This window comes from Physcomitrium patens, chromosome 5, assembly GCF_059467195.1.
Source record: "Physcomitrium patens ecotype Gransden chromosome 5, ASM5946719v1, whole genome shotgun sequence".
NCBI classification, from domain to species: Eukaryota; Viridiplantae; Streptophyta; class Bryopsida; order Funariales; family Funariaceae; genus Physcomitrium; species Physcomitrium patens.
Window position 1 is genome coordinate 18879485 of NC_143414.1, and position 71245 is coordinate 18950729.

At 36.5% G+C, this 71245-nt stretch overlaps 7 protein-coding genes and 1 long non-coding RNA gene across 14 annotated transcripts; 4 read left to right on the plus strand and 4 right to left on the minus strand.

Moving 5' to 3' along the window:
* The first annotated feature begins 7448 nt into the window (after window positions 1-7448).
* LOC149989323 (uncharacterized) lies at window positions 7449-9809 on the plus strand. The gene is made up of 4 exons (XR_016503145.1): window positions 7449-7653; window positions 8176-8321; window positions 9317-9418; window positions 9656-9809. It is a non-coding gene; the product is annotated as an uncharacterized LOC149989323 (long non-coding RNA).
* A 2097-nt stretch (window positions 9810-11906) lies between these two features.
* Window positions 11907-12705, plus strand: LOC112282835 (uncharacterized). Its single transcript, XM_024520912.3, has one exon. The coding sequence runs from the start codon at window positions 11907-11909 to the stop codon at window positions 12525-12527; it is 621 nt and encodes a 206-aa protein (XP_024376680.3). The 3' UTR covers window positions 12528-12705.
* An 840-nt stretch (window positions 12706-13545) lies between these two features.
* LOC112282389 (N-acylphosphatidylethanolamine synthase) lies at window positions 13546-17018 on the minus strand. 3 transcript variants are annotated; one of them, XM_073534182.1, is made up of 7 exons: window positions 16554-17018; window positions 15923-16113; window positions 15665-15750; window positions 15283-15410; window positions 15032-15117; window positions 14781-14873; window positions 13546-14159 (listed from the first exon to the last, which is right to left on the minus strand). In XM_073534182.1, the coding sequence occupies exons 2-7, from the start codon at window positions 16088-16090 to the stop codon at window positions 13716-13718; spliced, it is 1005 nt and encodes a 334-aa protein (XP_073390283.1). In that variant the 5' UTR covers window positions 16091-16113; window positions 16554-17018; the 3' UTR covers window positions 13546-13715. The 3 variants fall into 3 exon arrangements, with proteins under 3 accessions (XP_073390283.1, XP_024375688.1, XP_073390284.1); XM_024519920.2 differs by having other exon boundaries at window positions 14736-14873; XM_073534183.1 differs by lacking the exon at window positions 15283-15410 and having other exon boundaries at window positions 14736-14873; window positions 15702-15750.
* A 2278-nt stretch (window positions 17019-19296) lies between these two features.
* LOC112282242 (uncharacterized) lies at window positions 19297-23256 on the plus strand. Of its 5 annotated transcripts, none has more exons than XM_090250757.1 (5): window positions 19297-19351; window positions 20242-20912; window positions 21243-21550; window positions 21836-22267; window positions 22458-23256. In XM_090250757.1, the coding sequence occupies exons 2-5, from the start codon at window positions 20604-20606 to the stop codon at window positions 22957-22959; spliced, it is 1551 nt and encodes a 516-aa protein (XP_090106883.1). In that variant the 5' UTR covers window positions 19297-19351; window positions 20242-20603; the 3' UTR covers window positions 22960-23256. The 5 variants fall into 5 exon arrangements, with proteins under 5 accessions (XP_090106883.1, XP_090106881.1, XP_024375407.1 ...); XM_090250755.1 differs by having other exon boundaries at window positions 19313-19464; XM_024519639.3 differs by lacking the exon at window positions 19297-19351 and adding an exon at window positions 19505-19631.
* Window positions 23257-24510: 1254 nt separating this feature from the next.
* LOC112282836 (F-box/kelch-repeat protein At5g15710) lies at window positions 24511-25647 on the minus strand. The gene has a single exon (XM_024520913.1). The coding sequence runs from the start codon at window positions 25645-25647 to the stop codon at window positions 24511-24513; it is 1137 nt and encodes a 378-aa protein (XP_024376681.1).
* Window positions 25648-26798: 1151 nt separating this feature from the next.
* Window positions 26799-29640, minus strand: LOC112282240 (uncharacterized). The gene is made up of 2 exons (XM_024519636.3): window positions 27801-29640; window positions 26799-27655 (listed from the first exon to the last, which is right to left on the minus strand). Exons 1-2 carry the CDS (start codon window positions 29265-29267, stop codon window positions 27176-27178), a joined length of 1947 nt encoding a protein of 648 aa, XP_024375404.1. The 5' UTR covers window positions 29268-29640; the 3' UTR covers window positions 26799-27175.
* Window positions 29641-30917: 1277 nt separating this feature from the next.
* LOC112282241 (ATP synthase subunit beta, mitochondrial) lies at window positions 30918-34209 on the plus strand. Its single transcript, XM_024519637.3, has 5 exons — window positions 30918-31473; window positions 32131-32206; window positions 32345-32655; window positions 32860-33555; window positions 33782-34209. The coding sequence occupies exons 1-5, from the start codon at window positions 31006-31008 to the stop codon at window positions 33890-33892; spliced, it is 1662 nt and encodes a 553-aa protein (XP_024375405.1). The 5' UTR covers window positions 30918-31005; the 3' UTR covers window positions 33893-34209.
* A 21544-nt stretch (window positions 34210-55753) lies between these two features.
* Window positions 55754-59045, minus strand: LOC112282384 (ATP synthase subunit beta, mitochondrial). Its single transcript, XM_024519911.3, has 5 exons — window positions 58490-59045; window positions 57757-57832; window positions 57308-57618; window positions 56408-57103; window positions 55754-56181 (listed from the first exon to the last, which is right to left on the minus strand). The coding sequence occupies exons 1-5, from the start codon at window positions 58955-58957 to the stop codon at window positions 56071-56073; spliced, it is 1662 nt and encodes a 553-aa protein (XP_024375679.1). The 5' UTR covers window positions 58958-59045; the 3' UTR covers window positions 55754-56070.
* Window positions 59046-71245: the final 12200 nt, after the last annotated feature.

The following is a 71245-nucleotide window of genomic DNA, read 5'->3' on the forward strand; positions in this document are numbered from 1 at the left end:
TTTTCTATTTCTGCACAAATCAATCTAGTTGCATATCATTTATACCTATCGAAGTCAATGAAAATCCATCCAATATTCCATGTATCTCTTCTTGAACCATACAAGATAGTGGACATACCAAGAAAAAGACAAGGTCCATCTCCTCCTACAGAAGTAGACAACAATAAAAAATTCGAAGTGGAAGAAGTCCTAGATTTAAGGCAACGCCAAAATAAATTAGAATGTCTTGTCTATAGGTACGGATATGATATTAATGAATGCACATGGGAGCCAATAAAGAATCTTGTAAATGCAATGAAGGCGATGGAGGCTTTTCATCGACAACATCCATTAAAATCAAGATGAAAACGTTCTTTATAAAAAAAATAAAATAAAACAAGATCTAAATAACATAACATTCTATCCTTGTTTGTCGCTTCTTTGTGGTTCTGACAATAAAAAGATGGAAAACCAACAATCAACACATTCAATTAAAGAGCCTTTGTTTGTTGACTTGTTGGATGAGACATTGCGATTGTTACAATCTTCAAGATGATGCAATCTAGATGAAGATCCTCAAGAACGACATGTTTTTTTCTTGAATAGATGGCAAGATATAACGTTGTCGTATGGCGTGATTTGCTACCTGGGAATACATGGATTATCTAGATGTAGAGAGTGTAGCTTAAACCTTTATATTAATCTTATCTTAGCTTCCAAAAGTCCTTTATTTTGCATAAAACTCAAAATATAACAAAATCCCTTCAAAACATATTTTTCTTGAAAAAGGTTTTCTTGTCTCAAACTTTAGAAATTCATATCTCTTGATCTAATCATTCAGTTTATTTCAAATTTATAGGATAGGTAGAATTAACCCTTAAATTTTATTACAAAAACAACCAACCACAAATTAACTTCCGATCTCTTGGCATCTAAGAAATCCTAGCACACACTCTAAACCCTAATTTATAAGCACCTAAGCACTATTTTCTTAATATCTCACGAATCTAATACTTAAATGTCATAAAACTTATGTACAAAGTTTATTAACATAAAATTACACATTCTCTAAAATTTTGAGCCAAAACCTTGTCAAATTGCTCAAGAGACAACCACTAGCAAATCGGATTATTTACTACCCTTAGATTGCATGCATTGACTTCAAAATCCAATAACTCCTTTACTTAAACTTAGAATCCAGTAAATAGTATGTAAAAAGTGTAGCCGCAAAAGTATTCTATCCAATCGCGGTCGCCGATCCTTAATTGTTGTCCGTACGCGTGCGTTATGGCAAAAAGAGTGACAGTAGCTTCCAAATCAATACCTTAACTTTGAGTGCTTGTATCTCCTTCATATAAACTCCAAACCATACAAAACTTGTACCAAAACCATAGCCAAAAATCTAAACCTTCTGACCCTAGCCTTCAAAACTCAAATGGCCTCGAGAAACTAACCTTAATCCCTAATATGGCCTCGGGCAGCCTCCTCAAAGTCCATTGGTCATGATTTTTGACCAGTAGTAATAGAGATTTTTATTATTCATCTCCATTCATCTATATTGGTGCTTTAATTACTCCTTTTGCTACCAAAATCCTTCTTCAATCCTTTTTCTTATAAGATTTACATAATTTATGCTCTAAACACCAAATAAAAGAACCAAAAGAAGTTTTCAAAGGTCACCAATGTCTAACAAAGGTGATTCTAAATTTTTAGAAGTTACTATTAACCAAAACCAATCTTAAAAGCCACTATCAAAAAAAAATTAAAGTTATACAAATTCTATAGTAATCTTTTTAAACAACCTCTTTTCAAAGTAATAATCAAATTATATTCTACAACCAACTAAAATCTACTAACATGGCTCTTACCATGTTATTTAGTAAATTATATATTAAATACATAATTATATTATTTTCATATAATAGCCAAATCACAACACGACAACGCATTTGATATCACGACCTTAGAAGAAACTCTCAATGTTTGGTAATTTTATTAGAGGTAGGAACAACTCCTGACGGTCTTCTAAATGTTTTATTTGAAGGAAGTTATGAAGGTATCAACAATGATCAGATAACAAGGTGGTCTTCTTACCCTGGTATGGGGCACTATTGATAGTTGAAAGGCCCTATCAACCATCTTCCAAGAGAATAAAGATCTAAGTATGTGGCAAATATAATTCATCACATCATAGATTTTTTAAACATATGATGACTGCTCCTCGTGGAACTTGTCCTTAAAAAGTGGGGTAATGTCATGGACATATACATGTAAGCCAGCAATTACTTATATAAATAGGTAGAAGTAAGTAGAAGTAGATAAAAGTAAGTTAATTCTATAATATCTTCTATGGAAGCTTTTTAGAAGCTTCATAAATATTGCTTTGACTTTATAGGTGTCTTTAATTAACTTTTTGAATTAAAAACGTAGTCAACAAGTTGACCATGTGCCACACATGTTGTTAGCTTGAATACTAAGCTAACTATATAGCCCACACTTAGAAAAACTTGTCTTGTAAGTCAAGGCATGTGTCCTACAAAGTCAACACATATTGAAGGTCCTATAGAATATCACCACATATCTCCTAGTTAGATAGTATATATAGAGACAAGAATGAAGCTCTCCTCACTCTTGTCAACTCCTTTCTTGCTTCTAGTCTAATTTCAAGAGTCTCAAGTTCTCTTGTCTTTTGGCAATAAGCCTTTCTAATTTCTTTTAATATACATACTTTCTTATTTTTATTTTGTCACTCTTTCTTTGACACAGATTTCATTGGTTTATGTATCATCTTTTAGTTCATGTCCTTGACAATTTGTAGTACTAAAAAAATAGAGAATCAACAACTAGTAGACTCAATTAATAAATTATTATTTGTTAAATTCTTAGATGAGATAATAAGATTATTACAACCTTGAAGACAATGTAATAGAGATGAAGACTCTTAAGAAGGACATGTTATTCTTTAAAAATATAGAAAGTATAATATTGTTGTATTACTTGAATTCTTACTTAAATTTTTTAATATGCACCTAGTTATAGAAGGTGAATAGGAAGTTGCAACAACAAGTTCCTAATAAGTCTAATAGAATCCAAAATAGTCTTTAATTAAACCTTAACAATCGTAATTAAATTTTAATCAAATCCAAAAGAATTTCTAAATAAATTATAAAATAAACATAAAAAAATCATAAATAAATTTTTTTAAAATAATAATATTAAATTATAAAGAAAAAATAAAGAATATTTTTAAATATTAAAAATAGAAATATTAAAAAAATAATTAAAAATCCTAAATAAATATTATAAATAAAATAAATAATAAATAATAAATATTTTTAAAAAATATTAAAAAAAGAAGCTTAAAGAAATTACACAAAATTCTTATAAAATACTATAAACATAAATCTTTAAAAAAATAACAAAGAACCTTAAAGAAATATTTAAAATAAAAAACTTGAGTGAATTTTGAGTAACTCTAACTAAATCTTAATGTGATTCTAAAAAAATCCTAATAAAATTCTAATAAATTCCAACCAAATCTTTATTAATCTTAAATAATTTTAAATAAAATCCTAACAAACTTTAAATAAATCCAAATAAATCCTAAGTAAATCTTAACTTATTTCTATAGTTGTTTTAAAATTCCAATAGTCATTAATTGAATTGTTAATTTCAACTAAAATTTTACCTATATTTTTAATCTTCAAGGAAATAACATGCATGCCAAGTTTGAAGAAAATTGAATCAACTAATTAAGAAAAAGAACTCCTAAAACACTTGATAATGGTTGTTGTCCTTTTCTAACATGAATGTTGATCTTTTAGCATCAATTTTTGCTTTTAGAATTATTCAATTACTCTCTAATTTCATAAATGTGTAGATACTAAAGCCTAATATGCTTCCACAAGTTTTTGCTCCAACTTTGATCCAACTTGCACATTTCTTAAGATTAAAAAAGACCTCGTTGATCCTAAAATTCAAATTTGGAAGATCCTAATCCAATAAAACTCTCATATTCTTCAATCTAACTATTCAATTGACCTAAAATTTGTTAAACATACTTAAGACAAGCACAATAATATAGTCACAAAACTTAATTGGTAAATTCCCTATTGTATTCACAAATTATTTAAATATGTAAACTCTTTTTTTATTTCTCAAAATCTGAAACCTCTGAATTCATCTCTCACTTTGAAATAACAAAAGAAAGTATATTCTATGAAAGAAATGAAACTAATGTTGAAGCCATATTTTCCAATAGATAGAATAATAATTTAATAGGTAGTAATATTATGAGAAGAAGATAGCATAAAAGAATTAGGTGGCATTGTAACTTTCTGCATAACAATTATATTGCTCACACTCCAAACACAGCTCAAAAAGCTGGATAATATATTCTAATATTCTTCCACTTTTTATCCTCTTCAGCTTATTCAATAAGATGGGTATTAGGGTTTAAAACAGTTGTCCTTCTCACTTTCTCTCTCTCACAATAATGAAATGGTTCTTTCTTGCCAAAAAAAACATTTAAGAAACAGAAACTGGTAGTACACTTTTTGTGGCAGTACACATATTGACGTAGTACAGTTAGTGGGGTAGTACAACATGAACAAAATCATATTTTGATACTGCAAAAGCTTAACATATTATTGAATGACTGTTAGAAAGCTGATAAAGTCATTGTTCAGTTGACAGTTTTGTAACTCTCACTTTATATATTGGGAATATGTATACATTATTATAATATTATATTGTATTATATTTCTCATTTATAGGTGGGTGGATACCGATTTGATTGACCTGAGGATGCGTGTTGTATTGGTAAACTGTACCCATCTTCTGGAATCTTGGGCCATGACCAATTAATCCCCTTTTGGGCAACGCTATTTAACCTTTTAATTTTTTAAAATTAAAACAGCCAGATTATTATAAAGTCCCCAGTTATATTCTTCAACGTAGGGTGAATTTTTCTTCAACTGATGTCAGGCATTACGCATGGCATTGGTTTCCACAGTTGCCTCTGTTGCTCTCCCCCTGCCCCTAAAATAACTTCAAACAAAAAAAAATGTATTCTAATTATTGAATGATACAACAAAAATTGAACTGAAACTTAGAGATGTATTTGGTTTTATTTTTTATTTTCTAAGTTTAGGTGATTTTAGGAGGATATTAAATTGACCTAAGCAATATTCATTATGATGTACATGACAATAAGAGCAAAACTAAACCCTTCGATCAATTGAATATTCCCCTAAATTTGATGTATTGATATTAAATTTAAATGAAGGGCATTTAAAACATGTAAATTGATTAGATGGATCAACTTAGATACAATACATACATACATACATATATATATATATATATATATATATGAAACCAGAATTTATATTCACATTCAACTGAAATACATACCCAGAAACATCTAAATTAAGGGTAGCAATATGCTTTTCAGTTGACCTTGATAATCAGTAAAATGTCAGCTTAAATTATGGATATGTTTGCTAGTGAATTGCAAGATGTTTGCAACATGATATTATGATTTTAGAAGTATTTCAAAATTTGGTATGGTGATTTATTACTTTTACAACTCCAGTTCTAAAACAAGTATTCTAGAGGTTTATTTATTTATGAGTACATATGTTTTGATCAGAGAATGGAATTTTTTTATTGAAAATCTATGATACATAACGAGATGATACATAAAAGTTATGTACAATAAGTCAAAGAATTGTTTTTGGCTATTCTTCTAGGAGTGTATTTTAACAAAATGTTTTGTTACAGAGAATAGGCACTGGAATGCATGCATTGAATATTGACCATTATATTATTTATAATTTGAATAGTTACATTTAAAAATCAAGAAAAAAAAAATCTGTAAATCAAAACATGATTTGCAAATATGCACGTTTATATGTATGTATATAACATGCAAATAAGTTTATTTCTGTTTTGCAAACCGTGGGGTTGTGAAACAAAAGCATAATGCAAAAATCTAGCTAAACCTATTATTGGATATGAACCTCGTGTCGTAACCTAACCATGTCAACATAATATAAATAAATAAATACATAAAACTAAACTACATTTTTTTACATCAGTACATTGTATGCATATTTCAAAATAATTCAAAGATTATTATGACTTGATATTTGATTATATTTTGTCTATATAAATATATCTACAAGATAAATAGAAGGTTTTACTCTTAATGGTGATTACTTTTAATGGTGATCATTTATTATTAAAATACACATATCAAAACAACACTATATGATCATTTCTTAGATCAAGTACTATATATATATATTAACAACCAGTAAATTATTTTTAGTACGTTGATTTATTTTCAGCTATATTTATTAAAACATTTTTTATTTATCTTCTGATTTAAGGCTTATTTTAATTATAAAAAAACGTCGACCATGCAAAAAAAATAAAAAAATAAATAAAATCTAAACAAATACTTTATCATTACTTTGAGCTGAATTACTACATTTCTTGCAGACTTCAGTACCTACAGTTGTAAAATGAAGATGTAAGTGAATAATGTGTAGTGCTGCAACTAATTACGAGTTATAACCTGGTACGTAAACACACAATAAAAAATAAATAAAATTAAAAAGGGTTACAAAAAGAATTGGAAGATATTCAGAAAGTTGTTATATATATATATATATATATACACATAGAGAGAGAGAGAAGTACATTTTCAAAACCCCACTTGGATCCAAGTCTCGGGCAGCCGGGCAGACTCTGCGGGCAGTTAGGAGAAGTCCAGTCAACCACTCTAGAAACCGACTCTAGGTCCTCTCTCATCGTCCTGCCCTAGAAAAAGTATATTTTTTGTGCCGAATTTGCACTTCCTTTCCTACCATTTTGGACAACTGGTACCTCCGAATAATAATGAATCGAATATAAAATATATATATATATATATATATATATATTCACACACACATATGCGAAAACTGTTGCTCTTATTCTTTTGTTTTATTTTGTTTTTTGATGAATTTGTGTATTGCACCATCACTATCCATGTTGTAAAACACAGAAGGCCAGCTTATTCAGTAATGGCGATTTTATTAACGTTTGAGACTTGCTGCATCCTGGGTTGATATGTGGACGCATCTGGATTGAAAGCTGAAAGCGTCCCACCCTTTCTCAGTTGGATCCGGAATACAATTGTGATTAAGCCGACAACACATCAGAGTCTAGTTTTGAAACAAGAGTTGTTGTGAACCTGTTAAAAATTCTAACACTCCCACTTTCAGCTCTGTTACGAAAATCGCATCGGTGACTGTTGAGGTTCTGTTTCACTTCCCACGTTGTCAAATCTATTGTTGCACGCAACCAACCCCGCCGGAGTAAAAGTGGTGCTGGTTGGATAATAAAGAAAGGCACACAATTGCTGTTTGTATAGGTATTAAAACTCTCAGGGAAGTCCTCTCTCTCTCACTGTCGGCCATGGTAGTGATGCTGTTGTGACACACATACTCTGCTCTTCAGAGTTGGTGCCTGCGATGTTCAGGGAGAGGAGGGACTGAGCCATACCGAGTAGTAGTGCTACTACAACGGCTTCCTGTCCATTCTGAGCTCTTCTTGCATTGACTAGGATCGTGCAATGCGGCCTCCCGACCCTTCCGAGTTGAGGGAGGTCAATCAGCTCATCAAGTAAGTCCCTTTTGTTGTATTCTTTTGTGCTTAGTTCTGCACAGACAGTCGATGTAGCGCCTGAGACCATCCTGTAGAACGAACACACAGACTGGCAACCACACTGGCCTTTCTCTGTTGCTTTTCTCAGTGCAAATTTGCTACTGTTGTCTTGATCTCACGTCAATCGTACCAGTTCTGTTAAGTCTCAACACTTCCAAATGGCGTTCCGTCTACTAAGTTTGTTTACTGACACCGTAGTTCAGGACCCAATTAGACAGCTGAAACTTTGTGTCAAGCAACAAAGTTCTGTCACACTGATAGCAAACCTGGGCAGAGTAACCTATAGCTCGAGTTTACGTATCAACTTGTTACTGTTGGGTACAATGCAAATGAGGTTTGTTCGAGTCCTTGAAGCAGCAAATTGTGCAGGACGTCGAGTACATATACTCGACGATGCAAAGCTTAGTGAAGATAGTGAAGACAGTATGAAATTCTGATGGTGCTCGCTTATTCACTGATTCATTTGTTGGTGTTCTGTAGATCATGGGGTAGATCACTTCCCAGCTACAAGTTGAGAGGTTATGGTGGAAAGCGGAGCTTGACAAACCCGTAATGTGAATGACGAACCCAGGCTTCCTGTTCGAGTTAAGGTTGTGAACAGCAGCTGGGCCATCGCCAAAAACACGGTAACCAATAAATCTCACAATGCCATTCTGGTTTTTTTTAATTGAAGGATTGAAACACGGCCTGCTGGGAATTTTGTTCTGAAAGGGCTGTTTGCACACAGTCGTCCCTTGTTAAATGTAGTCCGGAGTGAGATAAAACGTTAACACTAAGATTTCCCATTTGGAAGTATTTAAGAACTGAAGGTATTAAGTTTTATCTAGTTTTGGGTTTTGAAGCGATGATACTGTTTAGAGAACGTCATTCCAAATGTTTTAAATCATGATCGTTAACAATGAGACATATTTATAATTTATGATTATGACATTATTTGATCTTAAAATAAATATAAAAAAATAAAATTGTTTTAAGAAATCAGAAAATGTACAATCGGCAAAAAGTATCAATTATTTTTGCAACATAAAAAAACATGAATACATTTTGTATCAGAATTGCATAATCAATTTTTCAAACCTATGTAGATGCTATATATATATATATATATATATATGTATACTTAAGGGTTGAAAGCTACTAATTTTGAAGGTGTTATGCTAGTATTAATTTCATGTTCAAAATTCAAAGATAAAATATTGTAAAAATATAGATATTTATGTAAAGATAAATAAATAATGAAATAAATATTTTATTCCAGAAGGATACATATTCAAATAAAATTGAAACTTCAAAATTACATTAATTTTCTAATTAAAATAATATCTAATATCTAGATATTGAATATTTTCAATTAATTAAAATAAAAGATCCAATCATATGGCATATAGTAAATTTAAATGTGAGAATTTTTTATAAGATTTATTTTAATCATGTATGAATAAAATAGTATTACATTTTATAATCTTTGAAACTTGTATCTATTTTTAATAATCTCTGAATTCTTTTATTATATTTTATATTTTCAATAAGCTAAAATTATTATTTTATTTGTACATATATATATGTATATATATATATATATATTCTTAACTGATGTAAGTAAATCTTTTATGGCTTTTAGGAGAAAATATAAAGACAACCAACAATATCATTATTACTTATTCTTGGAAAAGATTGCAATCAAAAGCTACTATAAGGTAGAGACTTAACAAAACAATTAAAGGTATGACTCAAAAAAAACATGCTTTATCATAGACTAGCTTGTATTATGATACAAAAATATTTAAAAAATTAGATAACAAGCACATTAGTATATTGTTTGAATCACAAATTTTAGTATTAGAAGAATATATTAAATTTAGACATTTTTACTTTTAGTTTTATTTTAAATATAAATATATAGATATGTATATCTATATATATATATATATAACAATGTGTTTGACTATCCAATTGGCAGATTTTGAATTACATTTCTTGAGAAAGAAATGTACCAAATTTCAAATATCTGCTTAGTCAAAGCACAGATGCACGTGACCACAATTCAACTAAATGGACTCACTTCTGGTGTTTCAAAATTGTAAATAAATAAAATATTACTATTTTTGTTTTAAGATTTATTTGATATATATATATATATATATATATATATATATTTAATGTCTTTATATGAATTGCATCACATTGCTAAAAAAATAAAATACATAAACATATTCAATTCATATACATCATTTAATTTTTAGATGTAAGATCCAATAAAATTTAAAAATAGTTTATTTTATTTTTATTAAATTAAAACTTCTAACATAAATTTCCTAAAATTAGATATGTATTATTTGCAAAATATAATATTGTATGAAATTATATTTTAAAAATCCAACTTAAACGATTTAAAGTTTGATTCATTTATTGTTATATGAATTGTATGTTTAGGTAATTATATCATATATATCATTTCTTCTTACTTAATTTATTACTATCTCATCTACTATATTTTGTTATATATCATTTTTATTTTTATAAACATTTAATAAAATATTATATATCAATATAATATAATTTTAATTCATCTATTAATTTATTAAAAAATAATAACTTATAAACAAAAAAACTAACATAATTAAACTACATGCCATACCAAACATAACAAATTTAAGATCACATTATTTTAAAAAACCTTAAATTTATGTGTCTACTTCTAAAATATCATTTTATATTGAACATAAAATATCTTAAATATAAAGTATTTTATATTAAATATACTTATATATCAATTAGATATATAAATAACAATCCAATCAAGTTATTTTTAGTTAAGATTTAATTAAAAGAAAAAATTAGAATCAAAATATTATATATATATATATATATATATACACTCTACACTTTTTCTATCTTTTATATATGCAGTTTGGTATTGTACTAGAAACAAGATGTATTGATATAATTGCTTGTAATTTTCATGTTGTGTTTTATTCTGATGGCTTGTTGTATTCTTGTATAATTGTTGAATAATCTTCTTTATATAATATCATTTATGTATATATGTATATAGTACATCATTTTTTTGGCATGTTAGTGCTATAACATCTATTGCACTTTTTTATAACTACTTTTATTGTATATTGTTCTAATGTTGTTTACTTATTACCCTATTTGATTTTATTTAATTTTTTTAGAATTAATTTTTTTTAGCTTATATTTTAATTAATCATTTTATAATATATAAACTTTTATTTTTATAGTTTGTAATTTGTTATCTTGTAGAAAGATTGTTGTTAATTGTCTACTACTAAATTTTCTACTTGCAATTCATCTTAACAACTTTATGTCTTTTTTATTATTTCTTATAAAATTCATGATTATTGAATTTATTTTTTAAGTGCAATCTAATTTTATTTTATTCAATTAGGTTTTTTTATTTATTTTTATTATAACTATGTCTTTATTTTTACATACCACATTGTAGACTAGATATTGGAACAATTTTAACTCAAGTTGCCATATTAGCAATTCTCTAGAACTTGTCTTCAACTAGAAAAGACAAATATACTTTGAATTATTTAATCACGTTGTTTGTTGACTCATAATGGTGATGAGAGTTGGTAGTAGGGATTGGAAGCAAAGATTAGAAATTGAGGAGGTCAAGACGAGGATTAGGAAAGAGGAAACATGGGATCAAGACGAAAGCTCAAAACAGAAGGATAATTTCAAGGGTCTAGGAACAAGGGGTCAAGATGAGGGCCATGATTGTAATGATAATTTATGAAGATGATCCATTTTTCTAATAATGGGGCTAGGAACAAAGAGTCAGTATGAGGACCATGATTGTAACTATGGTTTATATAGATATAGATGATTCATTTTTCTAATAATGGTTACGATAGAGTGGGTCTATTTACTAAAACAGTGGGTCTATTTAACAGAGACCATGAGTGGATCTATATAACATTGGGTCTATTTAACATTCTTTTCGAGACCATGAGTGGATCAGTGGAGAACCTTTGTGATTTCTGGTGAAGAAAGTCGCAGATCGATCGATAGAAGTATTAGTACGCGAAGCTCAGTTTCTAGGGTGAGTGAGGTTTGTGATATATTTGTGATCGTAGCCCCGAGTTGTGAAATTCGCCTTGTTTGTTGCTGATTTGCGAGGTGAGGCTCTTGTTTTGCGGTTAGATTTGCTCTTCGTTTGCTATTAGCAGGTGCTCACTATGGGTAGTGGAGGTACTAGCACCATATTCACAGTTAAAAATGATGGTTCAAACACTGCAGTAGGCAAGGTGTTTGACGAGTTTGGAACCAAGTACTGGGAGGAATTGCTGCGCGACGCCAAAAAATTCTGCAAGGAAAAGTTCGGCGAGGTGAAGGATCATTCCACCGTCACCCTCGTCGTCGTGGAATTGCAACGAGGCATACCAGCAGTAACAGTAGGTGATAAGATTGAGCTCTCGGCCCACTATATTGTGGAAAAAAAAAATGATAAGAAGGAGATCAAGGGCGTGATATACCATGAATCCGTTCATGTTTGGCAGAACAACGAAGGCAATTATAGAGATGCGAAATTCCGTGGCGTGATAGAAGGTGTGGCTGATTGGATCCGGCTCCGAGCAGATCTTGCACCCCCTCACTGGAAAAAGGCACCCTCTGCACACTGGTATGATGGGTACGAGACAACTGCCTACTTTCTGGATTGGATATGCTATCGTTACGACGAGAATTTTGTAAAGAAATTGAACAAGAAGATGAAGAACTCGTGGAGCGAAGACTTTTTCCAACAGATTGTTCACAAGGAGGTGGAAGAGCTGTGGAATGAGTATAAAAGAACCCCATAAAATTAGAGTAGATTACGCACTCTGTGGTCTGAATGATCGGGAACTAAAAGGAGCCGACGATGTTTTTCACTTACTTGGAATTCATGATAACTAATGCCCATATTTATGTCTTTCCTAGTTAACGAGCAATTTCGGTGCTTGTTAAAAGTTCGAATCTGAATACATTGTCGTTCGGGTATTCCCTGTTGCTCTTGTCTCGTGAAGTGCATGTTGGTAGTCGGAAGTGTGTCCTGAAGAAAAAAGTCTGAATGCTGGGATCAAGTTTTATTTCACAATCTCAGTTCAAAGATTGCACTGAATTATGCCATTTTCTCAATGAAACCGTGCAATTTTTATTTTTTTTAATCAAAAGTGAGAAATCGCGACGAAGCTAATCAATTGATTAAAAGTTCATGGGGAGACCCATCTTCTATTATAAAAGCTGGAGAATAGATATCCAGAGTTTTCATCATCGAAGTTGTGCCGGCGATTTCATTGACTCCACGACAGTCTCACGGAGTCTTCTCCAGATCTGAATCCTGTGTCTGAAGACCAAAGGAAAACAGCCATCGACGATGTTCAGGCGAGTTGTTGAGTGAGGCATATCTATAATTCTTACACTTGGCACTTGCGACAAACTACTTCATTGTCATGAGCCGAAAAGTACGTGTAAAGGTATGAATTCTATATTTTGTCTTTGTCAAGTCATTTCATACAATTTCTGTAGGTTGACAAGTTCTAACATCAGAAAACAAACTATTGATCGATGTGGTTGCCAGATTACTGCCTTCAAAACTGATCATTCAAACAATAGTGGAGTATTTACACGGTCACCGTAGTGTCATCAGCTGGCATGAAAAATCAGAATCCAAGCATGAAGTATTCTCATCCTATTTGCCACATATGATATCTAAAAACCTGAAACCTGCGTTTCTACAGCTTTGAACGAGTCCATGCAGCAAAGAGTAGTCTGAACTGTTCATTTAGCCACAGATTGCCCGTTGCCATGCCAGCACACAATTGAAAGAATGGATAAATATTACTGCAGTAATCATTCTTTATTATTTTAAATTACATCAGGAATTATTCAGGTCAATTGTATACTCCAAACAACACGAATTCCACCTAATGCTATCAGTCTCCCAAATCAATGACTGACCAGATGCAATCTACAATATAAATAGGATACAGAAAAAATGAATGAAGCCATTAAGAATCTGCTCGCAATTGGCCAATGGTTCTCGCCTTCTGTGTTACCTCGCTTAATGCAACCCAAATGTGCTCAGTTATGTGCGTGTATATCCATCTCCATGCAGCCTCATCTAGCAATGGCCCAGGTACATCTGCCCCATTAGTCTTCATCGTCTCTAAAGTATTTGCAACTTGTTGAATAGATGATAATCTTGTAATTCCTTTGGTTAGGGGATTGGGATTCTTCATACTGCTCCCAAGGAGTGGGAACTTTCTGTCATCAGCTTCACTTGAAACACTGCCACTGGAAGCCACATCTACAGATGCACTCGCCAAATCGACGGCAGCCTGCTTCAGGCGTGGAATGTCGAACACCATAGGCTCTCCAACAACAATGTCTACATTTTTGTTGACCAGAGGAAGAAGAGGCCGACGCCCATTCCAGTAATTTTCGGGCATTACCTGCAAAAGAGAAATTTATGCCAAGATGTTAACATTAGTAAAGAGAGGAGGTCAGCATTCTTCACCGAACTTGGTTGGACATATTCCAAGATTTAACCGATTGATTATCATTTTCAGGAGAGGGTTGCTTATGAAAATCGAGGGTACACAAGCCTAAACGACGAAGTTCTAATTACATTGGACTATCAAATATCGAAGGTGAAGTAACCTGATTGTGTCAATATTGAAGTGTGCTCAAGGAAAAAATATCAAGACCAGTAAAGCCCACATGCAATATAGCCTTAAGCAAATACCTAAGTCAACAACAGCGCAGGTCCGATTTCAAAATTCATTCCGCCGTAGTTTAAGCGGAATTACCCACACTACCGATAGACCTTTCAGACGGGCAAATAAATCTAATAGTGGCCCAGGATTACGATGCGGAACCCGCTTCTCTCACATCAGTTGAGTATCATTTCAGCCAGACAAAATGATCCCGAGTCAGAAATATCATTCAAGCAGAATAGAATTTACTCACATCAAAACCACAAGTTAGAGTTTCACTAAATAAACACATGATAGCTAAACATATTTCACCTTTTCAAACCCGCTGTGACCAATGGGTAATAAAATAGGAGAAACCTTAGCCCGAGCGATCAGACTCGCTGTACCCCATTTCAGTCGCCGAAGAGGCCCAAGTTCTTGACATACCTTGCCTTCGGGAAATGTATTGAGCTACAAGTGAAACAACAGAATTTCGGAAATTAAGTACAGAATTATCTTCCCAAGACTCATCAGTTTACTGGGGCTTGCTAGATACTGGAAAATAGAACTACTCTTCATACTGGAAAAACAGTTTTCGTTCGTCAAGGTAAAAAAATTAAACAAATTACCCACTCTCCTTCGTTGAGACGCTCAAGGGCCTCAGCCATATGAGGTTGATAAATGCCCGCACCCCTTGTAATTGGTATGCACTTGCCTACATGTAGATCAATGGCAGATTGTAGTAAAAAACAAGAAAAGAATGCTATCATCAAACCAGTCAAGCTGCTTTTTAACTCTCGCATATAATCATTTCATATAAAAATTAAAAAGCCATGCAACAAGAAGAAGAGCAGCACAGTACCTAGTAAGTACTACCTACCCAGGCGGAAAAAATACGAGAAAAACACGTTTGTGAAGCATATATCCTCGGCAGCTAATGTCCATCGACATCGCTTTGGATCTGCCAGAGGTAAGCCTCGGATCCCCCACATCAGGGGATCGTCCAGCCTGCTAAGCGAAAGCAAGAATGAAAAGCGGAGCGAACAAAGGAACAACTCCACTGACAACATGATGATAAGATGGCCTAAGAGAAATTAGTGCATGCTCCAAAGATTACAATTTCAGAAATCAAACTGCACGTGACACGATACGTATAGCTTTTCAGTATTATATAAATATTCACCAGCACAAAGTCTACTAAACCACACTCGCGCAATCATTAAATGCAGCATCTATGCGATCAACAAATTACCAGCACTTACGTCGACATGTGGTTACTGACAGTCACGAGAGGAGTACCAGGTGGGCGTGACTTCACCAGCGACAACAGTGTGTCCCCATTATGCACCTGCGAGAAATGCCCCTTGGTATTCAGAATGTTAGGAGACGAAACTGCTGGAGTTTTTCAAATATTGAAAGGGGGAATTGTAACACAAAGAAACCATGCGGTCGTGCAGCGTGAAATCAACAGCCTATCTTTCTAATAGCATTTTAAGATCTGCTTGGAATGAGTGCGGAACCTTGGTGTTGTTTAGAAGGATGCCATAAAACTTAGTTATAGCTCCCACTGTAGTCAAGACCATACGTCGCGGGATGCCGCCCAAGTGAGAACCCTTTGCCACATTTGCTAAGGTAGTAATTGTCCGGGGTGCCGCTGCTGATCGTGAACCATGAAGAATTTCCTCCATCCCTCAGAAACTATTTTATCTGACTGCAAAAGAAGGGACCACCAAATTGGAACAACTCAATCTTAATTTAATAGATCATCTCGCAATAAACATTAGGAATAAGTAACCAAATGGACCAGGAAGAAGAACTATGTAGTGAAACACAAAAAATTAAAAAAATTAAATAATCAGGCATGCTCAAAGGACATCTATCTGCACAGAATCTTTATTATTCTAAAATTTCTACAGAGAAAGATTGCATGATTATTAGATGAACCCCTACGTAAACAACAGCGAGCAATAAGTTGACAGCAGGGCATTTAAAGCAATAAATATAGACCTCTTGCACAATTTCAAGTTGGTGCATGCATAAACCCAAAACCCTCCAACCCTACAACCCACAATGCATGCTTGCCACAAAACAAATCACCACATAGTAAAAAAAAATCAAAAAAAATTCCATAAATATGGTACAAAATCATACCACAAGGCAAGGGCGTTCAGAAAATCAACCAACGGAGCTTCTGACACCAATCGTGCAGTTGTGGCAAACACCTCCACATCCACAAACACACCTCCTACAGCAGGCTACCAACCAACTCAGAAGCCCAATACACTACCCCCCGCGAAATCCTCTTGCAAATCCGCTCGCACTCGTCCACCTTCATGGTTCAAAGGGTCTCCGCCGACAAACACAAGTGCTATATCACCAAAGGAGCGAACCTCAAAATCCGGCCAAGAGCCGACGCTAAACCGCAGCGACGATTGAAACTAAAAATGTGGCATGAATGAAGAAGAATTCAAGCCCACGATGCTACGCGAAGCATTCCAAACAGACTGAGATCTGTTATCGTTTTTCCTACTAAACTAAACAGAGTGAGTCGGAGGTGGTGGCTCCTCGGCTATGGTGGTGAGGCTTCCTTTGCCCTCTACAAACTACAACTACACTCCGCGAAACCACACAACGGGACCTGATACCGTGCAACAAACGGATCTTATTTCGTGCAACTGTGGGACCGCGGAGTAAGGACCTTATCCCGTGCAATCACTAAAATAGAATGAACCCAAACCCTGAATGTAGTTAGTTGGTTCGACTTGGGGACCATGGATGCTTCGATCTCATGTTTGAATAGATGTGAAGAAATGTACTTGCAATTTTACATTATGGGGAAAACAAATATAGAGTCAAAAGTTGTGTAAATAGAGTCAAATGTAATCTTTTATATTAGAAATTAATTTTTAAAAAATAATTAGCTTTTTCTTGAGTATCTAGTAGTTCTTTTCAACTTTAAAATTTAAAACACTGTCTTTTCTATTCTTTTCTTTGTTATTATTAAGATACCAGTGTTGCATGTGTAAGTTCAGCTGTCCTCAGAAAATTTTGTTTTATTTTTTTTATTTTAAAATCAACAAAAATCATTACATTGAGTTGGTAGTTTTGAATCTAGTAAACTAATATTTTGTTTGATATATGGTGTAAGGGAAACAAACATGTTATATTTTTATAGTTTTATAATAGAGATGGTTGTTTGATTTTATATATATATATATATATATATATATATAAACATATATTTTTTCTTATAGGAATTGTTTTAGTATCTAGAATGACTCATTATGTTATAATCTATTACTTATATAGAATTAGCTTTGTCATCACAAATAGATAATGTTCTATTATATATATATATATATATATATATATATAGAGAGAGAGAGAGAGAGAGAGAGAGAGAGAGAGTACAATAACTTTCTTATTGTCTGATGTTTCATATGAGTATTCAACTATTTTTTACTTTTTATTCTATTAAATTTTGAATAGTTCATTTTAAATTTTTTCAAACTCATTTTGTTTTACTGATAAAAAAATCAATATGGACTTTAATTTTTGAAAAATTATAAAATAAGACCAGTATCATCATAATTGTTTAATGTGGTGAATTTAGTTTTCAATAAAATTATATGCAGACCTAAATAAAAAAATTATATATCTTAACATATTTTATAGTCAAAATAATTTTTAATCATTTAACTTATTTCTTGTAAAATATTTATAAAGATTAATAAATTGAATTAAAGTAGCAAATTATTTATATAATAATAAGCACCAAAAATCATTGTCAAGTTCAAGAAGTCTAGATAATCTTGAAACATAAGACTTACAAGAGATGTGTTGATAAAACTAAATTTGGCCTTAGTCATGTCTTAATATATTAACTAATATAAAGGTTAGGTGGAGATTTTTTTAAAAAAAACCATGATATTTAGAAAATATCTATTTAAGTTGTAAGATAATGTTTATTGATTTTTATAGATCCAAAAGTATTTTAAGAAAAGTTTTTATAACCACATAGTGCATGTAGTGACATTTATAAATCAAACTTGTATCCAAGTAGTTTCTACACTGTTGTATAACATTTTCATTTTTTTTTTTATTTTTTATATACTTCTATTTACTTCAATAATGCAAATATCTATGATATTTATGATAAAATTTAGATTGATTGGTTTAAATATTGTCAAATAATTAATTGAAGAGATTACTTTAAAAAGAAGTTAAAAAATAGTATTAATATTTTTTTAATAGAAATTATTTTCTAAATTTTAAATCCACATATTAATATTTCTTTAATCTTTAATATATTAACTAATGTAAAGGTGATTTTATTATAAGCATTCTTTAAAAGACCACTATGTATAAAATTGTAGCTAGAAAGAACAATGGAGCATCCAAATGAAATATAATAATTTTTAAAATTTATAACATTTTATTAATTATTGCCTCCACACTTCTCGAATCTTTGTACACCACACTTGACATCTAAAAACCAACATCATGAAATCTAAAATAACTTCAAATCATCAAAAAAATGACAAAACATACCCAAAAACTACAAAATATCATTGCTAAAATTCAGAGTTCAAATCTCAACAATAAAATCTTGACTACGCACGATCAATTCATAAATAAAATTTGCCTCTAATATGATAACAAAAAAAAAAACAACTACAACTACAACAACAGCAACAAACAAACAACAACAACAATAAAAACAAAAACAGAAACAAAAACCAACATGTTGTGGGTAGATTCATAATAGCAGCCACATCATCAATATTATAAAGAGAGTGACAAAACCTACTAAGAGAATAGCCAGTGTGTGTAAGTAAGTAAGTAAGTAAGTAAGTCAGTGAGTACATGTGGCCCTTCTCTTGCACTCCAACTGTGTCACTACCATAGAAAGAAAGATGGCTGTGCCGAAGAAGCAACGTTGAACAAGGGTATGGATGTATGTGAGTGTATGTTTGTTTTGTTGCTTTTGCAGCATTTGTTGTTGCTTTGCCATGTTGGAGCACGGAGCACCGAAGAAGCTCATGGTTTTTACCTTCAGGGGGTAAAAATACAGATCCTCTACAGCAGACTTTTGTCTGCTCACTTTTCCTTCCCATGCCAAATTTTCAGTGTTGGTGTTTGTGTGCACGTGTGATTGTTATGGCTAGGAGTTGTCTTTGGTTACTGCTGTTCTGGAGTGCTTGCGCTTTCCAGCTTAAATCTAGACAGGTTAGTTTGTGGTTGGTGAAATTGAGGAGGAGGAGGAGGATCTCAAAACGAGTGTGGATTTTGCAATTCTCGTCTGTTGGTGTTTCTGTTCTTGTTGATTCGGATTCTCTTGTTGAGATTCAACTTCTATTGTCACTGTGTTGCACAGTTTTGGGGTTCGAGAATGGTTGATTTCACGTGTGTCCGAATTTGAGCTGGCTAACCCAGCTCGGCAACTTTCTCGCAGCTCTCTAGCTGTAGAATTTTGATCACTAGTCACTGCAGCTCCCCTCTCATCTTCTCTCCCGCAAGAACATTCTCAATCTAGTGTCCACTGCGCGATATTTTTGTCTTCCAGACATCCTGTTTTTGATTTGCTGGTTTTAACTTTCTCCTGCGGGAATTGGGGTGATTTCGCTTCGTCCTCTAGGGTAGGTTTATAGAATGTAGTCTGGTAGTGTTGTAGAGAGCGATGCTGGTGAAAAGCTTCCTTAGCAGCAACTTGTTAGGAACACAAGCCACTCCTAGTTCTCGTATTCCTCGTTGAGACGGATGTCTAGGAAAGATTTATCGAAGAGTTTGTGTGCCTTGCAGAGTAATCTAATACCAACACTTTCCATGTGGCTCACAGATTACGTTCAATAATCCAAAGTTTTCGAGGAATTCTTTCTATTGTATCCACCGAGGTGATACTGCATGATTGGAGGTTAGACATATTGCCGCGGGATTTCGAGGTCAGGTCACGAAAAAACGGCTAATTGGGAGTGGTAGTCCTACCGTCGGTTTAGCACCAACAATCAGAATTGCAAGATGCGGTGGTTCTCTCATTCACCTCCATTGGTCAATGATGATACGAAGGAGTTGAATCTCCTCTCGATACAAGAGTGATTCATACCGCCAACAAAACTGATGAAAACCTAGGACACAGAAAGTGCCTTGCTCATCTACTAAATTGAATTCCAGAATAAGGAGTGGTGGGAAACATAAGGAGAGATGTATGCTCAAAGGTGGTGGAACGATGATTCCACCCGCACTCTGTTGATGGTGAATCTAGCCTCCATTATGGAGCGGGCTGACGAAGCCTTGGTTCCTGGAGTGTACAGGGAAATTGGGTTGGCGCTGCACGCTTCCCCTGCCAAGTTGGGCTCTCTAACCTTGGTGAGATCCCTGGTGCAAGCCATTTGCGCGCCGTTGGCGGCCTATGCAGCAGTGAACCACAACAGGGCGAATGTGATAGCGTTTGGGGCGATTATGTGGGCCGTGGCCACATTTTTTGTCGGCATCTCTGCTACATTCACACAAGTACTTAGCTTTGTCCAACTTCGTCAGAGAATACCGTGGCGTCTTTTATTTTATTTTATTTTATATCTCTCTCGGTGTAATTCATCTGTTGCCATCAGTAGTAGAAGCAGCATTTACTTGTGCAAATCCTCATGTACCTGTTGCGACACAAGTTTGGCTGGACTTTTTCTTTATACACGGTGGTTGCTGTGGAGTGAATTGTAACAACAACGTTACGTGATGACCTGAAATTAGACTGAATTTCATGACCTGGACCACGTTGCTCATTTCTTGGACTTGAGGGTTTGAGTTGACTAGTGGCTGATACAACGAAGGGGTTTATGATTCCAGGTAGTAATTTCCCGGGCTCTTAACGGTGTGGGATTAGCGATGGTGGTACCAGCAATTCAGTCTCTTATTGCCGACTCAACAAAAGAGCATGAGAGAGGTGTGGCGTTCGGCTGGCTTCAATTGACTGGCAACATTGGATCCATCTTGGGGGGTTTTTTATCTGTGATTTTAGCTGGACATACCTTTTATGGCTACCCAGGATGGCGAATGTCTTTCCACCTCGTCGCACTCATCAGCGTTGTAGTTGCAGCCATGGTGTGGTGCTTTGCAGTTGATCCGAGATTCTCCAGAGGATACTCTCCACCTCCGTAAGCACTCACATCTATCACATAGATTGTATGGAATGCGAATGAGACACTATCATCAAGATAAAAGGGGTTTCCACTTAACCCCAACCACAATATCACTATATCACAAGTGCTGCAAACTGATACCTTCATTCATGCCAAAACAACTGCTGAATACAATCTGTTGTTCTTAGTAATTTAACTTTATGAATAGTAATCCTCCATATATATATATATATATATATGAGAGAGAGAGAGAGGTAAACTTTTACCAACATGTGTTCATTGCCGATGTTGCTAATCTAGGAATCGAGGTTGGTGGGAAGGTCTGAAAGCAATGCTTGTGGAAGCAAAACAAGTCTGTCAGATTCGCACATTCCAAATCTTTGTCGCGCAAGGTGTAGCAGGCAACTTCCCCTGGGCAGCGCTGGCCTTCGCACCCATGTGGCTAGAACTCACTGGATTCTCACATGGAACTACAGCGGTGCTTCTGGGCGTGTTCGCCGTGTCCAACTCTCTCGGTGGCCTATTCGGTGGCAAAATGGGAGACATTCTGTCCCTGCGTATGCCAAATGCAGGTCGAATCATGCTGTCTCAGATCAGTTCTGGTCTTGGCATTCCCTTGGCGGGCATTCTCTTGCTGGTCGTGCCCATTGATCCATCCACACCCATATGGCACGGCATCATGATTTTCATTCTGGGCTTTTGCATCTCCTGGAATGCAGCTGCTACAAACAAGTAAGCATTGTCACGTATCATCCGCTTATTTCCTCCCCACACATTATTCTAACCATGATCATACTAACTCGGATTTATCTAGAATCACAGCATTCTTCGGTGTTCTGTGTACTATTAGACGGTTTGCAGCATGCAGTCGTGATTTTCAAAGAGCTGTTGAGCCTGAGTGCGTGTCTGTGGGTATAAATAGCCCTATTTTTGCAGAAATTGTCCCCGCGAGTGCACGTACAAGCATCTACGCATTGGACCGGTCGTTTGAATCCTTGCTGGCTTCTTTCGCTCCACCTGTGGTTGGAGTTCTTGCAGAGAAAGCTTACGGCTACATCCCTCCTCAAGCAGGGAAGACCCAGAGTGCCGATAAGGTGGATAGAGAAAATGCCTTGTCGCTCTCCAAGGCGCTGTACACAGCCATAGGCGCTCCTCTCACGATCTGTTGCCTCATCTACACTTTCTTATATTGGACCTACCCACGGGACCGAGATCGTGCCCGCGCATTAGCACTTGTTGAAGCCGAGCTCGCCACATCTTACGAGTTCCAGAAATTTAGCTTGGTAGACGAGACTGAGCTTGAGATGATTGATGCACACAGTGAGCAGGGAGACGAATCTGACTCACATTCTCGCAACCTCAACAGCAGTGGGACTTTCACCGAAACCCAACCGATGTTAGATCACAACACCCAAACCAGATGAGTACTGTACGTTGTTGCTACTGGGCTGCAACAGTGTCCAAATCTCACGCAATCGCTCAAGCTCTCTTCCTGTTGCTTTGGCAAAGCTTTCAGATCTATTACAACGAGTTGTGAGCAAGAAGGTGAAACTATTGAAAGAGGTGTTGGTTTATGAGCCTGAGTCATGCTCCATGTGATTCAGTAGGAATCCATGGTTGTGCCTTGCATTTTCTTTTTTTTTTTTTTTTTTTTGAAATCATGCAGTTTTTTTGATGTAATTTTTATGACGCTACATGCATTCTTACTTTTATTGAAACAATTGTTACTGATGCAAAAAAAAAATGATGTGTAGAATATGCATAGCCTACTCTAGAACACTAAAGAAAATTGTGTATTCTAGTTTGTGATTGTATTTTGATTTGCACTATTTTACTTTGGTGTTTTGGCTCTATCTGTTCTTGGATGCTGGCTGTTATAAGCCTTCATATGTGAAACACATATAATAATTTAGTGCTAAAAACCTTCAGTCAAGTGTATGTGCATTGGCAGTAGATATTTAAAATAAAGTTTTTCTTTTTTTTGTGTGTTTGTATTTATTTTTGCCAAAATGACTATATCATTTTTAATTGAAATATTGATTTCAAATAGGTGTACTATTTTCATTACAAGACGAGGGCATTTCAGAAGTTTTAACAAAGGTGCCAATATGGCTCAAGCAGTTGAGAAGTCCTTCAATAACATTGATGTTTTTACTAAATTTTCCAAAACAACATCATGATAAAAATGTTAATAGACATTTGATAGTTTTTCAAAAAATTAAAATCGTTTTTCGTTTTGTTGGGTAGCCTTATTTGCTACCTACCACTCAAAATGATCCACTTGTACTAAACATTACAACTATTCTTGAGCAACTGGCTGATAAACATTTCACATTCACTTCTTACGATGGATTTTTAAAACTGTTCCATTTTTGGTCCTGTAACAGAAAAAAATGTGTGTAAAATCTACTTCAAAAATTCAAAGTTGTACCTTTACCAACTTTATAAATACACATTAAAAACATGGAAAATAAAATTGGTTTTGAAGGTGCTGCCCAAAGAAATTAGTGCCAGCGGAAGAGACAAAATTTAGGTCAAGATGTAGCAACTGTGTTGGAATGTTACGACATCTGATGCAGCGTTTGCAAACAGAGATCATGCCGAGGTTATAATCCGCACTACTACAACCCTGAGCTTGAACAAAATGTTCGGATCCAGTCGTCGAAACGAGAGAAAAAGAACTCACAATAGAGTAACTGCAACAATCACGGATGCAATATCAGTTGCTTCAAGCTAAAATAGACATGGAAACCACCAGGATTGAAGTTGACAACATCTGCTTCTCGTGTGCATGTCAAATTTACACAAAACTGGCCAAGGTTTCCATGCAATGGACATGTAAACACCTTAACAAGGAAACATAACGCCTTGGAGCTACCTTCAAATCTACCACACAACATCAAAATACTCGCAATTTTCACTTAGGTGTGGGCTTCATCACCTAGCAAATCAGTTATTTTGTGCTTGTACCAATCTTACACAGGCATACAGACGTCAAGCGTAAAGGATGACCCAAACAAGAGACCTACTGTAGGAATGCTACATGGCGTCAGAGGATGCCAGAGATCTGCAACTTCGTTATGGACTATAGTCTGACCTAGATTCGAAACAAAGCAGATAGAGTTATCAAAGACCATGGTAACCCAGGAAGACAGGCACACCCTGTGAGAGCTGCCAAATAAGAGGCTGAACACCGATGACGGCAGCTCCGTCACTCGAGAACATTTACTTGCTGGGATGCAGATTTCTGAAATGTCGAGGTTCAACACGAACCGCGTAGGATGCCCGCCAATTTCTTTGCATGGGGTGACTAAATAGAGCCGTGAGTTCGCTACTAATAGCTGCCCTGTAACAAAAAACCTTGGGAAGTGAACGCGTACATCGGTCCAGAGCTCCTCGGCCACGTTGAATGACATTAAGATGTGGTTCTGCGCCACGATGTCGTAAAAGAGTGCGTAAAACGTTTCATTGTGCAACACACCTGAAAGAGGACGGCTGGACTGGAGGATGCGAGAGGGGTAACTATAGAGGCTCCAGGAATTCGAAAGCGAGTCGTAAATCTGGAACAAGGGCTCACTGGTGGTGCGATTCTCAAACCCAAACACAAAGATTCGCAACCCACTGGTTTTCTTATCCACCGCCATGTGTACCACCATGCGGATGTCTGTGTGAATCGCCATGGGAGGGAGATATCTCCAGGTCTTGGCCACGGGATTGCATATCACCACAGCTTTCTTTTTCTCGCTGCTGGAAGCCGACCAAACAGCCAGCAAGCTACCCTCAGCAGCTTGAATTTTGTAATATCTAACGCCAACGGCAGCAAATGCAGCCCGGAGAAACGAAAAATCGATCACCGACCAATCGTTCTGCTCTCTATCGTACACTGCTCCAAACCTGTAACAATGTGCGACAATGATGGTGGGTTGCTTCGGATGCAGTTCGGCACGGAGATCACGAAAACTTCTAAATGTGGGTAACGAATGCCATTTCTTGCAAACGGTGCGAAATTTGCACAAAGCTCTCTCTGGCAAGTATGAAAGCACTCTCTCCCATATGTCTGGCGGAAGTGAGCTCCACAAGATACTATCAAAGTCCACTACCTCCTTGTCCATCACATATACGAATGCACCATATACCTACCCTGCTTCGGAGATTGAAAATTGCGCTAGACTACAGCTGCTAAAGTTCCCCTAAATCTGGAAATCATTACGTAACCCTCCAACGTGCTATTCAATTGCCAATTGCACAACGTTGTAAGGTTCCCTGCACATTCTCGTTCTAAACCTAACGCTGAACAGGGTCACAGACACCCACAAACCACGCCGAAAGCGCCTACAAATTGAGCTTTTTCATTTGTTATAAGCTCCAGAGTGCTAACTGGCTTGTTTGAGGCGCCGAGCAAAGCAATCCACCATTCAAGACACGCCTCAGTGTGATAAACTCCTCAATCCCACTACCCACCTCAACAGAAGGATATCTCCTCTCGATTCGACAACCTCAAGCAGCTTAACCAAAACTCGTAGTCATGGAGTTTGAAGCGTGCGCGATTGCACCCACCTTACCATTGACCTGATCTGGCAGTGGGAATGGAATTGGCCTCCGGAATTAAGATGTTCAGATGTTGCAATGAACTCACAAATGACGAATTATCGTTACAAGTGTCCATTTCATTCTCATTTTCGCCACTTTCACCTCCTGATTTTCCTACTTTATAGACGCACCTTGCCTTGATCTGGAAGTCACTAAAGTCCCACCGACCCTGGAGCTCCACTTTTACTTCACTGCACTCTGCAAGCTCCACCACAGGACTTTACAGACTATTTTGGATGTGGTGAAGTGACAATCCTCGATTATCTCCTCATCGCGCGAATTGGACTGCAGCCATACTAATCAAAGGAAAGGTCCATATATTGTGACGTGCCGCAGTTACGAGGGTTTAAGAAGCAAAATTCACGGAGTTTTAGTGAGCAAGAGTCGTAGTCATGAAAGAGTTCTCACTCGTAAGATTGGTTCAATAGGTTCATACGTAATAATAAGTTCAAAAGTGAATTAATCCTTGACCTCACCCTGAGTCCTTGCAATTGGGCACATGCCTTAAGGCAATTTTGAGGAACTTGTTTACAATTATGAGGGTACCAACAACTTGTGGCAGTTGAGCTGACAGCTTCAGACATAGTCAGCCGCATCAGATCCCATACTCGTCACAACTGTAACCAAGGACACTTAATCACCTAATTTTACACGCACACCCATTTAATCAGCGTTTACTAGAACAGTGAACTTTCAATTAACAATAAATAGGTGCAATTACAAGAAAGCAGACCACGGCAGAGTCAAATTTCAGGCCCGCCGGGTTAGCGTTATACAATGTCACATTTCAAATCTACAGATGGCACAAAAGACTTCGAAGCTTCCAAAGTATCTCAACTTCCTAATAGCACGACTAAGTGTGCTAAGCATTTAAATTTTGAACTGAAATCCAATCATGTTATAGAGCACTGCAAGCATTTCCCTACTCAACAAGCAGCGAAAAAGGCTCCGTATTGCACAGATATTGGGTTTCATCAACCACTCCCAGTGAAGCGCACGAATATGGTTACCACAATGTCTGCATACTTACTCCTAAGGCCCAAAGTCATATTAAGCATCATTCACCATCAATGCTGATCCATCTCCCTTCAGTATGTCCATGCAAGTCATGGCAAGTTCATCGTGACCTCCAGAAGCCTTTTCATGAAACTGAAGAATTTTCAAAGCGCCCTCACGAGGCTCAATATGATTTGCTACCATCTCCCGACATAATTTAGGACCCAATTGATACCGACCGGCTCGTACTAGATGACCAACCATGATATTATAGGTCTGAAGATTAGGTTTACAACCCTTCTCTTTCATCTGCTCAAACAGCTGATGCGCCAAATCGACTTTCCCAACGCCACCAAGGAGATTGATGACAACATTGTAGGTCCTTGTATCAGGATAACAACTCTCAGAACACATTCTTTCAAATGTCTTCAAAGCATCGTTTATGCGTCCAGCTTCCCCTAATTGGTAGATCAGTTTATTGTATAGATGGACATTTGGTGCAAAACCCTGCTTTGGTAACTCCTGGCTGATCACCTGTGATAGGGAACAGAGCTTGCAGAAAATTAGTATACAAATGCCACTGAACACCCACGTGCAATAACTCATTTTCAGATCCCATCACATCCAATCTAAATTAATAGGTTTTGACAATGAAAGACACAACCATCAGCATTCTTACCTGATGGACATCTTCAAATCGATGCGTCTTGCACAAAAGATCCACAAGCCTTTCATGAGCATATGCATCGTCACCAATCCTATGTTTATTTATAAAGCGAACGACATCAATCGCAGCTTCAAGTTTCTCCTCCTTCACAAGACTATTGGTTAATGCATTAAGCGCCATAAGATCAGGAGAAACACCACCGCGTGTCGACTCGCCGTAGACACATAATGCCTCCGCCACCATTCCGACCTTGGAAAGAGAATATATCAACACACTGCAAGCCCCGGAGGAAGGCACATAGCCACTCTTTTTGGCATCTTGAAAAAACTTAAACCCCACCTCACATCGATTAGATTTGCAAAGGCTGCCAACAACTGACTTCATCACATCAAAGTCGAACGTACTGCTCTTTAAAGCCGCCGTTTGGAACAAGCTATGCGCTTCACTAAGCTTGCCAATCCTCACAAGACTAGAAATTACTACTGCTTGAGTTGGCAGATTTGGAATCAAACCAAACGATTTCATCTCTTTATAGTAGGAACAGACAAGATCCGCCTGACCAGCTCCACCTAGACCAACAATGAGTCCATTGTAGGTCACATCGTTCGGGTTGCAGCCATTGATTCTCATTCCCGACAACAAATTGCACGCCTCTGAAATTCGACCTGCCTTGCATAGAGATCTTATCAAGCTTGAGTATGTGATAACGTTAGCTTTATAACCCATTCTATGCATTTCCTGAAAAAGATCGAACGCTGCTTGTATATGCCCAGCCTTCCCCATACAGTCTATCATCATGGTGTAGGTGATAGTATCAGGAGCACATGATGAAGGATTCATACTCCTGAACAATTTCTCTGCCTGGACATAATCACCCGACGTTCTCAGAATATCGATCATGGAGTTGTAAACGAGGGTTGTAGGTTTGCAGTCATACTTGTCCATGGCGTGAAAAGTCTTGAGAGAATCCTCAATCTGATTCGCTTTGACGTAGCTGCGAATGACGCCCAAGAAAATGGTAGGAGTAACTCGATGGCCATCACGCTTCATATCATCCAACAAGGCCCAGAGGTAGTCGAAGCGGCGGGCATCGCCGAGGAGGCGAAGCATTGTGGAGTACATGAAAAGGCCATGCTTGCAGCGCTTCTGCTGTTGAGCCCATTTAAAGAAGCGCCACGCGGAGTCAACAGGCTGACGATGAAGGCGTAAAACCTCGCAGACATGGAAAGGGGTAAGCTCGACGCCGGACTGTTTAAGGCGCTTAGCAGTAGTGGCACCCCAAGTGGCTTTAGAGCGAAGGATTTTGGAAAGGAGTGTCACGTCGCGCTGTAATCGATCTTTTTTCCGAATACGAGGTTTGTGGAGAGAGCCAGGGGCGGAAGATAAGAGCCGCAGAGGAAGATGCAGACCGTTGGCGAGAAATGAGAATGAAGGGATCCTGGAAGAAGAAAAAAAAGTGGCGATCCGGCTGACAAGCATCCTGGCGGCAACGACACTGCTGTTAGAATGCCAAATGACCACCGCAGCGAAGCATTCGCAAATCCAAAGACGGTAACAACATCGTGAAACTAACACGACTGCTTCTCAATTTGCATTCGCATACGAAACTACCCCTACATTATCCAAAATCGAGACCTACTTGTTACCCCCAAGTTCTAATCTTCACCAACACGCACACCTAAACCCCTAAACCGACACTTTCTCCGCAACAACAAAACCTTAACTCAAACCGCGGACATTAAGCACACACGAGAGACGCGAAGCAAGATGCGGCAGATACAGACTCAAGGTCTAAGCTCTGGGACAAAATTAACAAAACGTACAATCTATGGCTACCTTCCTCAATCGCTGTAAGTGATTGCAATAATTTGTTGTTGTGAAGTCAAAAAGCGGGCAATTCGAGGGACCAGGGTGGATGGAATGCGGACTTGGCAATACCATCTTACTTGGTGTCCACGTGGATGATCGGACCGAGAGCAGAAATTCGGAGCAAAACCTTCGTCACCCTCCAAAAAGTGCGGGAACTGAAAACAGCCAACAAATTTTTCCTTACCCCACTCATGGACCAACTCACATTTTCCTTCTGCTGATACTAATCTAGGACATTGTTGAACCAAAATTGGGAAAAAATTAAAATTTAAGAAACCGTGTAACATGCAGATATATCAGAATATGATATTATTTAAATCTATTCCTCTAACAAATACAAAACTCGTTCGCTAGTCAAGTGTAGTATAATGTGTCAAAAATTCTTAATTCTTGTCAGTTGACGGTAATTTCTCATATTCCGAAGGGGGAACATACGATAAAATACAATACATATAAACCCTAAAACTAAACACATACATACTTCCAGATGTAGGTAAATTTCTTTACATGATTACTATATCAAATACATAACATCATAAAAACTATTTGGACAGGGAGCTCTCTGAGACAACAAGAACCGAAAGGAAACCCGCACATAATTGGTCTGTGACGGCAGGATGGTAGGGGCCAAGAGGAAAATGTGTGGGACGTGCCGGTGTGAACACGACCAAAAAGAAGAGGAAGAGGAAGAGGAAGACAGAGAAGAGAAAGAGAAAGAAAAAGAAGAGAAGCAGAAGAAAGCGAGCACCAAGAAGAGGGCGCCACGTCACCTCGGGAACTCCCACAGACGCTGCGGTGTGGAGGGTGGGCAGTGCCTGTGGCCGTGGGGTAAAACTGGAAACAGGGTGGGACCGAGTGGGAAAACGTGCGGTCATTCTCCCAGCGAGCCGAGGCAAAATCCACCCATCTACGAAAGCGGGGCCGCAACCCAAAATCTGCGCAGAGGGAACAACCAGAGGCAGGCGAGGTGATAGATGGCGGAGGCTGAACCAAGTAGAGGGGGGGGGGTAGCACGTTCCGAATCAGGGAAAAGCCAAGATGATGATGATGATGATGAAAGCCAGGGCAGGGATGAGTTGCGTCCATCTACCCATCCATCCATCCATCCATGTGAGTGCCGAATGCTGCTGCTCGCTCGTCCCTTCGAAGGCGGGGCGTGCCCCTGTGGAGCATGGCAGCGACACTGCGAGCCGAGGGGGGCGTGGACGTCTCTCGCTACTCATACCCATACCATTCAGAGTCCTTTCCCTTCAAGTTTCCGGTGCTGGAGCTCCCTAACCCTAGACAGCGCCTGGCCCCGCTCGCTCATTGTGTGTTTTTCCTCGCCGGGGTTTGAGAGGTTTCGGTCATGTCGGGACGGAAGGCTTTGGCCGCTGCGCTGCGAGCCGGCTCGCGCAGGCTCTCCTCATCGCCCCAGCCTCCTAAGGGCGCTAGATCATTTTCCCCCAATGCCTCCAATGGCAGGGCCGTTGCGAATGCGGCCGCCAAGGGGTTGTCCAGATCGATTTTCAACAGTGCGAGGGCTGTGACGCCCGCCCTGGCCCGTGGCATGTCGACGGACAACAAATCTACGGACTTCACCGGCGCTGGTAGCGTTGGTTCCATCGCGACTGTGATCGGAGCCGTGGTGGACGTGAAGTTCGAGAAGGGGCTGCCCCCCATCTTGACAGCTTTGGAGGTGCAGGACCACAATCTTAGGGTCGTCCTGGAAGTGGCGCAGCATTTGGGTGAGAACACTGTACGGACAATCGCCATGGAGACGACAGACGGGCTTGTTCGCGGACAGCGTGTGTTGAACACCGGTTCTCCTATTATGGTGAGGAAGTCAGTTGAGCTGAGTAGTGGATGTGAGTGTTTTTAGGTCGGATGTTGGGTTGTTGAATTTTTCGGTGTGTTGGTTCAAGGGTTCACATCTGCCCTTTTTGGTACACTGTGGTTGTTTGAATCAGCGGTCCCGGACGCCACTGGGATGGTTATCATATTTGACATTATTGCGAACGGTGGATTGTCGTTAGCGAATGTTGTGGTAGTTGAAAATTTGGGTCACGGTCACAATGGAGGTTACTAGTGCGTGCTCCTGATGTGCTTGCACGGTGACATGATTTTCAGCGTGTCGACGTACAAAGAATTCTAGAATTTGTGTACCGGATCCTCGAAGCTCATGAATGCATTTTAGGTTAGCTAATGTATTTAGTTTGGTAAGCAGTTAGGGTTTAATTATTGTAGCTTTTCCTGGGTGTTCATGTATCTAATATTCGAGTGTGATTTGCGTACTTGCGGATATGAATTGCTTTGTCGGACCGCTTTTTTCATCTCCTTCTTGGTGCTTGGTAGTCTAGTGTCCTTCTGAGGTGGACCAGGAGGTTTCAAACTCGATATATGTGGTGAGGATTGCGTGGTGCGAGAACATCCAAAGTATGAGCGTGAAAGCGATGTTGAATCGAGCTCTTAAGTTGACATTGTAAATGTTCAGGTCCCTGTTGGTCGTGCAACCTTGGGCCGCATCATCAACGTCATTGGTGAAGCTATCGACGAGAGAGGCGATATCAGTAAGTGCACGATTCATGGGTTCAAGCGCTATCTGCAGTGGATGTTCGTGTGTGTTGGTGCCTACCATCTCGTATTTCTGTTTCGTTGATGAGCTCTGCGGGAAACCGAGTCCTGAGGGTGGCGGTGGCGGCTTGCAGGCAGGGAGCATGTGCTTGGAATCCATCGCGAGGCCCCCGCTTTCGTGGATCAAGGAACGGAGATGGAGATTCTGGAGACTGGAATCAAGGTCGTTGACCTGTTGGCGCCGTACCAGCGAGGTGGTAAGATTGGGTTGTTCGGCGGTGCCGGAGTGGGGAAGACGGTGCTGATCATGGAGCTGATCAACAACATCGCGAAGGCCCACGGAGGTTTCTCAGTGTTTGCCGGAGTGGGAGAGCGCACCCGAGAGGGTAACGATCTGTACAAGGAGATGATTGAGAGTGGTGTTATCAAGTTGGGCGACAAGCAGGTGAGATCTTGTGGGCGGTGGTGAGCGGTAGTTGGTGATAGTTAGACTACGATTCCATTGACGAATGTTATTCATGTTATCCTGTCTGTCATGTATCTTTTTGTAATTTTGGTATGAAAATGAATAATTTGTGGTGGTGTGATTGCATCATTCGGTATTCTCTTCCGGAGAACAATGAGAAGTTGATGGGTTTGGTTGGGGCAGATGGAGAGCAAATGCGCTCTGGTATACGGACAGATGAACGAGCCCCCTGGTGCCCGTGCCCGGGTTGGACTGACTGGTCTGACAGTGGCAGAACACTTCCGTGACGCTGAGGGACAGGACGTGTTGTTCTTTATCGACAACATTTTTCGTTTCACTCAGGCCAACTCGGAGGTGTCTGCTTTGTTGGGTCGTATTCCATCTGCAGTGGGGTATCAGCCGACGCTGGCGACAGATTTGGGAGGTCTGCAGGAGCGTATCACGACGACACAGAAGGGGTCGATCACCTCAGTGCAGGCCATCTACGTTCCCGCTGATGATTTGACAGACCCTGCCCCTGCGACTACGTTTGCTCACTTGGACGCGACGACAGTGCTGTCTCGGCAAATTTCTGAGCTGGGTATCTATCCGGCGGTGGATCCTTTGGATTCGACATCCCGGATGCTGTCCCCGCGTATTTTGGGAGAGGAGCACTACTACTGTGCGCGAGATGTGCAGAAGGTGCTGCAGAACTACAAGAACTTGCAGGACATCATTGCCATCTTGGGTATGGACGAGCTGAGTGAAGATGACAAGTTAACAGTGGCGCGTGCAAGGAAGATGCAGCGATTTTTGAGTCAGCCATTCCACGTGGCGGAGGTGTTCACAGGTTCGCCTGGAAAGTACGTGGATTTGAAGGACAGTGTTTCAGGATTCCGGGTGAGTTATGTTTGCTCTTGAACCGCTATGTTTTGTGGATCAAACGTGGTTTGTATGTGACGCTGCATGGTTTATTTTAGAGCATTTACTGGCACCCTAAACAAGGGTTTTCTTCCGCACAGGAAATGTTTGCCGAGGTTAGATTGTACTTGATGCGTAGAGTAACGAAGTAGGGTTTTTGGGTTTTTGATGGTGCGATTCCTGATGAGACATCGCCGATGTGCAGGGTGTGTTGGATGGTAAGTACGATGATTTGCCTGAGCAAGCTTTCTACATGGTTGGCGGTATTGAGGAGGTTTCGCAGAAGGCTGAGAAGCTGGCCAAGGACATGGCTTAAGCGAGTTTTTGCGACATTCTTTGCCTGTTTACACACCCACCTGGCTCATCCTCTAATTTGCCAAATGTTAGTTTTAAAATACCCAAGCAGCGCACTGGATGGGCAGCGTCAGATGCATCGCTCTCTTTGATAAGTACCAGAGTTTGCAGCCACTGTAGCGTTTCTTTTCCTGTTTCTTTCTGTGACGTCATTGGGAAGAGGATATACAGTAGTGGTGAACTTTGCCCTGATGTTTCCTTTTCAAGGCTGTTCTTTTAAATTAAAACATGGTAGTTGCCATTGCATAAATAATATATGGTGGGTTGTACTTGTGACCACGGCAGTTCTTTTTGCTTAGTGTTAGATGGTGAAGCTTCCGACTGATTTTTCTTTTATCTGAGTTCTTTTGTAGGAATGTGGTACTCTAGTCTGTTTTGAGTGTTTTGCGCGGTTAGCTTTAGGGATGCGTACATCTTTTACGCATGAAGTCCTGCAGTGGAGGCTGCAGCTCGTGCAGGGTTTGTTACTTATATCTTCTTAGCCAGCTTTGCATTTGTGACTTTCTTTTTCGGTATTGTAGCAGCCATTCCGTTGGATTCTGAGATCTTCATACTTATCTGCAACAAGTTTTGGTGAAAAAGTTGTCTTATGTTGTATAGTTCTACTTCGCAGCATGTATATGGTGTCGTTGGATTAGATTTGTGTATTTTTTGTAATTTAGTAGGTTTGATAGTTTGCAGAATGAGTTTGAAATTCTTATCGAGTCTTCTGTACTGATTAGAGCAATCACAAGTTTTGAGTTAGGGATGTCTACTATTATGTCATGAGCCGATTTGTACAAATTTGTAGGGGTCGGGTAACAATGTATTTATTTCAATTATTATGTCAATTCTTTTGCTTTTATCTCATCGAATTTCGTGCTTTATGAACATTTAGATCATTTAAATGTGGCCAATCTATTTTTTCGTTGTTAATTAATACCTAGTTGGTTACATTTGCATTGTGAATTTTTCATGATGTATGTTATCTTTTGGAAACTGGACATTCTTTTTTTAGCTGTAATTGTATGAATTTTAAAAAATATTCTGCAGTTATTATACACACTCTTGTGTGAGGAAAATCTATTCGGGTATGTTTTTTCATACTAAAATTCACTCATGTGTAAGATTTGATATAATTTCTTCTAATCACCTGCCACAATGCCCGGCATTTAATTGGATTTAACATCTTGTCTAAGTTTGAGGGTTGTTAATTTTGTCAGAAATGGGCTAATGTGTAGAAGGAGCTGAGAGTAAGTACCTATGAGAGAATTAACAAATGGTTGATAGATGTGGTTTTGACTCTGTAAAAGTATGATCTATTGATAAATAAAGAACATGCTGCAAAACATTATGTATGGATGCTACGAAATTATTCATTATCTATCTTAATTTTATGCATTGTCATTTATAAAATTATGATGATTTTGCAACAAAAATAATAAATATTGTATCAATTTTTTTTTTTTACAAGTTTTTGTATATTGTGAGTTTGGCTTATTGTTTTGTATGAGTGTAGGTTAAGATTCAATTGAATTGTACTATAATAATGCAAATTTTGCAATGCATGTTGTATGCAATTTAATAAAGCATCAATTTGTATTGTATGGCTTTTTGACAAGTACTTTGGTTGAGCATAAATAATCTTGTATGGCTACATTTAATAAGTACATATTGTGGAATGAATAGAGATTAGTTGGAAAATTATTGTTCTATGTAACTTTTAGTAATAGAAAGACTTTTGCTGCCTTAGCAGAGCCATAAATGAGTATAAATGAGTATATAAGGTGGGATAAATAGAAAAATTATAAAATTATCTCTAGTAAAAAACAAACAAAAATTAGATGCTTGAAAAGTTTACTAAAAAAGAGGTAGATTGTTACCTAGGAGACCATTCAAGATACGTAGCCAAAATCAAACTTCAAGGTACAAAAATGGGCATATTGTCATGGACATAGTTGTGTTAATATATGACAACAGTAATTCTAGAGTTCTTTTCCAAATCAAAGAATGGGATTTGAAAAAAGACTTTATAGGATTTCTTTGAGTATGGAATTTGAGCAATTTTAATTTGTAATGACTATATAAAAACTTTACAAAGTTAAGGTTGTTTTTGTCAATATAATTATGTGAAATAAAAAAAATATATATTTGGGAGAATTTTGTGAACTTTTTAGTAGTTCTAAGAGAGAAAAATTGTAGGTTTGTGTCAACAACATGAACTTCAAGAAGATGTATAAACTTGAAAAATCTGTGTCAAAAGAAAAATGACAAAATAGAAATAAAATAATATGTATATTAAAAAAAAATTGAAATGGGTATTGCCAAATAACAAAGAAACTAGAGACTCTTAAATCTAGACTAAAAGCAAGAAGGGAGTTGATAAGAGTAAAAAAGACTTCACTCTTTTTTCTATATATACTATCTAACTAAAAGCTACATGACAATACTCTATAGGCCCTCTAATATGTGTTGATTTTGCAAGACATATGCGTTGGCTTACAAGGCAAGTTTTCTACGTGTGGACCACATAGTTAGTTTGTTCTTTAAGCTACCAACATGTGTGGTACATGGCCAATTTATTGACCAAGTTTCTAACCTAAAAAATCAATTAAAGACACCTATAAAGTCAAAGCAACATCTATGAAGCTTCTAAAAAGCTTCTATAGAAGATATTATAGAATTGACCTACTTTTACTTACTATTATCTATGATAGAGTGGATCTTCATTACCTTTGATAGATGTAATTGATAAGCAATTAGATTGATTTGTCCACAAATAGAAAAAGATTCAAGCATGTAATAGTCCAACTTATCACAAATATAAATAGTCTTGATATTACGATGAAGCAACCATACCTTATCACTTACATTGAATGGTGGTTGTTCTTTTCGATAGGCATCTGTATTGATCTTTTGTCATTCTTGAGCTTCCTTTAATTGTACCTTCATTGTTGCATGCAGCTCTGACAAACAATTTGCCAAACCTTCTATCGCAAGATTATCAACTTTTGAAAAGTCAAAAGTATCAAGTCATGGATGATAACCATAATTGACAAAAAAAAGATATTAGTTGGATAGAAGAATACATCATATTATTATAAGCAAACTCTGTGATTGTGTAGAATAGATGTTAATTCGTTTTTAAAAGATATTGGTAAAATATACCAATAGTCTATAGAATAGGCAATTCAAGAGGATGGATGATTGATTTAGTTATTAAAAGTGGTTAACAAAAAAATTACGGTTAGAATCTAGAAAATCACGAAAAAATATATAAGAGTTGTAGAAGTTAGTTTAAAGGCCAGACTATGATAGTCATGAGCCAAGGTAAGCTTAGTGCTATGTCTTTGTTTCTTTGTTATTGAAGAGTAATGGATAGTTTTTGAATACTAAGGAGTGAGTTTGTGGAATAAATCAGAGATTGATTTATGAGTTATTGATTATGTCATTGGAGTACTGTGTAATTGAATTATATGAGAAGTTATTGGAAGATTGATTATGGATGGAAGATTGTGATTGTCGTTTATTGAAAGTTGTGTATGTTTTGACAGAGGAAGTCTGTAATTGTAGAAATTATATGAATCCAGATTGGTTGAAGTGAAGTCTATTATTTCTAGTGTTGGATGGAATTTATGTATTTTGAGCGGTCTTTTGAGAGTGCAGGGTTGCACTTTGTTGCTATCAGTTGATGAAGGAGTATTATTAATGGTAGAAAGTATTGTAGTATTTTTTGGTATTTTTAGTGGTTCAGAATACAATTAATTATATAACCATAAGAAGTAGAACTCATACGCTTAGTCTTTCTTTGCGTTCAAACCCCCCTCTATATGTTTATTCTGAAAAGAATTTATAGAATAAGTAAAATAATAATTATATTTTGGTGCTACTACCAAGAATTAACAATAGCATTGAGTATTGAAAATTAACAACTTAATGAGTAGATGAGAAATAGGAAGCAGATTCAATAGAATATAATGAAAGAGTATGGTTATTAAAAATAAAAACTTAACAGTAAAGAAAATACAATAGTCGAAAGAAAGAATATAGAGATCACATAAAAGAAATTTGTTGCGTAACAAGCAAGAATAAAAGTTAAAAAGGAATCATCAATAAAGTTGAATTAAGCCATGATTGCATGCCTGTTGGCATGTCTGAGTATACCTAGAAGCTAATTGACATCTAATATTTCAAAAGTATATACCATTAGAAAAATTGCCAAAAGCACTCACAAAAAATTTGATTAATAGTCCAGTGTTTCCCTGGAGGTAGTTAATTGTTAGTGGAGGTATTATAGAAGAATTGGGTGCGTTTTTAATAACGGAAGCTACTGATTCTATCAAAACTAGTTCTATAGAGTGGCATAAATTACTAGTCAATAAGGACTAATTCAGTATATTTCAAAATCCATTATTTTCACCCCTAATTTGATTGAATAATTTATTTGAAGATAATAATAGTAAATTGAGGAAACTTAAAAGTTCAGAATAAACAATTGAGGAAGGTATGAATTATTTTAACAAAAGATTTAGTGGTACATTGTTCTCTTCAATGGCAACGGGTGGTCCAATGGTTCCAATTGTAGTACAAATGGATGACGTGAGCGATTGCACAACGAGCATGGCTCCATTATCTACTTTTAGAGGCTTTCCGGGTGTGGATTCTAATCAACATTTGTCTCAATTTTTGACAGTATGTATATCCAATAATGGAAGAACCAAAGATATTTGATTATAATGGTTGTTAGCAATTTTAAAGAACATGTTATTTGAATGGTAAAACCGCCAATCAATGGATCAATTTTTAAATTAGAAAGCATTAAAAAATACATTTTTAATCCATTTTTGGCCAATTGGTTTTGAGGACCGCCTTCGAGAGAGGTTAATGAACAACAAAATGATCCTATAAGAGGCAGTGGAATCATACTATGGCCGAATGGCTGATATATTTAGTAAGTGGCCGAATCACCAAATGTCGGAGGCATTTATCTTATCCATATTAATCAATGATTTGCACCCATCAGAGCTAAAAATGTTTGTAAAGAAAGATCAATCTGTTATCGTGTCTGCATCCCTTAATAGAGCCAAGGTTTGGAAGGAATGCCATTATGATCAATTTTTAACTGCGGTGTCATATTACGTGCTTTCTTACTCGAGAACACGCTGGGCGTCTGGCTGTAGCAGGTAGTATGGAGATTCGCTAATATTCAAGCAGTCTATCAATATTTGACTGTTGGAATATAAACGATTACAAGAATATATCATAAATCTATACGGATGTCCTTCGACTGCTTGCCAAAATCCTTTTTGCCCCAGTCGATAGGTCTCTAGACGTTACAGAGAACCCTGAACAACCCAAACTGTTAATCTTCGATACCGCTTTATACTCACGATCTTGTATCCACTGTCTGTCTCGTTAGATTAACCCAATAAATTTCATTCACTTGGCATACTCAATCCTATAGACACCCTTTTAATTCTTCATCACAGACGTAACTCGATTTCACAAAACAATCAAGAGCAATGACAACCACTTCATTAAAAATCTCGATTCACCATTACAACATTGACTTCAGCAACGATTGTCTCAATCTTTCCAAAATCCTATGAAAAAAAAAAAACCCAATTCTTTGTTTTTTTTCCCCTTCCCAAAGCATGAAGCTAGCTCTCTGATCTTTCTAAAAAAATTCTTCTCTACCCTTCATTTCTTAACCTATCTTCCCCTTTAACCCTAATTCTCTCCTCTCTCAAACCATAGCCTCTGAATTTCTTCAATCTTTTGTCTTGGATCCGAAATTGGCTCCCCGTCAGAGTTCTCTCCTCCGTTTTTACCTTTAAGAGATCCTTTTATAAAAAAAAATGTTCCCTGAAACATCACAGAGAACAGGATATCCTGAAACAGAATCAAAACCCTATAATCGGGACCACATTGAGTCCCCCGACCAATTCAGGTCTCATATTGGCTAAGAGGCCCGTAGTAAGACCTGGATGTTCCCGTAATTGGGTCAAATTGGTCCTTCACGTCAGATTGGCTAAGAGGCTAGTAGTAAGACCTAGATGTTTCCTTAATTGGACCGCATTGGGTTGCCCGACCAAGTCAGGTCTCATATTGGGTAAGACCTGGATTGGATGTCTTGAAATTCGATCCAATTGGCTCTTCGAACTAGGCTCATCCGTCGTTGAATTGGTCCTTTCTCTTCTTGTTGACTCCCATTATTGGAATCGAATAGAACATATCAGTATGCCCCGGCTGACTATAACGGGGTGACTAAACCTGGCCACTCAGTATTTGTACTGGAATTGGTCGTTGCTCCCAATATTCGAAGTAACTGAATATTAATAAAAGTCCCCTTTCTTTATATTTTCATGGCATACTCATGTTACAACACGACATCCACCCCCTCTCAACCTGTGCATCCTCCGGTATGCACCAATTTACCCAATTGCTGTTTGATTTAGAATATATTCTCTATGTCTTTGTCCAGTTCGTCTTCGTCACCTTCATTATCCAAATCACTTTCATCTCTTACTGCGGAATCTCTATACCTTCATTAAGGTCTTCCATATTCATCTCTGCGTGTCTTCGTTTAAATATTTTTACTTGCTTCCCTACAATTGGTATTTTCAATTTTGTACCATCTAACTCCTGTAATGAGTAAGTCACATTATCATGAACAGTTGTTACTACATATGGTCCAAACCAACGTTTTGAAAATTTCCGCAAGGTACTATGTTGATTATCCAAACTATTGTCATAAACAAGTACCCAGTCACCTTCTTCGATTGCTTTAGGTCTCAATCGATGTTACTTATCGAATCATGCCTTATTTTGTAACCTTGCACTTTTTAACCTTTCCAATGCTATTTGCACATCTTCCGATCTTTGCTCCAATTCTCGAATCCTAATAGCCAGAAGTTCTTCTCTTGTCAATCCATCTTCCCATGGTAGCATACTCCAAGTAAGTACCTTTTCTTCAATCGACATAATTGATTTTCGACCTGTCATAAGTTCTACTGGCATATATCCTGTCACCGAACTATGTGTTGTTCGATCAGTCCATAATGCAAATGACAAAAGCCATGGCCACTCTTTAACCTTCCCATTACAAGCTTTAACTAATGCTTTCACAATCGATAGGTGACTACGTTCGCTTTTTGCATTCCCTTTCGGATTATAAGCAATAGTCAGTGATAATTTAACTCCACATCTTTCAAAGAACTTACGAGCTTCTTGTGCATTTAATTCTCCACGATCTGCAATGATTTTTCCTATGCATCCGTAGCGGCAAACGACATCTTCAAGCAAAAATCTACAAATCCCCTCTGTAGATTTTGTCTTCAATGCTCTTCCTTCTACTTGATTTGATAAATCTTCACAAGCTAAAACCAAATATCTCATCTGCCATAATCCAACTGGCATAATAACCAAATCAACAACCCATTTAAAATGAATAGCCAGAGGATACGTAGGATGAAGACCATCTCGATGTCGGATATTAGAATACAATTGACAGATTTCACATGACTCTACAAATGAGAGCACATCTCGATACATATTTTTCTACCAATATCGTTCCTTGAATTTAGTAAAAGTAGCTCAGATTCTTTTAGGCCTTGCCTATAAACTATCATGAAACTCCTTTAATAATTTTAGTTTTTCTTCTTTTTTGCCTATTACTCGTTGTGGCCTCCCAATTCCTTTCTTCGGTCTCTTCCATAAGAATCCATCTCAAAGCAAAAATCCATATGCTTTTTTTCTTATTTGTTTGAATTTTTCTGTAGAACAATTTCCATGCTTAGTCAAGGTATTCAAGTAACGATCAATATCCAATAATTCTCCTTCATAAGATTCTTTAAGAAATAGCTTGTCTTCTCTGTTGAGATTTGATATTGAATAGAATTTCAATCCGACGTCATCAATGTCTTCAACCATTTCGTCTTCCCTCTCGTATCTTGCTCAAGATAACATGTCTGCTACTAAATTGTCCTTCCCAGTAACATGCTTAAATTCCAGATTTAGTAACTTAATATAAGCAATCCATCTCAACATTACAATATTTGGCGTTGAACAGTTAGTAATCATTCCAAGCAATGGTAAGAAATCTGTTTCAATTACTACTACTGCCCTATTCAAATAGTCCTTTTCAGCTTTCATAGCCGAAACAACTCCTCAAAGTTCTCTTGTGACTTGCGAGTATGCAGGTTGACGAATACTTAAAATTTTAGCTCCAAATCGAACTGCAAATCTATTCCCACTTGAATCATCTTGACCCATAGCCCATCCAATGGCAATTGGACTAGCGTCCACAGTAAGAATCACTGGTCTATTGCACTTATAATCAACCTTCCTCAATATTGGAGGTGACATCAATAATTTCTTCAATCTTTGCATTGCCTGAATATACCTTTCTTCCCATTTAAATCGGTAGCCCTTGCGTAACAGTTCATATAATGGATCCGCTATGTGAGCATAATGAGGGATCCAGATTCGATAAAATACACATGCATATCTTGAATAAATCGTAGTGACCCATTCTTCTTAGGTATCGTAAACCATCGACTAGAATATGGCACAAATAAGGGTTCTAATATTTTCATCTTTCTTTATCTTTTTTTTTAATAGTTCCATCAATTTAGGTAAATGTACCCTCGGTACTGGAATTGGTCTTAGATTCCAAGGTACATGCGGTACAGTGAAGATAATCATAGGTGTTATAATATTTGGATCCACACATCCAATTTCATGAGATTCGAAGGCAAACGATCTACCTTGTTTAGCCAACATCTTTTTGAAGCAAGTAATTTCTTTCGACAATAAAGAACCATCAGAACCAATCTTCAATTCTTCAAAAGTCTCTTTAGTAAACTGATGTCCAATACTCATTGGATCTCTTAAACTTGCTTCTTTTGATGCTTCTCCTATTTGTTCCTTAGAATCTTCTGGTAATGGTCTGACAACAGGCTTTACCTTCTTATCTGCCATTTTATATCTCGTCTCTACAGTGACTTCTGGTACTTGAAAAGATTCAAGTATGGTATAAACCTCTCTTAAATGAATCTCAATAATCTTATCATTATCCCCTGACCTAATAGATGTAATCAATTCCAATGAATCTTCCAGTCCATTTTCTTCATAAACACCTAAAATCCTCTCATCATCTTGCAATGTACCTAACTTGTGTAATTCTCCTTCAATATTATATAATCTCTTTTTTTACTTTTCTTTTAAAATCATCAACTTTCTTATACATAATATTTCCATTCTCCAATATATCAATAAAACTCGCATCAAAGGCACCTTCATCTCGGGAGAGTACCTCCTCTTTTGTACCTCCATTATCTCGCTTTACAGTGGTACTTCCCCAAAATCCTTAAATCCTTCAACAATCTTTGGCAATAGTTTCTCCCTCAACCTATCTGGATTCCATTCATGGTTAGGAGGTACTGTTAGAAATTCTACAGCTTTCCTCCAATCTTCGCTCCGTACCCTTGCATAAGCAGAATCATCGTCAAGTACTTTTGTTTCCATCCATGTTGCCGTAATATAAGGTTGTCCTAAAATCAACGGATAAGACGTTGTATCTTGAACAAAGAAATGTTGCTCCGTCGCAACATCCCCAATCCGAATTTTGACATCTGGACAAGCTCCATATAATTCGCCCCGTGTGTTATTAGCTGCTCGTATTGCCCATCCATGTTCCATATCAATTGGCCATTTTTGCTTCTTATAAAGATCTTTAGACATAAGATTTATTTCAAAACCATGGTCGACTAAAGCAAGAAGTGATTCTTCTATATCTCCTACTTTCACCAATACCTTAGTAGTTGCCCTTGCCCAATGCTTTCGAATATAATGGCTTAAGGTTTCTATTTCCTTATAACTATAATCTTCAAAACGTACTCGTTGATTATACCCATTCTTTTCATTTGTTGGTTGCTTGTAACCAATATCAACTTCTTCTTCATCTTTATATATTCTTACATCAATAGCATGACTCATTCCAGTTTCGCCCATTAATTACCTCTTTCGCTTAATGCTATCAATGATAATATCATGAAACTCCTTCTTTGTAATTTCTAAAACTTCTTTCAATGTGAATTCCACCTTAGCGTTTAATATACGTTCTTCCAACACCCCTTTCAAATTTGTTGCCGCTTCAATGTCAGAAAGTAGCTTATAAACAATTGATTTGCCCTTATCTTTTGTCTCCCTTGTTTTTTCTTCCAATGATACTGAGGTATCTTTTAAAGGCTATCTTTGTGAAGCTGCCTCCCGAGCCTTATCTCCTCCAGTTTGCCTCTTAGAAGAATTTCCTTCTCTCGTATCATCAAAATTTCCTCGTCTCTTTTCTTCCATCAAAACTTCATGTTGGCTCTTAGCAATATATGCATGAACTGAAAGAGATTCAACAGGATCCTCCCAACCTGTTGCACCTCGTATTATAGCTGCAGTCCTCAATAACGCTTCTTGAGGTAATTTCCTTTCTTGCATTGTAGAAATGGCAGAAGCCCAAAACTCACTAGTTTCCATACTTCCACCAAGGTCATCATCTACTCTAGCACCATAACTTGTACTTTCTCGTGTTGCTGTTTCATCCTCTTTTAAGTAATCTTGAACCAATGCTCTCATTCTTTCCTTGCCAAAATTGGTTTGAAGAAGATCCTCCCTATCTTTTAATGCTATCTTCCCATCTTTCCAGCAAATAATTCCTTGCTGTATCATATTATTAAATTCATTGCAATCTTTCCTAGTGTGTGAAGCATCATCACACCAAATGCATCTTTGTACATATTCTTGTTTTGAAACATTCTTCGAATTGTTTGTAGAAGTATTTTTTTCAAGTCTTGCCAATTTGATTTGAAGATCTCACATTCCTCGTATAATTTCTTCTATCCCCATATCTGCTTTCTTTGATAAGGATGTCGAAGGTTGAACTGTAGGCATTGTTGGTGGTGTTGTACGTACTGGAGCTTTGGGTGCTTGTACTGTTTTCAGAATATTGCTCCTATCCTTCCTCCTTTCTCTTTTTGTAAGCAATCTCATCACATCTTCAACGTTCTTCCACTTTGTTGTCAATCCTTCATCTTCTTCTTTGTCTTCAAGAAGGAGTTCTAATTTCCCTTGCAATTCTCCATCAGCAGCTTGAAGAAATAGATCAACTTTGTTCAGCTCCAATGTCAATTTTTCTACCTTCGATAATTGAGAGTACTGCCTCTCAAATTCCCTTAGTAGCTCTGTTGCTTGCAAATTCTTATTAGGCCGTTCAATCCATTCCAGAAACAACTTCTTAGTAATGCGATCAGCATCTTCCAAGAAATATTCGTCTTTCAATGCATGTGAAAAAACCTCCCATGAATTCCTATAACGATTCGTAATCGATGTAATATGGTCTCTTATCTCTGCCATCATGGCAAGTCCAAATAATTCAACCATTTTCTTCTTAGAAACCCGATTTAATTCCATTTCACGAACATAACATCTTAAATACCTTGAAATATTCTTTCCATCAAATTGATCAATTTTATTGACCACTGCTTGCAATGCTTTGGTTGCCAAAGCTTCCTTTCGATCATTGCTTTGCTGTTGCTGCATTGATAATGAGAAGGCTTAAAACATACTAGCAATAGACGGATCCATGTGCATACCTTGCCCTTTAGAAGAACCCCCACTAGAAACTCCTTCCAAAGATCCTTCAAAATTTTTATTTTCCTTCTCCATAAAAATAAAAATAAAATCAAACGAAATCAAATACCTTCCACCTCAAGCTTTCACGTCGGATTCAACTTTTTATATCGTATTACGTGCTTTCCTGCTCAAAAATGCGTCGGACGTCTGGCTGTAAAAGGTAGTATGGAGATTCGCTAATATTCAAGCAGTCTATCGGTTTTTGACTGTTGGAATATAAACAACTGCAAGAATATACCGTAAATCTATATGGATGTCCTTCGACTGCTTGCCGAAATCATTTTGCCCCTGTCGGTAGGTCTCTAGACGTTACAGAGAACCCCGAACAACCCAAACTGCTAATCTTTGATACTGCTTTATATTCACGATCTTGTATCCACTGACTATCTTGTTAGATTAACTCCATAAATTTCATTCACTCGGCATACTCAATCCTATAGACACCCTTTTAATTCTTCAATCATAGGCATAACTTTAATTTCACAAAAACAGTCAAGAGTAATCACACCCACTTCATTAAAACCCCGATTCACCAGTACAGTGCTAACTTCAGCAACAATTGCCTCAGTCTTCCCAAAATCCTATGAAAAAAAAAACCCAATTCTCTGTCTTTTTTTCCCGCCCGTAGCATGAAGCTCTCTCCAATCCTTCTAAAAACTTATTCTCTCCCCTTCATTTCTTAACCTATCTTCCCCTTTAATCCTAATTCTCTCCTCTTTCAAACCCTAGCTTTTGAATTTCTTCAATCTTCCGTCTTGGATCCGGAATTGGCTCCGCCGTCGGAGCTTTCTCCTCTGTTTTTACCTTTAAGAGATTCTTTTACCAAAAAGACGTTCCCGGAATGGCACAAAAGACGGAACAGCTTGAAACTGAATCGAAGCCCCGTAATCGGGACCACATTGAATCGCCCGACCAATTTAGGTCTCATATTAGCTAAGAGGCCCGTAGTAAGACCTGGATGTTCCCGTAATTGGACCGCATTGGGTTGCCCGACCAAGTCAGGTCTCATATTGGGTAAGAGGCCCGTAATAGGACCTGGATCGGATGTCTTGAAATTGGATCCAATTGGCTCTTCGAATCAGGCTCACCTATTGTTGAATTGGTCCTTTCCCTTTCTGCTGACTCCCGTTATTGGAATCAAATGAAGCATTTCAGTATGCCCCGGTTGACTGTAATGGGGTGACTGAACCTTAATAAAAGTCCTCTTTCTTTATATTTTCACGGTATACTGGTATTATAACACGACACCGCTTCTTGATTCCACTGGAGTTTGTCTTTACAAGTCAAACGTGTAAGTGGAGTTGCAACTTGAGAAAAGTCTTTGATGAAGATCCGATAGTAGTTGGCAAATCCCAAAAAATATTGGACATCTCTTACCGTTTTTTGGATCTTCCAATCTATAATAGTTTGAACTTTCTTAGGATCCATCATAAGTTCATCATTTGAAATGATGTAACTTAAAAAATCGACTTGAGTAGTGTGGAATATACACTTTTTTATCTTGGCATAGAGTCCTACATCTCTTAATTTTTGTAACACAAAAAGAACATGAAATTTATGTTCTTCTGGGTTCTTAGAATAGATCAAGATGTTGTCTAGATAACAGACTACAAAATCGTCCAAAAACTCTCGAGAAACATCATTCATTAGATTTTGAAAAGCTACTGGTACATTTGTAAGTCCAAAAGGCATGACGTTGTATTCAAAATGTCCATACTTAGTTCGAAATGCAGTCTTCTATTCATCTCCTTCTTTGATGTTTACTAGATTGTATGCTCCTCGAAGATCTATTTTTGTATAGATCTTAGCTTGATTCAGTTGATCAAGAAGTCCAGATATTAAAGATAGAGGATACCTATTCTTGATGGTAATCTTGTTGAGTCTTCGATAATCAACACACATTCGCAATGATCCATCTTTTTTCTTCACAAATAGAATTGGAGCTCCTGCCGGAGATTTAAAATGGCATATGAAATTCTTGTCTAGATTTTCTTCAATATACTCTTTTTTTTCAGTCAACTCATTTTGTGATAAACTGTAGATTGGTCTGAATGGTGGTTGTGCTCCTTCTTGAAGGTCAATTGAGCAATCATAGGGACGATGTTCCGGGACTGTATCCACATTCTTTTTTTCAAATACATCTTGAAATTCTTGATATTGGCTTGGAATGCCACTTGAATTCTTTCCACCAGTAGAAACAAGTGTGGCATAAATAATATATGGTGATTCTTTCATAGAAGCATGCAAGAAAGTTTTTGCATCTATAAATACAGATTTAATTGAAGTGGACTTATAACTCTCTACTTGATTAATTACACTGTTAATTATACTTTTAGAAAAAGTAAGAGTTCAAGAAATCCAATGTATTTTAGGGTTGTATTTTTCTAACCACGATAAACCTAAAATGATTGGATTAGAGGAAGATCTAATGATATTTAATACTACAAAACTATTATGACCATTGATTATTACTTCTATAGGAAGGGTTTTGTGAGTAATATCTCTAGAAGACAATGGACGACTATCTATGACTTCTACATGAACAGGTTTAGTTTTCTTTACTAAAGATATGCTATATCTTTTAGTAAATTCTTCATCTAAAAAATACGCTGAGGCTCTTGAATCTAACAAGGTAGAGACTTTATAATGTTTAGGTCCTAAAATAACATTTAATATAAAACAAGGAGAAGGCTCTGAGGAGAAAATAGGACCTTTATTAGATGTTGTGCAAGGTTCTAGCCGCACGGTCGCTATTGTAGCTAGACCAACTTGTTTTCCGATAGATTGTCTTCTTTTACAGCCATACTCCTCATTTTGTGATTGCGTCGTTTCTTTGGATAATGTTGAGTAGTGTGCTTTGATTCTCCATAATAAAAACATAATCTTTCTTGACGACGACGAGTCTTTTTTTGCTCAATAAGAGGTTTGAAACATACTGCATCAATTTGCATATCCTCTACTTCCGAATGTATGTGTTGAAGAGGTGTTGGTGTTGCCATTGAATTATAGTAACATTGAGGTCGGTTCTCAGATCAGAATTCAAAAAGGCGATTGTCGCACTTCTCAGCAAAGTCAATTGCTTGACTCAATGTTTGAGGATCAGGTAAGTTGAGCATTAATTTTTTTATCTCATATTGTAATCCGTAGAGAAATTGGTTAATAAGTGCAGTATCATCCCACTTAATATCAGTAGCAAGTTGTCAAAATTGTGAAGTGTACAACGTTACTGATCGATTGTCTTGTCGTAAAATACGGATCTTATTGGTTGCAACACGAATTACATCATGTTCTCTATACATGGATCAAAACTCCACTAGAAAGGCCTCTAGATTATCCAATATTGCATCTTGTCATTTAAGAAAAGATGAAAACTACGATAATACTGAACTTGAAAGAAGCGTACTAATGAATCTAACTTGCGATCCTGAAGTTGGATAGCTTTGGGGTTGAAGTTCAATCACAAGTTACACTTGATTGATAAATCTTTGAAACTTGGATTTGGTACCATCAAACTTCTTGGGTAGGATAATTTTTGGTTTTCTAACATTTGAAGGACGTTCTACCATAAGAGAAAGGACATGGTTTGGTGCAAATTTTGAAGTAGCTCCAACCATTTCTATATCTTCACTTCTTGTCAATCTTGTTGCTCCTTGTGGTGGTAAATTGAATTGATGTATCGCAAGCATTAACTCCCTCATATGCTCTTTAATTTGTGCCATTGCACTCTTCATTTCAACAAGTTCTACCATGATAACACTTAGAAGAGAGAAGATATCTAATATCGCTCAAGACAAATAGAAGAGAGGATTTTAAAACAAAGAAAATACTAAAGACAATACGAGTTTAGAAGAGGGTAATCTACAACTTCTAATATGCTTATATCTTATCAAGAAAAAAGGCTAATCCACTCTTAATCAGGATTAGACAAAGCTCTGATATTATAGGTGTACTCTTGTCAATCTATCAAGGACAAGAACTTGATGAAAAAACAATTCAAACAAGTGAGCCTTCACTCAAAGAAAGGTAAGAAAATATAAATAAATAAGTATGTTGAAAGAGAAACCTGAATGGCTATTGCCAAAAGACAAGAAAATTAGAGACCCTTGAAACTAGACTGGAAGCAAGAAAGGAGTTGACAAGAGTGAAGAAGGCTTCATTCTTGTCTCTATATATACTATCTAACTAAGGGCTACGTGGCAACATTCTATAGAACCTCCAATATGTGTTGACTTTGTAGGACACATGCCTTGACTTACAAGGCAAGTTTTTCTATGTGTGGGCTACATAGTTAGCTTGATCTTCAAGCTAACAATATGTGTGGCACATGGCTAACTTGTTGACTATGTTTTTAATCCAAAAAATTAATTAAAGACACCTATGAAGTCAAAGCAGTGTCTATGAAGCTTCTAGGAAGCTTTCATATTAAATACTATAGAATTAACTTAGTTTTACCTACTTTTACTTACTTCTACCTATTTATATATGTAATTACTAGCTTACATGAGTATGTCTGTGACACTATGTAATTGAATTATATGAGAAGTTATTGGAAGATTGATTATGGATGGAAGTTTATGATTTTTGTTTATTGAAAGTTGTGTGTGTTTTGATAGAAGAAGTCTGTGATTACATAAATTAAATGAATCTAGATTGGTTGGAGTGAAGTCTATTATTTCTAGTGTTGGATGGAATTAATATATTTTGAGTAATTTTTTGAGAGTGCAGGGTTGCACTTTGTTGTTATCAGTTGATGAAGGAGTATTGTTATTAGGAGAAAGTAATGTAGTTTTTCTTGGTATTTTCAACAGTTCAGAATACAGTTAATTGTGTGATCCTAACAAGAAGAACTCATGCATTTAGTGTTTCCCTACGTTTGAATCCCCTTCTATAGGTTTATTCTGAAAGAAATTTGTAGAATAAGTAAAATGATAATTATACATTGGCAAGAAGATTCTCCAATCATCATGTTGATAATTGATGGTACACCTTAAGTATTGCTCCTAAACTTGGTTTACATGCTTTGTTTGTCCATCAATTTGAGGATGAAAGGCCGAAGAAAGCTTTATATCCATCTTTAAAATCTTAAAAAGAATTCTCTAAAATCTTGATACAAATTGAGTCCTCCTATCCAATATAATATCTTTTTGCAATCCATGATATTGATAGATATTATCAAAGAAAAACTTGGTAGTTTCTTCACCTGTGATAGATTTTGTGCATAGTATAAAATATGCCATTTTGGTAAAATGATCTAGTATCACAAATATAGAATCACACAATCCTGAGATTAAAAGATTCATAATAAAATCCATAGAAAAAAAAGATCATGGTCGTTTTGGAATAAGTAATGGTTGAAAAAGTCCATAAGATTGATGTGGAGGAATTTTTGACCTTGAACAAATATCACACAATTGAACAAAGTCTTTTATAGCCTTCTATATTTGTGGCCACCAAAAATCTCTAGATATTAGTTCCAAAGTCTTGTTGTATCTAAAATTTCGTGCTACTAGAAAGTCATGATGTGCTTGAAGAACAAGTAAATGAGCTTCTCTTTTTGGCATATATAGGCATCTTTCAAAATAAAATAGATTATTCTTGAATTCAAACTTAGAAGTATCACAAGACTTAGAAGAAATATTCTAGATATCATGAACAAGAGAATCAGAGGACATACTTGATTGAATTTATTTGAAAAAAGTTGAATCAACAATCAATATTGATTTCACTACTTGAAGATGAAATTATTCTGGCTTCAATAAAATTATCTTTTGTTGATCAAAAGGTGCATCTCCTTCTTTAGATGCAAAATAAGAACGTTTAGAAAGGACATCAAACAAACCTTGTTGTTTCCGTAGCCAATAAGTGATATTGAACTCAAATCTTAACAAAGACATGCTCCAATGAGCCTAGTAATGATTCAAAATACGAATTAACATGAAATACTTGAGGTTCTTATGATCTGTATATATGGTGACTTAACTGGAAGTGCCTTCTAGATAATGATGCCATTCATAGAAAGAATCTACAATTGCAAGAAGCTCTTTGTCGTGGATTGTATAATTAATCTCGGCTGCTAAAATTTTTTTAGAATGAAAAGCTATTGGATGAAGTTTATCATCTATTCCTATTTGTTATAATACAACATCCAAAGCAAAGTCCAATGCATATGTTTCCACAAAAAATGCCTTAAAAAAGTCAACATGATACAAGATTGGTATAGAAACAAAGGTTGTCTTTAAAGCTTCAAATGTTGCTTCTGCTTTGTGATTCTATTTAAGTTTGTCTTTATAATTCAAACATGTAAGTGGAGTTACAATTCAAGAGAAGTCTTTGATGAAAATCCGATAGTAATTGGTAAATTCCAAAAAATATTAGACATCTTAGACTGTTTTTGGAATCTTGCAATCCATAATCATTTAAACTTTTTTAAGATCCATGATAAGCCCATCATATGAAATGATGTAACGTAAGAAGTCAACTTGAGTAGTATTGAATACACACTTTTTTTATCTTAGCATAGAGTCCTACATCTCTTAATTTTTGTAAGTCACAACTAACATGAAGTTCATATTTTTCTATATTCTTAGAATAAATTAAGATGTTGTCTAAATAATAGACAATAAAATCATCCAAAAATTCTTGAAAAACATCATTTATAAGATGTTGAAAAGTTGCTAGTACATATGTAAGTCCAAAAGGCATGACATTATATTCAAAATATCTGTACTTGGTTCAAAATGTAGTCTTCCATTCATCTCCTTCTTTGATGTATACCAGATTGTATGCTCCTTGTAGATCTATTTTTGTATAGATCTTAGCTTGATTCAAATAGTCAAAAAGTCTAGATATTAAAAGTAGTGGGTACCTATTTTTGATGGTGATCTTGTTCAATCCTTGGTAATCAACACACATCCATAATGATCTATCTTTTTTCTTTGCAAATAGAATTGGAGCTCTTGCTGGAGATTTGAAATGGCATATGAAGTTCTTGACTAGATTCTCTTCAATATATTCCTTAAATTCGGCCAATTCATTTTGAGATAAATTGTAGATTGATCCAAATGGTAGTTGTGATCTTTTTTGAAGGTCAAATGAGCAATCATAGGAATGATATTTTGAAAAAGTATTTGTATTTTTTTTCTCATATATATCTTGAAAATCGTGATATTGGTTTGGAATACCACTTGAAGTCTTTGTACCATTAGAAACGGATGTGGCATAAATGATATAAGGTGATTTCTTAATCTTTTCAAGTAACATAAGAATGTATTGAGATTTTCTTTCTTTAAAATTCATGTCCTTGACAATAGCCAAAGCATCAAGTTTTAAGTTACTTTTAATTTAATTTTTTAAAAGTAAAAAAACTTATAAATAAGTTTCAATAGCTACATGGCATATCTATAAGAATCTAAATATATATTCAATATTTAGGAAACTTCTTGTGAGCTTTTTTGAGAAAGATATTATTTATCTAACATATTTTGTATGGTTCTATGTACTTCTTTTGACTTCAATCATATAGATATTTGTTAAATATATCATTATTTTTTTTTTTGAAAAATAATATTTTGTAATTAAAATCAATATATACAACATAATAAGTTAAAATTTGAAATTCAATTTGATACAAAATACATTAAAAAATAGACAAATATATATATATATATATATAAGTTTTTTATTTTAAAATAAAAAGATCAAAAATTACTATTGCATTAAGTACTAAATAAATTAAAAGATATATTTTAATAATTAGAAAAATAAATCTATTAATTTTTTTCTATTAATTCACTCTAATCTATGGAAAATAAAGCTTAATGAATCCAATTGATAATTCCAAGAAAATTTCTCTAAAAAAAACCGTTGTAGTTTTTAACTATGAACCTTTAGATTTATAGTATCAATTTTAAATATTGCATTTGTATTTATATATATTATTTTGTATAAAATGATAGTCCATCATTTAATATACACATCAATATTTTTTTGGATAGAATACATTGGTATATACAATGAATTTTTAACAATATTTAGAAAATGACACATAATGTAACTTTGAGAACTTAGTAATACAGACTGATTCCTAAATAGTATAAAAGAATGTTCATCTTAGTTGCAAAGAAGACTATAAGTAACAAAAATTGAATCAAAAAAAATTCCATTCTATCTACAAGAAACATTATTTTTTTTTATTACCAAGTAAATAATAAGCAAAAAATTAAAAAAAAAATAAAACAAAAAAAAATAACACAAGTCAAAATATACACAACAAACAAACATGTGGGCAACAATACTAAGAGTAAGAAACAATTGAAATAATAAGAAGTCTAAAACTTACCAAATATATAGTCTTCTTTGATAGAAAAGTTTTGCAAGAAGTTAAACATTAAATATTAATTGACAACAAACAATTGCAATATAAAAAATTCAAAAAAGATTTAAATTTTTTTTTTTTTCATCCAAGCAAACATACAATAACATTTGCAAATTATAAGATTCAAAGAGAGGCTTGAAAATTGCGCCTCTTTACTTGAAAACAAGCAACAAGTACCAAAGAATTGAAACAATAACATTTTAAAACTATTTAATCAACAACAATGAATACTTTTTAATAGTGCAATTAAAAGATAATAGTAGAGTCCACCTAAGAAATGCAATTGACTTGAATAGAAAAGAATCCACTAAAATGGTATAACATAAATAAATGGAGAACAATCCACTGAAGCATTGTAATGGACACAAGTTGAGAACAACCTACCAAATATCAAAGCAACACACACAAACTAAGGACATGTATGATTCTATTAGAACATATAGAATTTCTTTAAATTGATATATCAATGTTTGCTTTTCTAACTTTTTATAATGATTAATTTTTTTATTAAAACAAAAAAAAACAATTAAAGAATGTAGATTAAGGTGGAGCCCATAAATTTTAGATTTATCTTCCATGCACTCAATTATATTCCATCTTCATTCTATCTCTATAATAAGTTACATTCCGTAGTAGTTTCCACATAAATTCTCTTAATTGCTTCTCAATTATCTATCAGTTTTTCTTAGAGACATTTTCTTACATTGATATCTTCTAATAACTATGGTTTCTTTAGAATAAGAAATGGTTGGAGAACACTAAGTGGTGAATACCTTGGATCTTTGACTCTTGTATATAGAACAAAAAATCAATTCACTTTCTTTACAACCATCTATATTTAACATCATCATTCAGCCTTGGATTTAAACATTATTGCTTTCTCAATTCTAAAATGTTACATAGCAAAAATGTTGTGATGAGTTTGAACAAAACAGAAGTATATGTGCCATAGTAGTATTTACATAAATTATTTAGAGATAAATAATCCTTTATTAAATTCCAATCCAACAATAGTCTGACCATCTCAATATATTCTGTCAATTATGCATTCAAATGCATTCATTTATTCATTAATAGAAACGTCATCAACTGCTGACTATTGCATCATATTAAGATTAAATTAGAATTAACAAAAATAGTAGTTTCTTTTTATTTATTCTTGCTTAACACAAAATCCACATTTGTAATAAGAGATACAAAAAACAAATACAACTTATTGATCGAACCGACCCATTACTACAAGTTCGAAGCAAATCAACATCACGACACATTCAGCTTGTAAATCATTATAAAACACGACTTCATGACATTTACAAAAGCTTTAACTACAAGTAGCATGACTATGCATAAGTAGTAAGTCAAGCCTTTCATGTCGTGAGGAAAAGACCACCGCCCACAAGATTCAATTCATTAGAAGAATTCGGTAACAAGATGTAAAAGAGTCTCATTCAAATAAACGATCCCAGATCTCAATGAAAACTGACTCGCTCAGCCGCGTAATCAAAAAATCTAGCTTGAACTATGCATGTTTAAACACTACCACGACCGGCATTTCAAAATCAAGCTCAACAAAAACACCAGAATCAGACAAAAAACGCACAAGTAATATTTGTGATGCTCAAATCCCAGCACAGAGGCTAGATGTCGGCACATTTTATTTGGCAGATGCTTGAACCAACTTGCACGACTGACTGCATAAAACTATCACTACCGAAAAAAACTCAGCTAAACGAAAATGTTCAGCCGAAAGCTTCACCATCTAACACTAAGCAAAAAGAACTGCCGTGGTCACAAGTACAACCCACCATATATTATTTATGCAATGGCAACTACCATGTTTTAATTTAAAAGAACAGCCTTGAAAAGGAAACATCAGGGCAAAGTTCACCACTACTGTATATCCTCTTCCCAATGACGTCACAGAAAGAAACAGGAAAAGAAACGCTACAGTGGCTGCAAACTCTGGTACTTATCAAAGAGAGCGATGCATCTGACGCTGCCCATCCAGTGCGCTGCTTGGGTATTTTAAAACTAACATTTGGCAAATTAGAGGATGAGCCAGGTGGGTGTGTAAACAGGCAAAGAATGTCGCAAAAACTCGCTTAAGCCATGTCCTTGGCCAGCTTCTCAGCCTTCTGCGAAACCTCCTCAATACCGCCAACCATGTAGAAAGCTTGCTCAGGCAAATCATCGTACTTACCATCCAACACACCCTGCACATCGGCGATGTCTCATCAGGAATCGCACCATCAAAAACCCAAAAACCCTACTTCGTTACTCTACGCATCAAGTACAATCTAACCTCGGCAAACATTTCCTGTGCGGAAGAAAACCCTTGTTTAGGGTGCCAGTAAATGCTCTAAAATAAACCATGCAGCGTCACATACAAACCACGTTTGATCCACAAAACATAGCGGTTCAAGAGCAAACATAACTCACCCGGAATCCTGAAACACTGTCCTTCAAATCCACGTACTTTCCAGGCGAACCTGTGAACACCTCCGCCACGTGGAATGGCTGACTCAAAAATCGCTGCATCTTCCTTGCACGCGCCACTGTTAACTTGTCATCTTCACTCAGCTCGTCCATACCCAAGATGGCAATGATGTCCTGCAAGTTCTTGTAGTTCTGCAGCACCTTCTGCACATCTCGCGCACAGTAGTAGTGCTCCTCTCCCAAAATACGCGGGGACAGCATCCGGGATGTCGAATCCAAAGGATCCACCGCCGGATAGATACCCAGCTCAGAAATTTGCCGAGACAGCACTGTCGTCGCGTCCAAGTGAGCAAACGTAGTCGCAGGGGCAGGGTCTGTCAAATCATCAGCGGGAACGTAGATGGCCTGCACTGAGGTGATCGACCCCTTCTGTGTCGTCGTGATACGCTCCTGCAGACCTCCCAAATCTGTCGCCAGCGTCGGCTGATACCCCACTGCAGATGGAATACGACCCAACAAAGCAGACACCTCCGAGTTGGCCTGAGTGAAACGAAAAATGTTGTCGATAAAGAACAACACGTCCTGTCCCTCAGCGTCACGGAAGTGTTCTGCCACTGTCAGACCAGTCAGTCCAACCCGGGCACGGGCACCAGGGGGCTCGTTCATCTGTCCGTATACCAGAGCGCATTTGCTCTCCATCTGCCCCAACCAAACCCATCAACTTCTCATTGTTCTCCGGAAGAGAATACCGAATGATGCAATCACACCACCACAAATTATTCATTTTCATACCAAAATTACAAAAAGATACATGACAGACAGGATAACATGAATAACATTCGTCAATGGAATCGTAGTCTAACTATCACCAACTACTGCTCACCACCGCCCACAAGATCTCACCTGCTTGTCGCCCAACTTGATAACACCACTCTCAATCATCTCCTTGTACAGATCGTTACCCTCTCGGGTGCGCTCTCCCACTCCGGCAAACACTGAGAAACCTCCGTGGGCCTTCGCGATGTTGTTGATCAGCTCCATGATCAGCACCGTCTTCCCCACTCCGGCACCGCCGAACAACCCAATCTTACCACCTCGCTGGTACGGCGCCAACAGGTCAACGACCTTGATTCCAGTCTCCAGAATCTCCATCTCCGTTCCTTGATCCACGAAAGCGGGGGCCTCGCGATGGATTCCAAGCACATGCTCCCTGCCTGCAAGCCGCCACCGCCACCCTCAGGACTCGGTTTCCCGCAGAGCTCATCAACGAAACAGAAATACGAGATGGTAGGCACCAACACACACGAACATCCACTGCAGATAGCGCTTGAACCCATGAATCGTGCACTTACTGATATCGCCTCTCTCGTCGATAGCTTCACCAATGACGTTGATGATGCGGCCCAAGGTTGCACGACCAACAGGGACCTGAACATTTACAATGTCAACTTAAGAGCTCGATTCAACATCGCTTTCACGCTCATACTTTGGATGTTCTCGCACCACGCAATCCTCACCACATATATCGAGTTTGAAACCTCCTGGTCCACCTCAGAAGGACACTAGACTACCAAGCACCAAGAAGGAGATGAAAAAAGCGGTCCGACAAAGCAATTCATATCCGCAAGTACGCAAATCACACTCGAATATTAGATACATGAACACCCAGGAAAAGCTACAATAATTAAACCCTAACTGCTTACCAAACTAAATACATTAGCTAACCTAAAATGCATTCATGAGCTTCGAGGATCCGGTACACAAATTCTAGAATTCTTTGTACGTCGACACGCTGAAAATCATGTCACCGTGCAAGCACATCAGGAGCACGCACTAGTAACCTCCATTGTGACCGTGACCCAAATTTTCAACTACCACAACATTCGCTAACGACAATCCACCGTTCGCAATAATGTCAAATATGATAACCATCCCAGTGGCGTCCGGGACCGCTGATTCAAACAACCACAGTGTACCAAAAAGGGCAGATGTGAACCCTTGAACCAACACACCGAAAAATTCAACAACCCAACATCCGACCTAAAAACACTCACATCCACTACTCAGCTCAACTGACTTCCTCACCATAATAGGAGAACCGGTGTTCAACACACGCTGTCCGCGAACAAGCCCGTCTGTCGTCTCCATGGCGATTGTCCGTACAGTGTTCTCACCCAAATGCTGCGCCACTTCCAGGACGACCCTAAGATTGTGGTCCTGCACCTCCAAAGCTGTCAAGATGGGGGGCAGCCCCTTCTCGAACTTCACGTCCACCACGGCTCCGATCACAGTCGCGATGGAACCAACGCTACCAGCGCCGGTGAAGTCCGTAGATTTGTTGTCCGTCGACATGCCACGGGCCAGGGCGGGCGTCACAGCCCTCGCACTGTTGAAAATCGATCTGGACAACCCCTTGGCGGCCGCATTCGCAACGGCCCTGCCATTGGAGGCATTGGGGGAAAATGATCTAGCGCCCTTAGGAGGCTGGGGCGATGAGGAGAGCCTGCGCGAGCCGGCTCGCAGCGCAGCGGCCAAAGCCTTCCGTCCCGACATGACCGAAACCTCTCAAACCCCGGCGAGGAAAAACACACAATGAGCGAGCGGGGCCAGGCGCTGTCTAGGGTTAGGGAGCTCCAGCACCGGAAACTTGAAGGGAAAGGACTCTGAATGGTATGGGTATGAGTAGCGAGAGACGTCCACGCCCCCCTCGGCTCGCAGTGTCGCTGCCATGCTCCACAGGGGCACGCCCCGCCTTCGAAGGGACGAGCGAGCAGCAGCATTCGGCACTCACATGGATGGATGGATGGATGGGTAGATGGACGCAACTCATCCCTGCCCTGGCTTTCATCATCATCATCATCATCTTGGCTTTTCCCTGATTCGGAACGTGCTACCCCCCCCCCTCTACTTGGTTCAGCCTCCGCCATCTATCACCTCGCCTGCCTCTGGTTGTTCCCTCTGCGCAGATTTTGGGTTGCGGCCCCGCTTTCGTAGATGGGTGGATTTTGCCTCGGCTCGCTGGGAGAATGACCGCACGTTTTCCCACTCGGTCCCACCCTGTTTCCAGTTTTACCCCACGGCCACAGGCACTGCCCACCCTCCACACCGCAGCGTCTGTGGGAGTTCCCGAGGTGACGTGGCGCCCTCTTCTTGGTGCTCGCTTTCTTCTGCTTCTCTTCTTTTTCTTTCTCTTTCTCTTCTCTGTCTTCCTCTTCCTCTTCCTCTTCTTTTTGGTCGTGTTCACACCGGCACGTCCCACACATTTTCCTCTTGGCCCCTACCATCCTGCCGTCACAGACCAATTATGTGCGGGTTTCCTTTCGGTTCTTGTTGTCTCAGAGAGCTCCCTGTCCAAATAGTTTTTATGATGTTATGTATTTGATATAGTAATCATGTAAAGAAATTTACCTACATCTGGAAGTATGTATGTGTTTAGTTTTAGGGTTTATATGTATTGTATTTTATCGTATGTTCCCCCTTCGGAATATGAGAAATTACCGTCAACTGACAAGAATTAAGAATTTTTGACACATTATACTACACTTGACTAGCGAACGAGTTTTGTATTTGTTAGAGGAATAGATTTAAATAATATCATATTCTGATATATCTGCATGTTACACGGTTTCTTAAATTTTAATTTTTTCCCAATTTTGGTTCAACAATGTCCTAGATTAGTATCAGCAGAAGGAAAATGTGAGTTGGTCCATGAGTGGGGTAAGGAAAAATTTGTTGGCTGTTTTCAGTTCCCGCACTTTTTGGAGGGTGACGAAGGTTTTGCTCCGAATTTCTGCTCTCGGTCCGATCATCCACGTGGACACCAAGTAAGATGGTATTGCCAAGTCCGCATTCCATCCACCCAGGTCCCTCGAATTATGGTAGCTTATAGGATTTGTAGGTGGCAGCTAGGATTTGTAGGTGGTGGCTAGGTTAAGAAAGAACCTAGGATTTAGTTGGATGAAGTAGAAATGGATGTAATCTCGATGATAGTTGCCTTGTTGGTTGGCAACTACCACCTATAAGTAACAAGAGATGGAAGTAAGAGTTATCTTACTCCATATTACCTTTTGTGAACAATCTTATTGATGCTAAGTGTTGTGACTTCAAAGTGCTTGTTTTTAAATAGGTTATGGGTCCACTCACCTTTAGTTGTGAATTTTAAAGTTCTTTGAAGTCTTTGTTGGTGTTAAGAGTAGATCTTATGGTTGTTGCTGATGTTAGAGTTTGGTATCTTCTAAATCTCTTTTTGCATTTAGTTGTTGATGTAGTTATGAACTTACTTGTTGTTAGGTGCATTCATATTCCTAGAGGTTGTTAGATACCTTAGATTGATGTTTAAAGATACTTGTGTTCTGTTTCCTTAGTTAGTTTCATCATTGGTGCTCTAACTTTGTGCTTTGTGAGGTTAGAAGTATTTTGTGAAAGAAGAGAGGTGATTAAAGAAAGGCAAAGCTTATTCAAGAGGTTATCAGACTTGTGAGAAGTCTTATAAGTAAAGTTGAAAGTGATTGAAGAGTATAAATAATAGTTTACTCATTAAGAGAGCATTCTAGGTTTCTAAGGCAACAACATCTTCTTGTTGTTTTTTAAGATTCATTCTTCCTTTTTCTTGATTTACTTTCATACACCACTTTCTTAGATATAGCTACAAGTGATGGTGAGGATTTGAGAGTAATTGAGAAAATTAGGGGTAACAACTTCTACCATTGGAAGAAGAAAGTAGAGCTTTTGTTGGCTTTATTAGACCTTTGGCATATTGTTGATGAAAGTGAAGACCCTCCAAGTGACAATGCTGATGTAAAGGTAAAGAAGGAGAGCAAATGACATGAAAGGAAGGCTTTTGGCATGATGGCAACATATCTTGATGATGCTAATTTTTCACATGTAATTGCTTGCACTAGACCGTCGGAAGCATAGAAGATTCTTTGCAATATCTATGAGAGTAGAAATCTTACCAACATTCTATGGACAAAAAAGAAATTTTTAACAGTAAAGATAGAAGAAGGAGATGACCTCATGGCTCATGTCAACAAGATAAAAGCACTTGCAAACCAACTAGCAGTTGTTGATATATTAGTTGATAATAGAGAAATTGTATTGACATTATTCATGACCTTTTCAAGTCCTACAACTACCTCATTGTGGCATTGGAGTCCATCAACATGAAGGAGCTTACTATGAATTATGTCACGTCAAGACTTGCCCATGAAGTAACCAAGAGAAAAGAAAAAGAGCATCAAAGTGAAGATTTGGCTCTATTCTCAAGATAAGACAAAGATAGCTTTTTTCATCAATGTAATAATTCAAAGAACAACATGAGAAATTACTATATTTATAAAAAAACAAGTCACTTTGTTAAGAATTGCTACAAAATCAAGAAAAGAGATAGAGAGAATGCAAACAATGCTTGTGATAACTTTGGTGAAGATGACTATGCTTTCATGGCAAGTGAAAGAGCCTCTATGGCTGTGATGTCTAAATGGATTATTGATTCAGGTGCTACTAAGTACATGACACTATATAAAGTGTTCATTTGATACTTATGAAGAAATTCCAGTAACCAAAGTTTGGTTGGGAGACAATGGCCATTGGAATTGGCTCAATTATTATGGAGATTGTTGTGAAGGGCCAAATCAAGAGGATCAGATTTAAGGAAGTCCTACATGTACCAAAGATGAAAAAGAACCTCTTTTTGGTGAGCAAACTTATATCACATGGTTGTAAGGTTCAATTTGACATAAATAGATGCTTTGTGAAGACAATGGGTGGACAATATGTTGTCAAAGGCCTTAGGGATGGAAATCTCTACTTCATTAATTGTAAGAAGGTGAATGGAGTTGAAGTGGCTGCATTTGTTGATTTTCCACAAGATCAAGATAAGTTTGGAATATGGCATCAATGACTTCATCATTTGAATGCCAAATGCATGAAGGAGCTTCAATCCATGGTAAGTGGCTTGAATCTTGGCCATTTCAGCTACAATGCCATGACACTTGCTTGTAAAGGTTGTATACAAGGCAAACAACAAAGGAGTTCATTTTCAAATGGAGTTGCAATACGTGCAACCAAATTATTAGAGATTGTGTATTTTGATGTTTGTGGACCAATGAAGACACCATCAATTGGAAGAGCAAGATACTTTGTTACATTCATTGATGATTTTTCAGGAAAAGTATGGATTTACATCATAAAAGCTAAGAGTGAGTACTTTTCAAGGTTTAAGGAGTTTAAAGCTCTTATAGAGAAGCAATCTAAGTGCAAGATCAAAGTATTGTATACAAACAATGGAGGTGAATACATGTCTTAGCATTTTGATGAATTCTTAAAGATTCAAGGTGTTGCAAGATAAACCTCTACTCCTTACACTCCACAACAAAATAGAATTGGTGAAAGACCAAATCATACCATTGTAGAGATAGCAAGGAGTATGATTCATACACAACACCTTGGGCAAGAATATTGGGCTGGAGCCGTGGTTACTTTAGTATACATAAGGAATAGGTGCCCTACAAGTGCATTCACATCAATGCCTTCACAAGAAGCTTGGAGTGGCAAGAAATCTTATGTTTCACACATAAAGTTCTTTAGATGCATTGCTTATGCAAAGGTACCAAATTACATGAAGTCCAAACTTGATGCAAAGAGTACAAAATGTGTATTTGTTGGATATTATGAAGATACAAAGGTATACATGCTAATGTGTTTACAAACCAAGAAGATCATCAAAAGTCATGATGTTGAGTTTTTGGAGCATAAGAGTATTTTTGAGCACTTGGAGATGTGTCCAAGTAGGAATAATGGTGTGTTTGCAGACACATCATCAATTTTAGCAAAGAAAGAAAAAGAAGAAGATGATGGTGACAATGAAGATGTCCGAAATGCAAATCAAGGTGAAGTGCCAAAGAAGGTAGACCATAGTATGCCTTTGATTGTTAGAACTAGCAATGAATACAATGAAGATATTGATGATAATGATGATGATGAGGAATATTAACCTTTAAGAGAGAAAAAAAAAAAACTTTAAGGAAGAAGAAGCTTGGAAGAGAGCATGAAGTGCAAGAAGATGAAGCCTCTCCAAATGAAAGAAGATATCCTTTGAGAGAAAGAAAACCTCATAGTGAATAATAAAAGAACCACATATTTCTTCAAGTAAGTGAAGAACATGCCAATGTTGCTCTTCTTGCTGATCCATTAAGTTTGTGTGATGCAATGAAGTCCACGGATGCTATCAAGTAGAAGAATGCTATAGAAGAAAAATACAAATCAGTCATGGATAATGGAACATGGAAATTGACTCAACTTCCACCAAATCGATCTTCAATTGGTTGTAAGTGGGTGTTTAGAACCAAAAGAGATGCAATGGATAATATTATGAGATACAAGGCTAGATTGGTTGCCAAAGGCTATTTACAAGTTGTTGGTGTTGATTTTAATGAGACATTTGCTCCTATGGCCAAATTCACCACCATTAGAACCATTGTGGCAATTGAGGCAGCAATGAACTTACAGATGCATCAAATGGATGTGAAGATGACATTCTTGAATAGAAGCTTAAAAGAAGACATCTACATGGATCAACCTCAAGGATTTATTGAATATGGCAATCAACATCTTGTTTGTAAGTTGAAATAAATCTTTGTATAGACTAAAGCAATCTCTAAGGGCATGGTATCAACGCATTGATACTTTCTTTGTGACTGAAGGATTTGTAAGGAGTGAGGTTGATCATTCATTGTATGTGATGCAATCAAATGAGTTCATATTGATTGTCATCTTATATGTTGATGATTTAATTATCTTAACTAATACTATAAAGATGATGGATTGGTTGAAGCCAAAGTTAGAAAGAAAGTATGAGATGAGTGATTTGGAAGAGCTTCACTATTGTTTAGGAGTGGAATTTATGAGAAATCATGATAACAAGTCTATTACAATGAGCCAAAGCAAGTATATTGAAGAGGTGTTGAAACGATTCAACATGGACGACTGTAAGTCTATTGGAACACCTTTAGAAGCAAATTTGAAGTTGATGAAGCTCACGGATGATGAATTTGCTGAAGTTGAAGGTCAAATGCAAGGAATTCTAGACAAGATAGCACTGGGCTCATTAATGTATGCAATGGTTGGCATAAGGGTGGATCTTCCATATGCAGTGAGTATTATGAGCCAACACATGTCAAAGGCTAGATCAATCCATTGGACAACCATCAAAAGAATCATGAGGTACTTAAAAGGTACTTTGAACTTCAAATTATGCCTTGGAGGTGATAACATTAGTTTGCATGGTTATTGTGATGTAGATTGGACTTGAGATGCAAATGATAGGAGGTCAACAATGAGCTATGTTTTCTTTGTTGGAGTGGGAGCAATTTCATGGAATTGCAAGAAACAACCAACAATTGCAAGGTCAACAATGGAGGCGGAGTACATGGCAGCAAGCTATGGTGCAATGGAGGCAATATGGTTGAGACAACTTTTAGAGGATATTGAAGATATGTAAATAGAAGCAACTCCAATGGAATGTGACAATGAAGGATGTCTTGCATTTGCAAAGAATCCCAAGCATCATTTAAGGATAAAATACATTGACATTCAACATCACTTCATAAAAGAGAAGATTGAAATGGGAGTGATTGATATGAAGTATTGTGTAATGGAAGACATGCTTACTGATTTGTTGACAAAGGCATTAATAAAGGATAGACATCACATATTGACAAAGACTTTAGGATTGAAAGCCCTTTGACCAATAGCAAAGTGGGAGTGTTGAAGTAAGTCACTTTGTTGAAGTAAGTCACTTAGTAAAAGGTATTACCTTAGGTAAGTTGTTAATGGTCAAAATGCAGCAAAAGAATATAAGAAAGTTATTATGATAGCTTTTAGGATTTGTAAGTGGCGGTTATGTTAAGAAAGAACCTACGATTTAATTGGATGAAGTAGAAATGGATGTAATATCGATGAAAGTTATCTCATTGGTTGGCAATCACCACCTATAAGTAACAAGAGTTGAAAGTAAGAGTTAATTTATTCCATACTCCCTTTTGTGAGTAACCTTGCTTATGCTAAGTGTTGTGACTTCAAAAAGCTTATTTTTTAATAATAATAAGGATAATTTCTTTTAAAGATGGAAGATGTAAGGTGACTCTTTGCACCTCCACATCAAGTAAAGAAGAAAGATAATTTGTAACCAAAAACTTACTCATAGAGATAATTTTTATAAAGAAAAAAATATGCTTTGTATAGTATGAGCAACTTATATATATGGTAGTTCTAAATCATACATCAATGGTAGAAAAGATAATTGAAGGAGTAGAATAGATAAAATAAATCATACAAGAATATCAAGATGTCTTTCCAATTGACCTACCTGGTGACATACCTCTTGATCGAGATGCCTTCTTTCAAATAAAACTATTAATTGGAGCCAAATTAGCAAGTCGAACAATTTATTGCCTAGCACCAAAAGAACTTGAAAAGCTGTAGAAGACATTGAATGAACTCCTGGAGAAAGGTATCATTCAAGAAAGCCCATCACTATAGAAAGCACTTGTATAATTTATATCCAAGAAAGATGGTGGACTTTGCCTTTGTCTTGACTATCAAGGCTTCAATAAGAAGATTGTTAAAAAATTCATATCGACTTTCATGCGTAGATGATCTTCTTGACTAACTTTGAGGTGTGACTATCTTTAATAAATTGAATCTTTGAAGCAGCTATTGGCAAAAACATATTGTAAGAGAGGATGTAGAAAAGATGGCATTTTGTATGCGCTATGGACATTTTGAAAGGTGTCGTAATATGTGAAGTCTTGCTTGAGAATACTCAAGGCACCTATCTGTGGAAGGTAGAATAAAAATTGTAATAAAAAAATCCTAATTCTAAAAGAACACTAACAATGTTAAACAAGCTTTAATCAAATTTAGAGAAACTTCAAAGGAATTCCAAAGGAAGAATAAGAAATCTTAAAGAAATATTAGAATGATTACAAACATATTTCAAATACATCTCAATTCAATCTTAATATAATCTTAGTTGAAATCTTACTTCATTCCAATTTTAGGCCAAAAACTAACTAAATCTTAAATCCTAAATAATCTCAAATAAAATCCTAAATCTTAAATCAAATCCTAATCAAATCCTAACTAAATCTTAAATCCTAAACAAAATCCTAAATCCTAAATCAAATCCTAACCAATCCCTAAGTCCTAAATCAAATTCTAATCCTAAATAAAATCCTAACCAAACCTTAAATCCTAAACCAAACTCTAATCCTAAATCAAATCCTAACCAAAATCTAACCAAATCTTAATCCTAAATCAAATCATAGCCACCCCTAAACCAAACCTTAAATCTTAAGTCAAATCCTAATCTTAAATCAAACCCTAACCAAATCCAAAATCCTAAATCAAACTCTAATCTTAAATCAAATCCTAATCAAATCCTAATCAAACTCTAACCAAATCTTAATCCTAAATCAAATCCTAACCACTCCTAAATCAAATCCTAAAAAAATCCTAAATCCTAAATCAAATCCTAATTCTAAATCAAATCCTAACTAAATCCTAAATCCTAAACCAAACCCTAATCCTAAATCAAACCCTAACCAAATCCTAAATCCTAAACCAAATCCTAATCCTTAATCAAATCCTAACCAAATCCTAAATCCTAAACCAAATCCTAATCCTAAACCAAATCCTAATCCTAAATCAAATCTTGACCAAATCCTAACCAAATCCTAACCCTAATTCTAACCAAATCCTAATCCTAAATCAAACCCTAACCAAATCCTAAATCCTAAATCAAATCCTAACCAAACCCTAGTAATTTCTACAACAGAATTAAACCTTAATAACTAATGAATAAACCATTGATCTTGACTCAAATTTTTCATACTTCTTAAAAACTAAGTTGAAAATAAGCAAATTTTTTTTGAAAAGGATCGAAATTACCAAATAGACGATAACCTCAAAAATGTGCTCGGGTATTGGCTGACTTCCTTCTTCAACCTTGATGCTAATCTCTCAAAGCCAATATCTCTTCTTTCTATTGTTTGATTGATCTTAAAATTTTCATACACATAAAAAAATAAGTCTTATATCCTCTCACCTAAATTTCACTTCAATCCAACTAGTAGACTGCAAGAAATTTTAAAAACCCTCACTAGATCTAAAATTCTACTTTCTGAGACCTTGACTCATTTAAACCTCAATAACCTTCAATTCAACTATTAGATCGAATTAAGATTCACAACACATATTAAGCACACCTATGACCATTAATCCACAAAATTTCACTTATAGATCTATTACAAAATTCTTGAAATCACTAGAAATATCAATTATATTTTATTTTACAAAATCCAAGTCATCTAAAAATAATCTTGACTTTGTAAAGCTCTTAAAACGTCATAACAACTCTAAATCACCAAAAACCAATGCTCATAGAACTTTAATCTAATTTTCTATCAAATTCTACTCTTTGATTTATAAAAGAATCCTAGAATCATCGTCGAGACGTGGTTTTGTGCCTCAAGGTTTGATTTTGACCCTGGTTCATAACTAGCCCTCTCCGGGTATCAATATCTAGTTTTTTTAAGTAATTTTTAGTAAAAATTATTCTTAAATTCCTTCTAAAGATTTCTATATGATTTATTTTTTTAATCTACTTTGGTTTGCCTTATTTATGGTCCTACAAAATAAGTAGAAGTCACCTTTATAAAAAAACAGTATTACTACTAAAAGATTTACTACCTCCCTATCTTTTATCCATATTTCTCTACTTTATCTTTTAACTTGGTTCTTTTATAATAAAATCTATATTATCATCTTTCACCATATAGTGATGTTGTAATACGACAACAGATGATTTTATCTTTTGGCATCACCAATGCTCCAATCTCTTTCATAGGTTAGATAAACAAATTATTTCAAGACCATTTAGACAAATATGTAGTTGTCTTCATTGATGATATCCTCATATATAATAAAATTCCTAAAGAGCATGAGCAACACCTATGAAAAGTGCTATGTCAGCTACAAGATAGTCACTTTTATTGCAAGCAATCAAAATGTGAACTTTGGAAGTCAAAATTCACTTTTTTGGGACATGTGGTGTCCTCCAAAGGCATGCATATGGAGCAAGATAAGATGAAAGCAATGGAGGATTGGCAAACCCGCAAAGATGCTTTTAAAGTTTAGTCATTTTTAGGCCTTTTCAGATGCTATTGCAATTTTATTTGGTAATTTGCTCATATTGCTGTATCATTGACAAAACTATTGAAAAAAGGTGCTCCATTTGAATGAAAACTAAAGCAGCAAACACCTTTAATAAGTTGAAGGAGGCACTCATTACTGCTCTAATATTACAACTGTATGGTCATAATCTTCCCTTTATGTTTGACATTGATGCTTTCGACTTTTCTATTTGAACGGTCCTTCAACAAGACTTAGATAAGTGCCTTCAACATATATGATATGAATCACACAAGCTCAAAAGGATAGAGCACAATTACTTTATACGTGATTGAAAGCAATTAGCGATTGAACATGCCACAAAGGTGTAGTGACAATATCTATTGGAAAAGCCAATGGTTATTTCGATTGACCATCCACCATTGCTACATGGTTTGTATCTAAAAAATATGAAATCGTGACATCATCGTTGAGAAGAGTAGTTGCAGCTTTTTAATATCAAACTTGAGTACAAGCAAGGGCAACAACATACTGTATTAGATAACTTATTATAGAGACCAAACTTAAAGGACAAATCAAGAGATAAGGCAAAAGTCATTATTATTAGTAGTATCATTTTAGATCTAACTAAAGATGGAGAATAGAAGAAAGCTTTGCATTGGGATGCTTATTTCAAGATAGTTAGCAATTGGCTGAAGATGGGTAATATATAATATGAACATTACATTTTTAGTGATAGCTTACAATATTTGAAGTAATGAATTTATGTACTTGACAATGCTAAATTTTGGATGTGCATACTTAAAAAAAGACATGACATCCTAATATCTAGACATTTGAGATGAGAGAAGATTCTACAATGGATCTCAAGGACATGATTTTGGATAAATTTGGATTGAGATGTTTGAGCCTTTGTATATTCTTGCAAGTCATGTCAATGTAATAAAGCACGCAACAGAGCGTCTCTTGGACTAATGTAACTAATTCTATTATTTATAGCACATTGAAAGCAAGTGACTATGGATCTTATTACATGTTTGTTGCACATGCGTCATAATCATAATCCACTTGTCATCTTTGTGGATTGACTCTCGAAGCAACTTTATTTGGTCATGATACACTTCGATATTGATGTTTCAATGCTTGTATGAGTCTTCTTGTTACGGACATAAACATTTACCTCAATAATTACTTATATGATTAAGTAGAAATAAGTAAATATAGAATAATTTCATAAAGTCTTCTAGAAAAGCTTTCTAGAACCTTCATAGATATAGTTTTGATTTTAGATGTATTTGTAGATTAGAAACTTGGCCAAAAAACTAACCATGTATTGGTAGCTTGTGGAACAAGTTATCTCCGTGTAATAGCTTGTGGAACAAGCCAACTATGTAGCGCATATATAGATAACTTACCTTGCAAGATAAGACATGTGGCTAGCAAAGTCAATACATGTTAGAGGTCCTATAGGACATCGCCACGTAACTCTTAGTTAGATAGTATATATGGAGCCAAGAATGAAGCCTTTTTCACTCTTGTCAATGCCTTTCTAGTCTTAGTCTTGTTTCAAGACTTTCTAGTCTTCTTGTTTTTAGCAATAGCCATTCTAGTTAATATTACATCACCTTTTGAGTGACTTTCTGTCAAGGACAAAGACTCGATGAGGGAAAATATACACAAAAGGCTATCTCGATATAATAAGTCAAAATATAAACAAGTAGGTATATTAAAAGGAAACTGGAATGGCTATTGCCACAAGACAAGAAACTAAAGACTCTTGAACCTGGACTAGAAGCAAGAAAAGAGTTGACAGGAGTGAAGAAGCCTTCACTCTTGTCTCTATATATACTATCTAACTAGGGGCTACGTGGCGACGTTCTATAGGACCTCCAATATGTGTTGACTTTGTAGGACACATGCCTTGACTTACAAGGCAAGTTTTTCTATGTGTGGGCTACATAGTTAGCTTGATCTTCAAGCTAACAACATGTGTGGCACATGGCCAACTTGTTGACCACGTTTCTAATCCAAAAAGTCAATTAAAGACACCTATGAAGTCAAAGCAGCATCTAGGAAGTTTCTAGGAAGCTTCTATATTAAATATTATAGAATTAACTTACTTTTATCTACTTTTACTTATTTCTACCTATTTCTATATGTAATTATTAGCTTACATGATTATGGCCGTGACATTACCCCCCCTTCTAGAGACGAGTTCCACAAGGAGCGGTCATCATATGTTGAGGAAATCTATGATGCGACGAATTGTATTCGCCACATACTCTGATCTCTGTTCTCTTCGAAGATGATTGATAGGGCCTCTCAACCATCGGTAGTGTCCCATACGAGGGTGAGAAGACCACCCAGTTATTTGATCATTGTTGAGGCCTTCGTAACTTCCTTCAAATAGAATATTCGAAACACCATCAGGAGTTGTTCCTACCTCTAGCAAAATCACCAAACATCGAGAGTCCCTTCCCAAATCGTGATATCAAACGCATTGTATCTCACCATCTATTCGAGGAAGAACATGTCATTCTTGAAGATCTTCATCTTGATTGCATCGTCTTGAAGGTTGTGACAATCGTAATGTCTCGTCCGACAGGTCAACAAACGAAGATTCTTGAGTTGAATCCACTGGTTGTTGGC

Bases quoted from the DNA above. Each gene is read 5' to 3' on its own strand.
- LOC112282835 (XM_024520912.3), top strand. From the start codon at position 11,907: ATGGGTAGTGGAGGTACTAGCACCATATTCACAGTTAAAAATGATGGT.
- LOC112282240 (XM_024519636.3), bottom strand. From the start codon at position 29,267: ATGCTTGTCAGCCGGATCGCCACTTTTTTTTCTTCTTCCAGGATCCCT. The intron at 27,656-27,800 runs GTAAGAATGCTG...TCCCTATCACAG, and splicing joins GATTTGAAGATGTCCATCAG to GTGATCAGCCAGGAGTTACC.
- LOC112282389 (XM_024519920.2), bottom strand. From the start codon at position 16,090: ATGGAGGAAATTCTTCATGGTTCACGATCAGCAGCGGCACCCCGGACA. The intron at 15,118-15,282 runs GTAGGTAGTACT...ATCTACATGTAG, and splicing joins CTCGTATTTTTTCCGCCTGG to GCAAGTGCATACCAATTACA. The intron at 14,160-14,735 runs GTGAAATATGTT...TCTCTTTTGCAG, and splicing joins GTCACAGCGGGTTTGAAAAG to GTAATGCCCGAAAATTACTG.
- LOC112282836 (XM_024520913.1), bottom strand. From the start codon at position 25,647: ATGGACAAGGAGGTAGTGGACTTTGATAGTATCTTGTGGAGCTCACTT.
- LOC112282384 (XM_024519911.3), bottom strand. From the start codon at position 58,957: ATGTCGGGACGGAAGGCTTTGGCCGCTGCGCTGCGAGCCGGCTCGCGC. The intron at 57,619-57,756 runs GTAAGTGCACGA...GGCGGCTTGCAG, and splicing joins CGACGAGAGAGGCGATATCA to GCAGGGAGCATGTGCTTGGA. The intron at 57,104-57,307 runs GTGAGATCTTGT...TGGTTGGGGCAG, and splicing joins TCAAGTTGGGCGACAAGCAG to ATGGAGAGCAAATGCGCTCT.
- LOC112282242 (XM_090250757.1), top strand. From the start codon at position 20,604: ATGTATGCTCAAAGGTGGTGGAACGATGATTCCACCCGCACTCTGTTG. The intron at 21,551-21,835 runs GTAAGCACTCAC...TTGCTAATCTAG, and splicing joins AGAGGATACTCTCCACCTCC to GAATCGAGGTTGGTGGGAAG. The intron at 22,268-22,457 runs GTAAGCATTGTC...GGGTATAAATAG, and splicing joins AATGCAGCTGCTACAAACAA to CCCTATTTTTGCAGAAATTG.
- LOC112282241 (XM_024519637.3), top strand. From the start codon at position 31,006: ATGTCGGGACGGAAGGCTTTGGCCGCTGCGCTGCGAGCCGGCTCGCGC. The intron at 32,207-32,344 runs GTAAGTGCACGA...GGCGGCTTGCAG, and splicing joins CGACGAGAGAGGCGATATCA to GCAGGGAGCATGTGCTTGGA. The intron at 32,656-32,859 runs GTGAGATCTTGT...TGGTTGGGGCAG, and splicing joins TCAAGTTGGGCGACAAGCAG to ATGGAGAGCAAATGCGCTCT.